Source organism: Rhinopithecus bieti, unplaced genomic scaffold, assembly GCF_001698545.2.
Source record: "Rhinopithecus bieti isolate Rb0 unplaced genomic scaffold, ASM169854v2 scaffold_15850, whole genome shotgun sequence".
In the NCBI taxonomy this organism is placed as follows: domain Eukaryota; kingdom Metazoa; phylum Chordata; class Mammalia; order Primates; family Cercopithecidae; genus Rhinopithecus; species Rhinopithecus bieti.
In genome coordinates, this window is record NW_016809273.1 from 2,621,814 (window position 1) to 2,693,902 (window position 72,089).

General features: G+C 38.1%; 3 protein-coding genes across 3 annotated transcripts; 1 reads left to right on the forward strand and 2 right to left on the reverse strand.

Moving 5' to 3' along the window:
* Positions 1-4,183: 4,183 nt before the first annotated feature.
* Positions 4,184-37,260, reverse strand: HMMR (hyaluronan mediated motility receptor). Its single transcript, XM_017889030.1, is given in 19 exon segments — positions 4,184-4,236; positions 4,808-4,970; positions 11,743-11,919; positions 12,621-12,720; positions 12,813-12,965; positions 13,205-13,351; positions 17,508-17,624; positions 20,215-20,429; positions 21,771-21,919; positions 22,413-22,591; positions 22,715-22,747; positions 22,749-22,787; positions 24,495-24,595; positions 24,687-24,773; positions 26,075-26,263; positions 28,787-28,834; positions 31,699-31,778; positions 32,523-32,621; positions 37,072-37,260. Coding segments are annotated over 19 exon segments (2,175 nt in total). The 5' UTR covers positions 37,118-37,260.
* Positions 37,261-37,476: 216 nt separating this feature from the next.
* NUDCD2 (NudC domain containing 2) lies at positions 37,477-44,251 on the forward strand. The gene is made up of 4 exons (XM_017889031.1): positions 37,477-37,957; positions 40,181-40,229; positions 40,744-40,895; positions 43,776-44,251. The coding sequence occupies exons 1-4, from the start codon at positions 37,769-37,771 to the stop codon at positions 43,857-43,859; spliced, it is 474 nt and encodes a 157-aa protein (XP_017744520.1). The 5' UTR covers positions 37,477-37,768; the 3' UTR covers positions 43,860-44,251.
* Positions 44,252-52,715: 8,464 nt separating this feature from the next.
* Positions 52,716-60,102, reverse strand: CCNG1 (cyclin G1). The gene is made up of 7 exons (XM_017889032.1): positions 59,573-60,102; positions 57,892-58,155; positions 56,086-56,339; positions 55,452-55,530; positions 55,274-55,372; positions 54,854-55,048; positions 52,716-54,059 (listed from the first exon to the last, which is right to left on the reverse strand). The coding sequence occupies exons 2-6, from the start codon at positions 58,153-58,155 to the stop codon at positions 54,857-54,859; spliced, it is 888 nt and encodes a 295-aa protein (XP_017744521.1). The 5' UTR covers positions 59,573-60,102; the 3' UTR covers positions 52,716-54,059; positions 54,854-54,856.
* Between the last annotated feature and the right edge of the window lie 11,987 nt (positions 60,103-72,089).

Below are 72,089 nucleotides of genomic sequence, written 5' to 3' on the forward strand. Positions count from 1 at the left end.
CATTGCCTGATGAAATTGTAATGGTCTCCTTTGAGGCAGTTGATATGCAAGACAATGCCCATTCTCCTCCAGAACCACTTCCACCACCCTTCTTTCCTTCTAGACCTGAAACTAGACAGGAACAAAGTGTTACCCATGAAGAGATGTGCTGTACTCCCAAGAGTTACTCAAAGTCTCTAATTTATACAGACAAAAATCTGGGAACATATGCGAGAATGGATAATAAAAGTGTCGGAAAGTGATAGAAGGAACAAAAAGTTGGATCGGGTCAAATTTCTTGACATGTACTCACTAAGCAAAGATTCTGCATTTAACACTGCAGCTTGGGGAATTAGAAAGGGTGCTCACAGTTTGATAGGCTTACTGAAACATGGAAAAGATGAATTGGAAGTGCTGGACATGCCTTGGTTTAATCTAGAGGATGGGATTAAAAGGTTTAGGAATATTGGGAAATTGGAGTAGATTTTTCATTTAAGAACTACTCATCCACACTGGGAATGTCAAGAAAGTATACCTTGCACCAATATTATGAGAAATAAATTTGCGAGGAGCGTTCCAGCATCTTTTTCAGAACTCTGTGATGGCTCTTCTCTGTAGGCCAGAGCTCACTGCAGTCACTGAACTGGAAAACCTAAATATAATGGAAGTAACATATCCCAGGGTGGCATGGGTCAAGTAATGGGACTCAACCACCAAAGGCAAGGTGAAGTGGTTATCATAATGACAGAGCCAAAGGAACAATCAGAATAATCTGACTTGTGTAGACCTGTGCTTTGGCTAGTTGATCATGTTTTTCCTAGAAGTGAAATAGATAGGAAGCCTACTATAAAGTCTTACTTGATCTGTGTAAGCAGAAAACTTCTGTCAAGTGACAAAAGTTGAACTTGAATCATAAAAACAGAGAATCGTGGTCCCTTAATTCCCAGACTTGAGCCACTTTATAGAGCCAAAACCCTTCGATTGAAGGGGAGGACCTCAAGGGGACCCTGGTCCATAACCAAACGTTTATACTGTTAGTCTTTCTCCTAGTCCTCCCCAAAGGGACGTACAGCCTTTTACCAACGTAACTGTGCATTAGAAAAAGGGAATAATCAGATCTTTTGTGAACTAGTGGACACTGGCTCTGAAGTGACACTAATTTCAGGAGATCCAAAGTGCTACTGTCAGGGTAGCAGCTTATGGAGGTCAGGGGATCAATAGAGTTTTAGCTTAGTTCCATCTCACAATGGGCCCAGTGAATTCCTGAACCTATTCTGTGGTTATCTCCCAGTTCTAGAATGTATAATTAGAATATAGTCAGCAGCTGACAGAATCCACGCATTGGTTTCCTGACCTATGGAGTGAGGGCTATTATGGTGGAAAAGGCCAAGTAGAAGCCACTAGAACTATCTGTACTTAGGAAAATAGTAAACCAAAAGCAATGTTCAATTCCTATAGGGAGTGAAGAGATTAGTGCCACCGTAAGTACTTGAAGGAAGGCTGGGTGGTGATTCCTACCATATCTCCATTCAACTCACCTATTTAGCCTGAGCAGAGGACAGATGGATCTTGGAGAAAAACAGTGGATTATCACAAACTTAACCAGGTGGTGACTTCAATTGCAGCTGCTGTACCAGATGGATTGCTTGAGCAAATTAACATAAACCCTGGCTCCTCATATGCATCTACTGATCTGGCAAAATGCCTTTTTCTCCATCCCTGTCTAGAAGGCCAACCAGAAGCAGTTTGCTTTTAGCTGGCAAGCCTAGAAACACACCTTTATGTCCTACCTCAGGGTATATCAACTCACAAGCCCTGTCCTAATTTTGTTCACAGGAATCTTTATTGCCTTTTCTTTCCATATCACACTGACCCATTACATTGATGACATTATGCTCACTGGACTTAATGAGTGAGACGTAGCAACTACTCCAGAACTATTGGTAAAACATGTGCATGTCAGAAGTGGGAAGTAAATCCAACAACAATTCAAAGGCTTTTTCATGTCTCAGTAAAATTTCTAGGGGTCCAGTGGTATGAGGCATATTGAGATACCCCTCCTAAGGTAAGTTTTGCATCTGCCCCTCCTACAACCAGAAGAAGCGTGACATGTGGCAGGCCTCTTTGGATTTTGGAGACATTTCCTCATTTGGGTTTGTTACTCTGGTCCATTTACTGAGTGTCTTGAAAAGCTGCTAGTTTGGACTAGGACTCAGAATAGGAAAAGGTTCTGCAATAGGTCCAGGCTATTGTGTAAGCTGCTTTGTTGCTTGGGACATATGAACTTGCAGATCCAATGGTATTTGAAGTGTCAGTGGCAGATAGAGATGCTGTTGGAACCTTTGGCAGGCCCGTATAGATGAATCTCAGTGCAGACCCTTAGTATTTTGAAGAAAGACCTGCTATCCTATGCAGATAACTACTCTTTTGAGAAACAGCTCTTGGCCTACTTCTGGGCTTCAGTAGGGACTGAATGCTTACCATGGTCAATTAAGTTACCATGCGACCTGAGCTGCCCATCATGAGTTGGGTGTTATCTGACCCACATGCCATAATGCTGGGTGTGCACAGCAGGAGTACATAATCAAAGAACATGTTATGTATGTGACTGGGCCTAGGCAGGACCTGAAGGCAAAAGTAAGTTACATGAAGAAGTGACCCAAATGCCCATGGTCCCTGTACCCTGCTACCTTGCCTTTTTTCTCCCAAGCTCATGGGGAGTTCCCTATGATGAACTGACAGGAATAAATGACATGGGCCTAGTTTATAGATGTTTCTGTGTGATATGTAGGCATCACCTGAAAGTGGATAGCTACAATATGCCAGCCCTTCTCTGGGACATCCCTGAAGGACAGTGGTGAAGAGAAATCCTCCCAGTGGGCAGAACTTTGGGCAGTGCACCTGGTTGTTCATCTTGTTACCCCATCTTGGCTAAAAGTAGAAGTCCTGAAGCATTTTGTTATTTATTTATATATTTTTTAGAGATGAGGGATCACTATGTTGCTCAGGCTGGTCTTGAATTCCTCCCGCCTCAGCCTCCCAAAGTGTTGGGATTACAGGCGTGAGCCATTGTGCGCAGCTCATTAAACCATTTTATTGGACAATTTTTCTAATTTCTACATTTCTTCTGAATTTAATTTAAAAAATTGCATTTTAAAATTCAACCATGTATTAAGATCTAATAAAATAATTATGAAAAGTAATTCTGACTGATAGTCCCTGTTGGTCGATCAGTGAGGACATATTATAAAAAAGGTAGCTTATCAATATTATACCAATGTGCAAAACAGACATTTTAGAGAGAGATTTACCACTTTCTAAACAGTATCTTTTGTGATTCTGGGGACAAGGTGGTATGGGTAGGGTAGAGATAATAAATACATCTTATATAGAAGCATTAATGTAACTTCATAAAATACAAGTTGAAAAATCAATTGGTTAAATGACTCACTGTGTAATTTTATTTCATATTACACAAATATTAATCAAATGCTCAGTAGACATGTAGATGACAAGCAGTATATGACAAACTCTAAATAAATAGTTAACATGCAGAGTTTCTCAGATTTTCAGTGTATTTAAGAATTAACTGAAGAGTTTGTTAAAAATGCAGGCTTAAGGCCAAATCACAGATTATAATTTCATACAAATAGGATGGAGCCTAAGAACCTGTAAATTATTAAACAACTGATTAAAAATGGAGAGGTTCCTATGAAGTTAGGCTCATTCTTAAATTTCTTATTTCAGCTAGACAAGTGGAAGGATAATAGGTGAGTATTATCAGAATTGAAGTAGAGGCAAGAATAAACCAAGGTGTTTTAGCCTAGCTAAAGAAGCTCAGACTAGAAAAGACCTCCAGGATCAAGCTGAAAAATCTGGGTATTAGACTCTTGAAACTAAGGTTTCAGAACAGGAGAATAATAATATGATACTGACTTTTAAAAGAATATTAAGTTGATGAGATGCATTGTAAGCTGGAAAGCCAGTGGGAGGGTTCAGAATGAGGTGATAAAGGTGAGCATTAGCTAGGAGGTATTTACAAGAAAAAATAAAATCTCAAAAGACACTTTGGTAAAAAATGTTCCTTTCACATATTTAAGGATTGGCAGTTAAATACAAAATTATAAAATACCATGTCAAACATAATAACAACATCAATAACAGCAATACGAATGAAATAATCTTCAACAGGTTTTTCAGATGTTTATTTCCATGATTCTTGTCACTCCATAGGAGCTCAGTAACAGTTTGTACTGCCTAGAAGAATTATTGAAAAGAAGTATTAGTAATCTAGATTAAAATGAATTTATCCATCGCTATAAACTGAAAAGAGGCCTAGTATCTTCTCTAGGCAGATGAAGCAATATATTCTGCAAGATAATTTTATGTACATGTCTTTATCATTTCAACCAATTTTAATTTATTGTGAAAGACAAACATTCACAGTCAAGAAATAAGAAACTTACTTCTCCAAAACTACACATTAGAAAATGATTAAGGACTTAAGAGACATTTAGGTTAAAATGCTAAGGGTATTATAGAGGGAGTAAAATTGGGGAGTGTGGACAGGGGCAAAATAGTCAGGCAAAGCTTCAAGGAAGATATAATTTGACTCAGCCTTGAAAAACAGGCAGAATCCAGGTATACAGAAAAGAAAGTATAGGGGGAGGAAAAAAACAGTCATTTGTACACAACAATCTCAGTAAGAATTGCTTTTATCAGAAGGTGTCAACAAATTTTCACAGTTCATAAGATGGATGACTTGCTAAATGCTATGAAAGCAAATCCAAAGGAAGAGGACACTTTTATATATTTATTCATGTCTTACCTTCTTTTAATGGGGTTTTCAGGGCAAAATTTTCTTTACTTTCATGATGAAAAGCCTTTGAAGGATCAAAGTGTTTGATACCTAGGACTTTATTCAATTCCTCTTGAAGTTTTGTCTCACTTTGTTTTTTTTTAGCAAGCTGACAGCGGAGTTTTGATACTTCCTACGTAAAAAAAAAAATAGGTAATAAACAATTATTAAAGATTATGGCAGTGAAATGTGTTACCAATGTTGTGGGCAAATTCCACAGTTGTTTATGTACTATCACACCCAACGGCAAAAATCACTGCTAGACAGACGCTTTAAGACTGAATTACAAAATGACTTGAAACAGCTGTGACAAAGGAGATACAGTCTTTTAAATCTCCTTGCCCCTCTACAGCTACAAAGCTATTTTTCCGATAAAAGTTCAACTCAAAAGTAATTGCTGAGATGGACTTCTGGCATGACAGCATGAAAGTTCTGCTGACCTGCTCCCTAGTGAAACTAAAAGTTATAAAATGTTAACCAGTTAAAGCTTCTGAAAATTGACCTAAGGGAAAAACAGCAAATGAAGAAACGTCTATTCAAGAAAATCTGCAAAAATTTGGTGAGAAAGATGAAAGTCTGAAGTATTTAAGCCAAAACTCCTTCCCCTCTTCCCACTCCCAGCTTAGCAAGGCAAAGTCCATGCCAGACGGCTATGGTCAAAAGCACAGGGCCCTCTTTTCCCCCCAACTCTGAGTCAGAAGCTTCCCCCCCAAGAGGACCAGGACATCAGAGTTTCTCATCTTGTCCCCAGCTCCCTGTGGCTGTGGTTATATCTTGGACAAATGCAGTTGTGAGGTGGGGGATCCCTTCCTCCACTCAGCCCCATTCATGGAACAGGGGCTCACCTTGGGCACAGCGTGTTGAAAATGCTGGGCCCCTGATCACCCTTTCTCTAGCTCATGAGGGGGATGGTTCTACTCCAGGAGAGGTGAGTCAAGAGGGCCTGAGGCGATTCCTCATCTCTTCCCCACAAGTCCACTGAAAACTCAGCTCCTAGGGCAGAGATGTCTCTCAGAGAGAAAACTGCCATTGTCCCCAATTTCAATTATAGTTCTGGCTCAGAGATATTGTCAGGGGAGGGGGAAAGGAGGGCGGAAAAGACAAGTATAGGCCATAAAACAGGTAGCTCCTCATTTATTTTCAAAGGAACTGACTTCACCTGCAACAGAGCTTGGAGAAGCTGAAGCCTAATGGTGCTCTAAAGCAGGGGTCCCCAACCTCTGGGCTACAGATCGATACCCGTCCATGACTTGTTAGGAATCAGGCTGCTAAGCAGGAGGTGAATGGTGAGCCAGGAAGCATAAGCATTACCCCCTGAGCTCCTCCTCCTGTCAGATCAGCTTCAGCATTAGATTCTCATAGGAGTGTGAACCCTATCGTGAACTGCACGTGTGAGGGATCTAGGTTGCATGCTCCTTATGAGAATCTAATGCCTGATGATCTGAGGTGGAATAGTTTAATCGCAAAACCATCCACACCAACCAATTACGAGCTGGGTGATCCGGTCTGTGTAAAAATTGCCTTCCACAAAAATGGTACCTGGTGCCAAAAAGGTTGGGGACCATGAAAGAACAGTGGTGGTTATAGTGATAGAGAATTGGGAGGAGATTTAAGATATAGGCTCAACAGCAGACTAGTTAGTTTGCAGGAGAAAACTGGGGAATAAGACAGCTGGGACAAGCCCTTCTGTAGTCAGAATAAATATCCAGCACTGCTCTCAGATGCAATCCCTACAGAGGGGCCAGAATTTGATTGGATTAGTTGACAGAGCAATTTATGCCCTAGGGAACTGTTGAAAATAATAAAGCAAGGAGCCAGCATCTACTGGAGTTTACAGCCCACTATGTTCACAGAAAGAGAGGAAGGCAACCCTACCAAAGCAAGTGTCATCCCAGGGTAGTTGTGGACATACCTAAAACTATACCTCCCTGCACAGCAACATCAGAGGCACAACACTGTTGGGGTCTGGGGAAGTAGTAGGATAGGCTTCACTAAAATCATTGAGCCGCTCATTAAGCAAATAAGCAAATAAAAAGCCCCAAAAGGAGGGGAGCTGTACCCAGAAATGCTACAATATATGATCTAAAATTTACTCTCCAATGAAAAATTAAAAGGCATGCCAGTAAACAGAAAAGTATAACCTATACATTTGGACTAAAGGAGAAAAAATGTCTTTGAGAGTAAGTGGATGTTGGATTTTTCAGCCATTGAACAAGGGCTGAAAAACCACCTACTGAGCACTATCCTTACTACCTGGGTGATGGGACCAGTCATACCCTAAACCTCAGTATCATGCAATGCACCCATGTAACAAATCTGCATATGTACCCCCACATCTAAAATAAAAGATGAAATTATAAAAAAGAAAAGTTCTTGGCCAGGTGCAGTGGCTGAAGCCTATAATCCCAGCACTCTGAGAGGCCAAAGCAGGTAGATTGCTTGAGCCCAGGAGTTCCAGACCAGCCTGGGCCACATGGCAAAACTCTATCTCTACAAAAAGTAGGAAAATTAGCCAGGTGTGGTGGTGCACACCTGTAGTCCCAGCTACTTGGGAGGCTGAGGTGGGAGGATCACCTGAGTCCAGGGAGGTCGAGGCTGCAGTGATCTGTGATTGCATCACTGCACTCCAGCCTGGTAACAGAGTGAGATCCTGTCTCAAAAAAAACCCAAAAACCAACCAACCAAACAAAAATAAAGTTCTTTCTCTACTAAAAATTTTAAAAAAGAAAGAAACTTAAATAAAAAAAGACTCAAATTACTAGAATCAGAAATAAAGAGGAGCCATTACTACTGACCTTACAGAAATAAAAGATACTATAAAGGAATACTGTGAACAATTATATACCAATAAATTAGACACATTTATAGAAAGACATAAACTACTCAAGAAGAAAATCGACTCAAGAAGAAAGAGATAATATGAATAAGCCTGTATCAAGTAACGATATTGAATTAGTAATCAAAAAATATTCACAAGAAAAGCCCAGGTCCAGATGGCTTCATCAATAAATTCTACCACATATTCAATGAAGAATTAATACCAATTATTCAAAAACCATTCCACATAGAAAAGAAGGAACATTTCTCAATTCATTTTATGATGTCACCATTACCTTGATACCAAAATGAGACAGACATTAAAAAAACAAAAACAAAACAAAGAAAATCCACAGACCAGTATCTCCTAGGAATATGGACCAAAAAAACCCCTCAGCAACATATAAAAATAATTATATGCCATAACCAAGTGGGATTTATCTCAGAAGGTTAGATTAACATCTAAAAATCAAGTAATAAAACATATCATATCAACAGAATAAAAAACAAATTACATGATAATCTCAATAGAAATAGAAGCAGCACTTGATAGAATTCATCACCCTTTCATATAAAAAATGCTCAACAAACTAGGAAACAGAAGGGAACTTCCTCAACTTGATAAAGAGCATCTGTGACAAATCAACATCTTTGTTTTTCAGAGATGGAGTTTCGCTGTTGTCTCCCAGGCTCAATGGCTCCATCTCGGTTCACTGCAACCTCTGTCTTCTGAGTTCCAAGAGATTCTCCTACCCAAGTAGCTGGGATTACAGGTGCCCGCCACCACACCTAGCTAATTTTTGTATTTTTAGTAGAGATGAGGTTTCACCATATTGGCCAGGCTTGTCTCAAACTCCTGACCTCAGGTGATCCACCTGCCTTGGCCTCCCAGAGTGCTGGGATTACAGGTGTCAGCCACTGCGCCTGGCTGACAAATCAACATCTAATAATGTCACTCTACATACATCATATAGCTAACATCATATATCATGGAGAAAGACTGAATGCTTTCCCCCTAGATCAGGAACAAAGGAAGGCTGTCCATCCATTTTCATTACTTCTAAATTCAACATTGTATTATACTACAGGTTTTAGCCAGAGATATTAGACAAGAAAAAGAAACAAAAGGCATCCAGATTGGAAAATAAGTAAAACTATCTCTATTTGCAAAAGACATGATCTTCCACAATAACATTCTAAGGAATCCACTAAAAAACCATTAGAACTAAAATGAGTTTAGCAAGTGTGCAGGATACAAGATAAATATATTAAAATCAATTGTATTTCTATACACTTGCAATGAACAATCCAAAAATGAAATTAACAATTTCATTTACAATAGCATCAAAAAGAGGCCGGGCGCGGTGGCTCAAGCCTGTAATCCCAGCACTTTGGGAGGCCGAGACGGGCGGATCACGAGGTCAGGAGATCGAGACCATCCTGGCTAACACGGTGAAACCCCGTCTCTACTAAAAAATACAAAAAACTAGCCGGGCGAGGTGGCGGGCGCCTGTAGTCCCAGCTACTCGGGAGGTTGAGGCAGGAGAATGGTGTGAACCCGGGAGGCAGAGCTTGCAGTGAGCCGAGATCGCGCCACTGTACTCCAGCCTGGGCGACAGAGTGAGACTCCGTCTCAAAAAAACAAAAACAAAAACAATAGCATCAAAAAGAATAAAATAGTAATAAATTTAACAAAAGAAGTGGAAAACTTATACTCTGAAAACTACAAAACATTGTTGAAAGAAATTAAATGAGATCTAAATACTTGGAAAAATATCCCATATTCATATATTAGAAGACTTAACCTAGTACAGATAATAATATGTCCCAAACTGATCTATAGATTCAATGCAGTTCCCATCAGAATCCCAGCTGGTTTCTTTGTAGAAAAACCGATCCCAGGCTGGGCACAGTGGCTCACGCCTGTAACCCCAGCACTTTGGGAGGCTGAGACGGGCGGATCACGAGGTCAGGAGATCGAGACCATCCTGGCTAACACAGTGAAACCCTGTCTCTACTAAAAATACAAAAAATTAGCCGGGCGTGGTGATGGGCACCTCTAGTCCCAGCTACTCCGGAGGCTGAGGCAGGAGAATGGTGTGAACTCGGGAGGCGGAGCTGGTGGTGACCGGAGATCGCGCCACTACTCCAGCCTGAGTGACAGAGTGAAACGCCGTCTCAAAAAAAAAAAAAGAAAAACTGATTCCAAAATCACTATAGAATTGCAAGAGGTCCAGAATAGACAAAACCATATTGAAAACTACAAAGAGGACTCACACTTCCTGATTTCAAAACTTACTACAAAACAACGGTAATCAAGACAGTGTGGTGGCACATAGATGTATAGATCAATGGAAGACAGGTGAGAATCTAGAAATAAACCCATACATGTACAGTCTAAACGATTTTTTAATTGGATGTTAACTCCATTAACTGGAGGCAAGAATATTCTCTTTAAAAAATAGTGTGGGGACTATTGCATGTCCACATGCTAAAGAATGAAGCTGGACCCTTACCTCACACCACATACAAAAATTAACTCAAAATCAATCAATAATCTAAATGTAAGAGCTAAAACCATAGATCTCTTAGAAGAAAACACAGGGGTAAATCTTCCTGACCTTGAATTTGGCAAAGGAGATAGATACTAAGGAACAAACAAACAAAAAAAATAGACACACTGGACTTCATAAAAGTTTTTTGGGTCAAAGGACATCATCAAGAAAGTGAAAAGACAATGCACAGAATAGGAGAAGATATTTGCAGATAATACGTAAGAGACTTGTGTCCAGAATAGATGAAGAATTCTCACAATAATAAAAAGACAAATAATCCAATTTAAAAATGAGAAGAGTCTGAACAGACATTTCTTTTATGAAGATATACAAATGGCCAGTAAGCACATGAAAAGATGACCAACATTATTACCAATTAAGAAAGTGCAAGTTAAGCCACAATGGGATACCACTTCATACCCAATACAATGGCTAGGATAAAGAAGTCAGATAATAACAAATGTTGGTAAGTATGTGGAGAAATTGGGACCCTCGTATACTGCCTGTAGAATATAGACTGGTATGAGCCATTTTTGAATACAGTCTGACCTTTCTATGGCCATACCACCCTGAACGTACCCAATCTCATCAGAATATAGTCTGATACTTCCTGAAATGATTAAACGTAGAGTTATCAAATGATCTGGCAATTTCCCTCCCATTATTTCCCAGGGAAATAAAAAGAAATGTCCATACAAAAAACTTGTATATGAATGTTTATGGCTATTATTCATGATAGCCAAAATGTGCAAACAAGTGTTTATCAACTGACAAACGAATAAATGTGGTTTAACCACATAATGAATTATTAGGCTATTAAAAAAAATAAATAAAGTACTCTCCATGCTACAACACAAATGAATCTTGAAAATATTATGCTAACTGACTGAAAGAAGCCAGTAACAAAAGGCCACATATTATTTGAATCCATGAATATGTCAGGTCCATAATACGGAAATCAACAGAGACAGAAAGTAGATTAGTGGTTGCTTAGGGCTGAAGGGTGGGGTGAGGAGATAGGAGAGTGTTAGGAAAAGGATAACAGGGTTTCATTTTGAGGTGAGGAAAATGTCCTAAAATTGACTATGGTGATGGTTGCACATATCTGTGAGTATACTAAAAAACACTGAATTGTCTACTTTCAATGGGTAGATTGTATGGGTTGTCAATTATATCTCGATACATATGTTAAAAAATTCACATGCCCAACTATTTTTGAACACTGCTTCTCTTTATAGCTTTACATCAAAGAGTTTGCTGTTTTGCAAATGGAAATAGATATGTAAATCTTAATGCATTCATCCAATTACTTTAGTAATTTTCAATATATTAAGAAGGTAGCTAGAAAACTGTAGAACACTGAAGGCCCATCTGGTCAACACTCTAAAATAAATCCACTAAATCGCAGCCCAATTTTCCTCTATAAACTGTTTTTTTTTCTGATACCAAAGATTTTCATTTTATTTAAGTATAGTTAGAATAACCCCCACTCCCTCCAATATCTTTAATAAAATGAAATGTCACTTTACAAACCGATTTGAGTTGGCTATTTTCATCTTTCAACTTCACAACATGCTTGATTTTTTGTTTCAAATTCTGATGACCCAATAATTTAGCATATGAATCTCTTATTTTATTTAGCTGTTCCTGAGCTGCACCATGTTCATTCAACAATGCCTGTTTTTCTGCCTCAAAAGCATCTAGTTGTAGCTGAAAAAGATTTTTCAAATAAAGACTTAAAACAGTTTGATCATACTAGTTTCATGTAAACCATAAACACTAAAGAAAATTAAAAACACAAATAAAAGCAGTGTATGTTTACATATTCTCAGGGCTCTCCATAGATTCTCTACAAAAATCTTTTAAACTTTGTATTTTTCATTTTAAAGATCATTAAAACAGAGGAAAACAAACAAGATAAAAAAGCCAGCTGGCTAGTTTTATCTGCATCAGTTAGATCAACACATTATAACCAATACTGTACTTCTATCTAAGTTCCAAAATCAGCATTTATTCTTTTCTTTTAAAAGATCAGTGTATTGAGAAACAATGAATATTTGCAATAAGGTAAGTCATACCATAAATTAAAATAGGTTAATTATAAAAGCTCATACCAGGCAAGCCCTCTGAGCCAAACTTTTAAGTTCCTCATTACAGTTTTTTTTTTTAAACCACAAAGGATCCATTGAAAAAATTATGTCAATTAAATTTGTTAATTATACTTCAAAAATGTGGGAAAAAATTATGCATAGTAATTTAACAATAAACCTTTAATAGTGAGCTAAATTGGCACTCTAAGTGCACAGCAAAATGATTTTGCAGAAAACCCAAGTCACTGTCCTCACTATATAATAGGGAACAAAGTGAATTCCTAAAATAAACACAAGTTAGTTTACTCCTAACTGACAAACCTGAAAAGGTTTTGTTTTATTATATAGTTCTTCATAGAGGAGACGCCACTTGTTAATTTCTTCAGTTAATTCTGCTGTTGTATTTTCTTTTCCAGCTTTTCTGCATGGAAAATTAAATAGAGAAAAGATGGTTATTTAAAAAATAACGTCATAACTGAGTTACAAGGCATTCAGGCTCTAATCACAGAATACCTTCCTTCTTCATCTTCCAGCTGTTTTCTAAAGTCTTCCTCTTGTTGCTTGAGTTGGTTCTGCAAATCAGTTATTTTTTGAAGAAAAGAAACTGTGATTTCTTTAATTTCTGTTTCTTTTAATGCTGACTTGGTCTGCAGATCTAGAAGCATCCTTTGGTTTGAGAGAGAAGAGTTCACTAAACATTTTATAGCCATTTTCATTAAATTTTCCCTTTTTTTTTTAAAAAAAAAGAACCCCAAGGAACTCTTCAAGTAGTGTCATTTTTTAACAGAGTAAATTCTTAATTTGCAATATAAGATGGCCAAAAGCAATCCAAAGGGACAGTTACTAGCTGGCTTTCAACATTAAATTGTCTTAATGGTTCTAAGGCCATTATTTGCTGTATATACCGTGCATATTCTTGATTTGAGCTCTCAGTTGCCAATATCTGATGCTGAACATCCTCTGCATTTTTTCCAGCCTTGGCCACTGTTTCCTGTAATGATGAGTTCTCCAGCTTAAGATCTTCTATCTCACTGGCTGTTAATGCTTTATAGCTTATTAAAAAGAAAAAAAAAGTCAAAGTAGTTTCCTAACTATTACATATGACAATCATAACTGATCAGTTTACATTTTATACTTTTAGGTAAAACTAAAAAGTTTTTAATGTATTCATGCATTTAACACAGGTAAGAATTCAGTGTTCTGAGCTAAGTACTAATGAGTTTACATGGCATCTGCTGTGTATTCAAAGAAAAAAAAATCAAGTGCCTACTAAGTGCAGGAAGTATGCATACAAGAGATGGAAAAGAAATCAACTACCAAACATGAAAATTACTCACAATCAAAAAATAAGAAGTGAGACTAGAGCCTAATGAGTAAGAAAGGCTGGAGCAGAAGCTGGTGGCATGAGGGTCATCAGAGCAGGGCACAGTGTGCTTACCTGGGGGATAGACAGGAACCATTAAAGGTGTCCAAGTAGGTCAGGCGTGGTGGCTCATGCCTGTAATCCCAGCACTCTGGGAGGCCGAGATGGGTGGATCACCTGAGGTCAGGAGTTTGAGACTAGCATGACCAACATGGTGAAACCTCCTCACTACTAAAAACACAAAAAATTAGCCGAGCGTGGTAGCGGACGCCTGTAATCTCAGCTACTCGGGAGGCTGAGGCAGGAGAATCACTTGAACCCATGAGGTGGAGGTTGCAGTGAGCTGAGATAGTGCCATTGCACTCCAGCCTGGGCAACAAGAGCGAAACTCCGTCCCAAAATAAATAAATAAATAAATAAAATAAAAAGGTGTTTAATTAAATGTGTAGCTCACTCTAGAGCTATGAGGAGGATGGATTAGCGCAGGGGAAAGAATGGAAAACTGAAGGATCAACTCTAAAACAATTATTTATCAGCTCAGGTGAGTGATAAAGGAGGCTCAGACTAAGGAGCTGGCAATGGAAAGACACAAGATCTCTTTTGGAAGCAGAGTAGAAAAATTCAAGAGATAGATTGAATATTGGGGGTTAGGAAGAGAGAATGAAGGATGACTCTAAGATTTATAGAATGAAAAGCTGGGAAGATGATGTCACTGATTACAATAAAAAACAATGAGAGACTAGGGATAGAAAGCAATGGAAAGATCAAGAGCTGCTTTGGATAGGTTATTAAATTTGGATAATATTAAAAGACAGTATGATATCTGCTTGAAGATGGCAAGTGGGTAACTGGATATGTAAATATGGAGCCGTAAAGAAAGGTCTGGTTTGATGAAATAAATTTTAATACTATGAGTATATGGATGGTGAGTGAAATAACAGAATAGATAAAAACCTCCTGAAGCACTATTCTTCAAACTAACGAGAAGGGAAATTCCTTTACAGGATTGATATTAGCAATAAATATATGTGTATAATTTATATATATATACAATTTATATATTCTGATACAATAAAAATTATAAATAAAACACATACACATATAAATTATTTATCTATCTGTCATAATGTATCACATGTGGGAACAGATCACTGGGGAAACAAGGTACAGTTTAATGAATTTAAGGTACAATTAAACTAGGCAATTGGTTGTCCACAGGGAAAACAAAAAATGAATTTGATCTCTATATTGCTACACACATAGAAATCAGTTCTAGGTGGAAAAATGGAAAATGAAATTTTAAAACTTTTAGAAGAAAACTAGTTGAATACCTTTATACCTTGGGATAGAAAGAAGGTCTTAAATGAGAAGCCAAAGTGCCCACACACAGATAAATATTTTAACCATATTGAAATTGAGAATTTCCACTCATCAGAAGAAACCGAAAAGAAAATTAAAAAATAAGTTAAACTGGCCGAAGATACCTGTAACCCATATGGCTGATAAAGAAAACCTCTACAAATCAATGAGGAAAAGATGATAACCCTATAGACAAATAAACAAAAGTCATAAACAAGCCTTTTATGGAAAAGGAAAGATGAATTATCCACAATAAGAAGCCATTTTACACTAAGTACACTGGCAAAATTTAAGAAGTCTAATAAGCTTTGGCAAAGAAGATAAATAGAAACTTATATAACACTAGTGGGAGTGTAGATTCTTACTCCCACATTGGAAAGTGATTTGGTATTAAGTTTTAGAGTTGAACATTCATATACCTTTGGCTTTAGAGAAATTCTTACCTACATGCATACTTACAGTCACTAAATAACTAATAATAACTAAACAAATGGGAAACAACCCAAAGTCCAAAAAGTGAATAAATAAGTTGTGGTATATTCATACAATAAAATACTCATAGCAGTGACTATCAACAAACCACAGCCTCAGACAACATGATTCAATCCTGAAAACACACATAATGTAGAATGGAAAAATAAGTCCCAGGAAACAGTATATACTATGATGACATTTTTTGGTAAAGTTCAGGGAGAAGGAAAACTACATAATGCATTATTTGTATGGATATATGTGTCATAAAATTATAATACACAGGGGAGAAAAAGCAAGGAAATAATGTAGACTTTGGGACAGTGTTATCTGTTCAGGGAAGGCATGAAAATGGGATGGTAGAGGAACTTATACATGGATACTAAGTTGTTGAAAATCTTTTGGCTTACTGGTTGTCTTTTACAGGTTCATGCATGTCAGTTTTATCTTCAAGCTCTATAGTTTATGCGCATGTTATGCATTCTTTTGTATTTACTAAATAAAAGGAAACTCTCTGCCAAAATAAGCTAAAGCAAATGTGATAAATAAAAATGTTAACATTAATATATAAGTATTCATTATATTGGCCTTTGTAATTTGTAATTCCACCCAAAATAAACTTTTTATTTAAGGAGAAAATAAGTAGAAGGCATGAGAGGTGAGGAAGTGGATATAGAGATAATCCTCTCTGTCAAGAGAAGGAAAAGGAGAAGGAAAAGGACTGAAAAGGAGTAGAATTTTGGGTTAAGAAGGGAATGACTGGTGGTGTTAGAAAGCTGCAAAAGGAAGTTAAGGTCAGAGGAGTTTTTAAAACAATTTGTGTATTTTATTTATTTTTTATTTGTTTTGAGACAGTCTTGCTCTGTCACCCAGGCTGGAGTGCAGTGGTGTGATCTTAGCTCAGTGCAGCCTGGAACTCCTGGGCTCAGGTGATCCTTCCGCCCTCAGTCTCCCAAGTACCATATGCCACAATGCCTGGCTAATTCTTTTTTTTTTTTTTTTTTTGCTCTGTCACCCAGGCTGGAGTGCAGTGGCCGGATCTCAGCTCACTGCAAGTTCCGCCTCTCGGGTTCATGCCATTCTCCTGCCTCAGCCTCCCGAGTAGCTGGGACTACAGGCGCCCGCCACCACGCCCGGTAATTTTTTGTATTTTTTAGTAGAGACGGGGTTTCACGGTGTTAGCCAGGATGGTCTCGATCTCCTGACCTCGTGATCCACCCGTCTCGGCCTCCCAAAGTGCTGGGATTACAGGCTTGAGCCACCGCGCCCGGCGCCTGGCTAATTCTTAATATTTTTCTGTAGAAACAAGGTCTTACTCTATTGCCCAGGCTGTTCTCAAACTCCTGGCCTCAAGCAATCTTCCTGCCTTGGCCTCCCAAAGCACGGGGATTGCTGGTATGAGCCACAGCACCCAGCTAATTAATATATTTTAAAGATAGATGTATATTATCATGTTTTAATATTGATTGGAAAAAATCCAGTAAAAAGGTTTCAAATTATGAGAGAAAAAAATGATAGAATGAGGTCACTGAAGATGAAAAGACTAGGACATTTCATCTGTAATAGGTGGGAAGATAGGATGAGTACAAATTTGGGTCTCTTTATAGGTCTAATGAGGAGATAGCAATTTCTGATTTCTTTATGAAAATGATAACATCAAGAGAGTAAAAGGCAGAAGCACCAAATGCTTCTAAGTGCATGACTTGATCCTCCCACCTCCGCGTATGGAGTGGCTAGGACTACAGGCATGTGCCACTGCACCTGGCTCAGTGCATAAAAGTTGAAGTGGATAGTAAGAAAGGGGAATTTCTATAAAGTATAAAGGGGAATTATATAAATATAATAAGATTACCAGATAATGCTAAATGCCCACTTATGGTTGGTGATTATGGAATTTAAACTAATACGAATCATCCTTTGTGTGACTGCTTTGTTCACAGTTCACAGATTTCCCTGGGTAAACGCCCCTTTCTGCTTATGTTACATTTAAGAGTGCAGGCTCAAAAGAAAAATACCTTTCAAATTGAGCAGTAACATCTTCAAGGCTTTGCACTGTACTGTTATACTTTTCCTGAAAAAGCAGGGTGGCCTGGGTATGTGCAGCACTACTTTTCTCCAGTTCAGCCTCCTTCCTAAGAAAAAGACATAATTAAAAGATAAAATGCCACTTACAATTATTACCCTAAGAAAGAAAATGATATTTACCTTTGAAACTGTGAATCATATAGCTCATATCTTCACCATTGCATTACCTGCTAAATAGCTCAGATCCTAATTTATGACTTACCTCGAAAGACATGTTTTTTATGCATTTTTCTACTAGCTTCAACTTATCTTTTCTGCTTTTTTACTTTAAAAATTTGGGGGGAGAAGGTAGCAGAATATAAAAGACTTAAACAAAATCTTAAGATATTAGCCAGGACTAAAGACTGCAAAAGATTAGCAGTTAAGAAACATCTAGATTGAATGAAGTTTCATTCTCTCCATTTAGATACTTGAGAAAGACTATGAACAATTAAAGACATTTCATTTTAAATTACAGAAACAGTAGCAATGGAATATTACTAAAGAGTGTATAATAAAAATATTTTCTTCCCTGTCCCCTAGAAGAATTATTTTCAATTCTTAGTTGGTTTTTCTCTTAAGCTTGAAATTTCCAGGCTAGAAGGGATCTTAGAGATCATCTCATAAAACTCTTTTATATCTAATGAAGTAGAAAATGAAAGAAACTGATTGTCTTGCTCAGAATCAACCAGCTAGCTAACAGAATTAGTAATAAAAATCGTTATCTCTTGACTATTGGACCACAGTTTTTTGGGTTAGAATAAATAATTATCTCAACTTTCCTCTCTGAAAATGACATTATCTTATTTTCTCAAGATTCCTGTTCCCTGAGATTGGCTGTAATATAGAACACCCCTAATTACAATTTTGTATTGTTTCCCCAAAAGCAGGGATATGAAAAACCTTGCTGTTCATTCTCATTACTAATCACAAGAAAACAGAAAAGATTGATAACAAAAGTATCTACCGAGACAGATTCACAGGTGTGAGATATATTACAATAACACAAACTCCTATCTAGCCCATAGTCGTTGGCCAAAAAATGTTTTAATGATGAGATCCCAAGGATTTAAATAATATTTGCAATTTGAACTCAAGAATCAAACCAGACTTTGTAACTTAAATGTAGTAGTTTGTCACTGACCTGTGTTCCTGAACTATGAAATAGGAACATGTAGGCTAAGGAATAGTTTCTCTTAATAAATAAAAAATTAGCAAATACTATGGACAAAACAAAATGAAATAAATAAGTGTGCGGGAGAAGGAAACATAATGTGGCAGAAATTATAAGGAACTAGGATTAGGGAAAAAAGTGAGATTTCAGTCTTTTTTTTTTTTTTTTTTTTGAGACAGAGTCTCCCTCTGTCGCCTAGGCTGGAGTGCAGTGGTGCAACGTCAGCTCACCACAACCTTTGCCTCCTGAATTCAAGCAATTCTCCTGCCTCAGCCTCCTGAGTAGCTGGGATTACAGGCATGCGCCACCACACAGGGCTAATTTATTATATATTTTTAGTAGAGACAGGGTTTCACCGTATTGGCCAGGCTGGTCTCAAACTCCTGACCTTGTGATCTGCCTGCCTCAGCCTTCCAAAGTGGTGGGATTACAGGTGGGCGCCACCGTGTCTGGCTGAGATTTTAAAGTCTTTCTACTGTAAATAATAGATTTCTTATTTTTGAATGTCTCCTAGTTCTAATTATTTTTTCTCATTTGCTTTTTATCAGTTATTGATTCAGAGGGCATCTTGCTATGTTGCCCAGGCAAGAGTGCCATGGCTATTAACAGGCACAATCACTGAGCACTAGAGCCTCAAACTCCTGATCTAAAGATCCTCCCATCTCAGCCTCCTGAGTAGCTGGGACTTCAGGCACGTGCCATTGTGCCAGCCTGCTTTGCATTTCTGAAGTGTTTGTGCTCCCTGAAAAATATAATTAAAGGTGTAACTTATACCATGTAAATGCATAAACAAAAAATGGGAATGCTATTTATTAACGGGAGGGATTCTTTATTTTTTTCCCCCAAGTTCATTATTGTTTTTTGTTTTTGAGACAGAGTCTCGCTCAGGCTGGAGTGCAGTGACATGATCACAGCTCACTGCAGCCCTGATCTCCTGGGCTCAAATGACTCTCCTCCCACAACTTTCTAAGTAGCTGGGACTACAGGCACACGCCAACGTGCTCAGCTAGTTTTTTTTTTAAATTTTTAGTAGCGATGAGGTCTCACTATATTGCACAGGCTGGTCTCAAACTCCTGAGCTCAAGCAATCCTCCCACCTTGGCATCCCAAAGTACAGGAATTGCAGCCCTGAGTCCATTATTGTTCTAAATGCTGATGTCCAATAAATTTCAGAAATTATCAGAGTAGTAAAGAAGTGCAAAACTTTTGTCATTTGTTTATTAAAACTCTCTTTGGACTTAAAAAAAGGGGGCAATACGTTTAACTTTTAACTTAAAAAAGGGGGCTGTCTTACATGTTTGCATGTACGTTTTGTGTATACATTCTGTGTCTACTACTTAATTGTAAAATAATAATTACTACTTAATTGTAAAATAATTCCAACCTCACACGCTCACATGATATGAGAATACTAAAAAAAAGTACTCAAAATAATTTGTGACATCTGTAGTCATATATAAACATGAGATCCTATGAATACAAACCCTTTCAGCTTTCCTTCTAGGAGTTTTAATTCTTCAGCTCTAGATTTTGCTTCCTCTTCCAATTGCTTGACTAGCCTTTCAGCTTGTTCCTCCTTTTGCTGTAATTTATCAAGCTCATCCAGTGCTTGCTTTAATTCTTCCTCAAAGAGATTCTTCTCTTTAACCATTTCCTCTTGAAAAGAACAGAGCTTCTGATGAAGACTAGAAGATAATTCCTATATCCAAACAGAAAATCACCAAAATAAATTGGAATGGCATTGTGAGGTTGTACTAGAAGACAAAAAAAAGTACAGATAAAGAAGGATGAAACCTAAATGCAAGAGATTCAAGGAAACTTAAAACAATATAGAAATAGCATATTTGTTTTCATAGATTATTTCCTATACCTTGTTAACATTGCAGCAAATATCATCTTAGGCTCTTTTTCTATGCCACTGCCATGCGAAACTTCTTAAACTAAAATTACATTATAGTATATAAGTATATATACTATAATCAATACACGCGAGGCGATCTCGCCGGGCCCATAAACGCTAATACTACAACAAAAATACACGGATAGATATATATCTGCTTTCCAACTGGCTTTGATATTAATATAATGTTTCACATATTATATAAAAAGTATGTGGTGATTTCCATATTATATAATTATTTTTTAAGCTATACAATATACAAATAAATCACCATTGTGAAATAATTCTAATATTACAAATGATGTTAATATTATCTTTGACGACTTCCTCCCCTAATTTTAGTTTTCCCATTGCAGAGATAGCTACGAGTTTGGAATATATATGCCTTCTGGTATTTTTCTATACACTTTTCTATACATACACATTTGGGGAGGGATATAAATGATATATACTGTGTTGTTGAAATCTTTCCAGGTCAGTGTATATATTCCTCAATTCCTTTAGCTGTTGTAGGTTGTCTAACACTATAATATTTCACATCAGTGCATGTAAGAACCTGTTGGCTTAATTCTCACCAGTATTTTATATTATCAAATGTTTTAATTTGTGCCAATTTTGTAAGTGAAAAAAAAAATTATTTCTACTTCCTTGGTTACTACTAAGGTGGAGCATCTTTCTACATTTACAGGCCATCAGAACTTCACCTTCTTTTTTTCTATCCTATGCCCATAATTTTTCAGTGGACTTTCTTTCTTCTCACTGACATGTAAAATGTTCTATTAATAATCTGGATTTTAAAAATTGCTTTGTTTCCTCTGTAATTAGACACTCTTTTACAAGGTAAGTGTAAATGTTTATATAGCCTAAATCACATAAGCATGAACCAGAAATTTTTAAAAAATTATTTCCCTGTTTTGCTGTATCTGTTGTCATTTTCCCACATTATTCATAACCCTGTGGTAAACATGTAGTGAAAATATGTAGCTAAATCCTCAGCATATCCATGATTATGTCCTCAGGATAAGACTCTAAAGACTAAACTATTAGATCAAAGAATATACACAATGTAAAGGTGTTCAGAGACATAGGGAAATGTATGACACAAAATAAACAGTTTAAAAAAATATGGTAGTAAATTACTTTCTCTTGTTGCAGAAGTGAATCAACTTGCAATTGTTTTTGTTGAAGCTTTTCACGTTCCTGTTGTTCAAGAATAAGCTTCTGTTTTAAGTTTTGCATCTCAGCATTTAGATTTTCATTGTGTTCTCTATTCCTGTTGACATGGTCTTCTAGAAAGTGCAAAACATGAAAAATACTGGAATTAGAGAAGAACATTAACATTGAGAAACTGGACTCCCATAATATTCCTTTATACTGCTTTTAGCATGGTATTTCCAAAGAAAAAAACAAAACTGTGAACTTTGTATCATTACATATAATATATATTATGTGCTACATAATAAAACCCACAAATCTTGTTCTGTGTATCTACTGATTTTTAAATAGCCACCTAGTGGAAAAGTCAAGAATTATACAACTGTATATATTTCAGTCAAGACAGGTAATATGCTGCATTGAAACAAACAGAAAACAAACATTGTAAGAGTAAAATATTCTAAAATACAGTACAGGTTTTGCTGTTGTATAGCTATATAGTTAATTATATTTAAAATGTTAGTATAGCTAATTATATTTAAAAAGTTGTTTTAGCATAGCAGTATTTTTCCTAAATGTTGTATGTAACACTTATCTAAAGAAAGTAACTATAAAACACTGTAATACCTTTTTCTTTTTCAAGCAGCTGACATTTTGCATTTAGATCTTCTACTTGTTTAGATAATATAACAATATTCTCCTCAAGAGACTGCTTAAGGCTTAAAATTTCATCATTCTTCTCTTTCAAATTTTCTTCTAACTGGGCAATATCTAGCTTGTATTTTTCCACTTGATCTGAAGCACAACTGCATTAAAACAAATTATCTTAAAAAGCACATCTATTTAGGCACAGGGAAAATAACAGAAAATGATAAAATGATTCAGTATTAAAAAAATAAGGTTCAATTTAAAGCTACTGCTCATATTACCTAATTTCTTCGATGTATTCCAAGAGTTTTCTGTTTCAGATTTTCATCAATCTTTTCTTTCTCTATTGAAACACTAAAACAAAAATTGCATATGTTAATACATTCTAGTTTCATTATTTAATAATCATACATAATGCTTATGTACCAGATACTGCTGTATCAGGCAGGCTGAGTCCAGAGTCCTAGCTCTTAACAATTATTTTATGTGATTTCTCAAATTCACAATTTATATCCAAATAGAAGACTAAAATTTTTATTTAAGTGATCCAGTTTTTGGCATATACACTGACAAAAAACCTATGATGACAAGAACCATCATTACAGTATCCCAAGTGTTAGAAATAATTTTTTTTTGTGGTCTTCCTGGTTTTCCCACCCACCCAACATACTAAATAGCATTTTGTGTGCCATAAAGCTTTTGTCCCAGACTACCTGGTATTCGATTACTTATCTATTTACCTCCACGAAATCGTCCAATGCAAGAAATGGACAAAAGACTTCAACAGACACCTTGCAAAAGGTGATATGCACATAAAATGGTCAATAAGCACGTAAAAATATGGTCAACATTCATAGCAACAAATTAAAATCACAAAGGAGATACCACTTCCTACCTAGTAGAAAGGCTAAAATCAAACAGACTGACAACATTAAATGTTGGTGAGAATCTGGAACAACTGAAACTGTCATACATTGCCAGGGGTGTACAAAATGGCAAAACCACTTTCGAGTTTTAAAAAACATTATATATACACTACCCTATTACCCAAGAATTCTACTCTTAGAAATTTCTCTGAAAAATAAAAACATGTCCATAAAAAAACATAAAACATGTTCACAGCAGTCTTTTTAATGGCAGAAACTGGCAACAGCCCAAATAATGATCAAAAGGAGAAGAGTAAAGAGATGGAGGTATATTCATAGGGTGAACCACTACTCAGAAATAAAATGGGAAAAATTATAGTACACAGAACAGATTGGATGAATCTTGAAAAATTACATCAAACAAAAGAAGCTACACACACACACATGCTCTTTCTCTCTTGCATGTCCTAAAAAAAGGCAAAACTGGACAGGTATAGCGGCCATGTCTCTAACTCCAGCACTCTGGAAGGTCAGGGTGGTATCACTTGAGTCCAGGAGTTTGAGACCAGCCTGAGTAACACAGCAATGCCCCATCTCTAAAATAATAATAATAATAATGATAATAAATAAAAAAAGGCAAAGCTAATTTATGATGATGTAAGTGAGAAAGTAGTTGTGGGGATGGGGACATGGCACAGGCAGTAGCAGGGAGACAAGAAGAGGTGTGAAGGAACTTTCTGAAGGGATGAAAATGTTCTTTATCTTGTTTGGTAATGGTTACATAGGTGTATACAACTGCTAAAGTCACCAAACTGAACACTTACTATCCACACATTTTATTATATGTAAATTAAAGCTCTAAATCAAAGCCTACGATTGTGCATAGATCACAACTTGCTATACTAGTGTTTTTCCATTTCAATCTAATGACCACTTTCATAAGATCATGAAACCTTTCCTCATCATTAATACAGAAGATGTACAAAAGTAATGCACTCATACAACTTTCTAGCACAACATGTTTGAGAATGATTAGGGCTCATTCTCGTTCAAAAAGAGAAATAGGGCAACTGGAGGGAGGCAATGAGATAAGTACTAAGAGAAGGCTGAAGTCTCAGTAAACAATAATTTGTGAAGAGAGTCAAATCAAGAATTGCTTCCACTTAACAAGTTCTCTTCACATTCAGTCACTTACAGTTTTCCCTCCAGTTGAGCTATTTTCCCCTGAGACTCTTCGAGACTCCTTTGGGTGACCTGCAGCTTCATCTCCATGCCTTCTTGCTTAGCCATCATACCCTATACAACAAAGATACATGTTTTAGGAAATGAGAAAATTGTACCAATCCCCAGATCCAGACAGAGCAAACCTGCCAAAGGCAGCACTCACCCTTATCTTTGTTTCTCTTTTGTTTCTAAGTTTCATCAACTCCAAGCTTAGAATTCTCAAATTCTTCTGGTTACCATTTTCAGAAAACTAAGTACAACAAACAGAAATATTTTCTGCTAAGATATATTTGAAATACACAAATAATGATTTGTCTACCTATCACTGGGGTTATGTTTTTGACTGTAATATGCTTTGGTAGGGAGAACAGTCTTTGACCTACACCATAATTACTGATTGATTTCATTTTTTTCTTTTCTTTTTAAGAGATCAAGTCTCGCTTCGCTGTCCAGGCTAGAGTGGAGTGGCATGATGATAGCTCTCTATAATCTCAAACTCCTGGACTCAATCCTCCTGCCTCAACTTCCTGAGTAGCTGGGATTACTGGTGTGCACCACCACCAGGCCTAGCTAATTTTTCAAGTTGTTTATAGAGATGGGGTTCTTGATATTTTGCCCAGGCTGGTCTCAAATTCCTGGCCTCAAGCAATTCTCCAGCCCTCAGCCTTCCAAAATGCTGGAAATACAGGCATGAGCCACTGCACCGGTCTACTGTTCTTATCCCTCTTTTCCTTAATGTGACTTGCTGGTTTATTTTGATTTTATTTTTATGAGACAGAGTCTTACTCTGTCACCCAGGCTGGAGTGCCGTGTTGCTCACTGCAACTTCCACCTCCCGGGTTCAAGTGATTCTCATGCCTCAGCCTCCTGAGTAGCTGGAATTACAGGTGTGTGCCACCATACCTGGCTAATTTTTGTATTTTCAGTAAAGATGGGGTTTCGCCATGTTAGGCTAGGCTAGTCTCGAACTCCTGACCTCAAGTGATCCATCCGTCTCAGCTTCCCAAAGTGCTGGGATTACAGGTGTGAGCCACTATGCCTGGCCTGCTGGTTTAGTTTTGAAAGGTTGTTTGGGTGGTCACTTACCTCTATGTGCTGGAAAGTACATTGCAAGATTCTAAAGCAAGTCCTTGAGACAGGATTTCTTGAAACATGTTTGCTTAACAAAATGAATCTGAATTGCCTGGTATACTTTGTTTTGTTTTGTTTTTTTTATATGCAGTCTCACTCTATTGCCTAGGCTGGAGTGCAATGGCGCCATCTCAGCTCACTGCAACCTCCACCTCCTGGGTTCAAGCGATTCTTCTGCCTCAGCCTCCAGAGTAGCTGAGATTACAGGTGCCCGCCAATGTGCCTCGCTAATTTTTGTATTTTTAGTGGAGACGGGGTTTCTCCATGTTGGTCAGGGTGATCTCGAACTCCCAACCTCAGGTGATCTACCCGCCTTGGCCTCCCAAAATGCTGGGATTACAGGCGTGAGCCACTGCGCCCGGCCCGAAAAAATATGTTTATATTTATTCAACTGTAAATGTTATCATGAGGCTCAGATACCTTAGATTTTAGTAGTTCATTAGTCCTGGTCAATTCAATAAGTTGTTTCTCCAGTGTAGCATTATTTGCAGAGAGAGATGTTTTTTCCCTGAGTGCAGCATTTAGCCTTGCTTCCATCTTTTCCAACTCAGTTTCCAGATCCTGGATCCGCCTGTCCTGGGCACCACGTTCCTGTAGAAGAACACGAATCTGGACAAAAACAAGGTAATAATAAATGATTACGAATAATCACCCCTAAAGTTTCTGGAAAAATCTCTGATTTTGACATTATGCTTGTAGATATTCTAATGTTACTAGCTATCTGAATAATCTTATTTACCTATGATACATCTTAAAAGTCTTAATGCATTTTAAGAACAGAAGAACTTTAGTTGTCATAAATTCCAAGTACAATTAAGCTATTTATTCACTTTTTTTTTTTTTGAGATGGAGTCTTGCTCTGTTGCCCAGGCTGGAGTGCAGTGGCGCGATCCTGGCTCACTGCAAACTCCGCCTCCCGGGTTCAAGCGATTCTCCTGCCTCAGCCTCCCAAGTAGCTAGGACTACAGGCACCCCCCACCACGCCCAGCTAATTTTTTGTATTTTTAGTAGAGATGGGGTTTCACTGTGTTAGCCAGGATGGCCTCGATCTCCTGACCTCGTGATCCACCGGCCTTGGCCTCCCAAAGTGCTGGGATTACAGGTGTCAGCCACCACGCCTGGCCGCTATTTATTCACGTTTAAGGTATTTCCACCTATAATAGTTATTTTCTCTAGCTTAAATTACACAAATTCATATTAGCTTAAAATGCTAAAAGTTTTTTATTTCAAGAAGGCAGAGCTGGGCTTCTGAGGAGAATGTACTAGGCATTGGCAAGGCATCATTCTTGCTGCTATTACCAGATTTAAAAAGCGAAACCAAACAACAGAACCCCCCAAACCAATATTTGTCCACAGAAAATGTGGAAGCCAAAAGACAATGAAATGAAACGATATTTTTAATGTAATGGGGGAAACCTGCCACCCTAAAATTCTATACCCAATGAAGTCACTGATATAAATTACTAGTTCTAATCCTGGCTCTACCACTCACTTACCAGCTATCTCACTGAGACTCAGTGATTACTCCTCAGTGATTAAATATCAACCCCTACATGTATCCTCAATAAAATGATAGCTAACATTATTAGAATAAATACAAAAGAATCAGAGCAACTGAGCAGACGTCTACAGTTACTCTGACATACTCTTGGTCAAAAGCCAACATTCGACTGTAATCAAATGAAAGACTTTAATATATTGAAAGAATATATCCATGAGAAAAACAGTTGGTTAGCAACGGAAACAGAAAAAAAAGACGGCAGAGAAGCAAAGCTCACAGTGAGCTGCTTAGCATTGCTAGGAAACAAAATGGGTTCTTTAGGTCAGTACTGTTCAATAGAAATTTCTGTCATGGTGGAAGCGCCCTGTCCAGTATGGTAGCTGCTAATCACATGTGGCTATTGAGCACTTGAAATGTGATTAGTGCAACTGAGGAATCGAGTTCCTTTTTTTTTTTTTTGAGACAGAGTCTCGCTCTGTTGCCCAGGCTGGAGTGCAGTGGCCGGATCTCAGCTCACTGCAAGCTCTGCCTCCTGGGTTCACGCCATTCTCCTGCCTCAGCCTCCCGAGTAGCTGGGATTACAGGGGCCTGTCACCTCGCCTGGCTAGTTTTTTGTATTTTTTAGTAGAGACAGGGTTTCACCGTGTTAGCCAGGATGGTCTCGATCTCCTGACCTCGTGATCCGCCCATCTTGGCCTTCCAAGGTGCTGGGATTACAGGCTTGAGCCACCGTGCCCGGCCGAATCGAGTTCTTAATTTTATCTTATTTAATTTAGATAGTCACATGTGGTGAGTAGCTACCACNCAGAGTCTCGCTCTGTTGCGCAGGCTGGAGTGCAGTGGCCGGATCTCAGCTCACTGCAAGCTCTGCCTCCTGGGTTCACGCCATTCTCCTGCCTCAGCCTCCCGAGTAGCTGGGATTACAGGGGCCCGCCACCTTGCCTGGCTAGTTTTTTGTATTTTTTAGTAGAGACAGGGTTTCACCGTGTTAGCCAGGATGGTCTCGATCTCCTGACCTCGTGATCCGCCCATCTTGGCCTTCCAAGGTGCTGGGATTACAGGCTTGAGCCACCGTGCCCGGCCGAATCGAGTTCTTAATTTTATCTTATTTAATTTAGATAGTCACATGTGGTGAGTAGCTACCACATTGAACAGCATAGCTCTGTGTTATTTCACCCATGAGGAAGGCCTATACCTATTGTGCAGAGCAATGTATGGAGTTAGCCTACCTTCATCACAGTCTGACCAGCTAGGATTGCATGCTCACTAAGCAATCCTCTAGCTATGTTGTCTTAACATAAGTTAGCATACAGGAAGAGTGTGAACGATGGATAGATATAAATATCTGATCCACATATCTAATTGTAATCAACTGACATAATGATTTTCAGTTATCAGTTTTTCATTAAGTGGGCTATCTTGAATCTTGGCCTTGCCAGCATATCACATTAACATAGCCTGGATAGATCTGTGAAATACTGTAAGAACTGTTTTCCCGTACGCACTGTTCTGGATGGCATGTTTGCCTCACTGCAGGACTCCGCACACTGCAGCAGAATCCTTATCTCTTAAATCTATGTAACTCTGTTTCTATCATATGTACTTTTCAATAAGTTGAAAGCACTGCTTACCTCTTTCTCTAATATCTTCAAATCTTTATCATTCTTTTGAGATTCCTTCTGTTTAAAAGCCAAAGAAAACTTATAAGCAAATTTAGATGTCACAAATGTCACAGCCAAATTTGTTTCTTAGTTACCAGAAAAGACTAAGGGATCCAAAGAGTTTCTATTTCAAACATTACACTGAGTCTGGTAAAAATTTTGCAGGTCACTCATCTGATAAATAAAAGATTCTAAAAATCTCAAGATATTTTAGGTTTAAAAATTTTCAACCCAATAAATCAGGATTTTCCTAATCAGCCCAGTGAAAAGAACAGGTGGAACTTTATGAATAAAGCTACTGACTGCCTCCCTCTAATGTTAAACAGCAATACATCTTGAATATTTCATTATGCTATCTCAGAAAGAATCTTACAAAGAGAAATCAACTTAAACTTTGATACCCAAAGAGGAAAATATACAGATGCAAAGAAATAAAAACTGAAATAGCATAAGCTCTGATTCTAATTCTCTCATTGGCTTTATTCTAAATAAGATATATAATTTTCACACTGTATCTTTTATATCCAACAGACTTTCTGACACAATGGCTAGAAAAGACTATCTTTTCCATCTAAAATGGAAGAAAGTCATCAACATCTTGAATGAAATCTGTTTTAGATGTTTCTAAGTGGGGCAGGAGGTGGGAGTGACATCAGTGTCATGTTTATTAATTTTACACTCCATGAAATTTTTTATGGGGAAGGACTATTATTTTGGGGCTCCATACAAAGTTGTATGTAATTTAGTTTTCTAAGGGGTTTTATAAATTACAAAATTTCAGGACAATTTCTTCAAGAAATTTAAGTCAAACCACTTACATCAATTTCTAAGAAGAGTGTCTATAATAGTCCTGCCCAATAAAAATAATGCAAACCACGTATGCGTCTAAACTTTTCTAGTAGTGTGTTTAAAAAGTAAAAATCTTAATAAATTTTACTTAAGCCAATATTATCAAATATATTATTTCAGCATGTCACTAGTATAAAATTATCAATGAGATGTTTTATATTTTTGTACTAAGTCTTTAAAGTTTTCTTTGTATTTTACACTTACAGCACATTTCAATTCAATGCTAAATTTTCATCAGAAACATTTATGTATGTTTAGTTTCATAAAACACAGAGGAGAAAGTAAATTCACACACTCAAGTTGTTCCAAAAATATTTAAAAGTGTTCCACTAACAAAATTGAGTATATCTTTAAATACATATTAATTAAAATTAAATAATATTAAAAATTTAGTTCTTTAATAGCACTAGCCACATTTCAATTGCTCAACAGACACATGTGGCTATGCTTCCATGCTGAACAACACGGCTCTATATTACAGAATATGAGGCTTAGGCAACTGTCAAATGAATGAAGAACCTAAGCCTAACTTTTCCCAACTCTGCATATTTTTCACATCAAAAAACCTGGTAATTTGTACAACTTTTAACTTTATTTTATTTTGAGATAGGTCTCGCTCTGCTGCCCAGGTTGGAGTGCAGTGGCACCATCTTGGCTCACTGCAACCTCTGCCTCCCTAGGTTCAAGCGATTCTCCTGCCTCAGCCTCCCGAGTAGCTGGGATTAAGGCACGTGTCACCACATACGGCTAATTTTCTTGTATTTTTAGTAGAGACGGGGTTTCACCATGTGGGTCAGGCTGGTCTCGAACTCCTGACCTCAAGCAATCCACCTGCTTTGGCCTTCCAAAGTGCTGGGATTACAGGTGTGAGCTACTGTGCCCGGCTGTCTTTTTTTTTTTTTCTTATTTTTGGAGAGACTGAGTCTTGTTCTGTTGCCCAGGCTGGAATGGAGTACAGTGGTGCCATCTCGGCTCATTGCAACCTCTGCCTCCCGGGTTCAAGCGATTCTCCTGCCTCAGCTTCCCAAGTAGCTGGGACTACAGGCGTGTGCTACCACGTCCAGCTAATTTTTGTATTTTTTAGTAGAGACGGGGTTTCACTATATGTTGGCCAGGCTGTTCTCGAACCTCTGACCTCAAGTTATCCCTCGCCTCGCCTCCCAAAGTGCTGGGATTACCACTGTACCCCTCCAGCTGTCTTTTAAAAAGTATTATACAGCGGCCGGGTATGGTGGGCCACGCCTGTAATCCCAGCTCTTTGGGAGGCCAAGGTGGATGGATCATCCGAGGTCAGGAATTCGAGACCAGCCTGGCTAACAGGCCAACATGGTTAAACCTCGTCTTTATAAAAATACAAAAATTAGCCAGGCGTGGTGGGATGTGCCTGTAATCCCAGCTACTGGGGAGGCTGAGGCAGGAGAATCGCTTGAGCCTGTGGGGACAGAGGCTGCAGTAAGCTGGATGGTACCACTGCACTCCAGCCTGGGTGACAGAGTAAGACTCCATTTCAAAAAAAAATAAAAGTATTATGTAGCTTGCCTGATTATAAACTTAGGAAAAGAGTAATAGTAGCTCTTGCACAAGCCACAAGACTATTAAGAATTTAATCTCTCACCACTCCTTAACAGTTTCTCAGTAGCAAACCTTTTTTAGATATTGGCATTTTCCCCTTTTCTTCAAAATACTCACCCTTCCCTGCAAACAAATACACAAAACCAAAACAACTCAAATGGTGGTACTCAATAAATCAAAGCATCACATAATTTTGAAATCTTTACTAGGTAATAATTTAAACATGGAAGTGACTGAGAATTGAAGACCATTGTAATTGTGAACTAAGGGCACATTTAAACATAATGACCTAGGCAGAAATGTAACACTTGCTAGAATTCTAATGATAACTCATTTCATTATTTCACAGATTTACTTATAACCTTGATTCAGACCCTTAACCCATTCTAATCAAATACAATACTTTTAGATGTTTTTGATGACACAGTTGATAAACCAGCTGGCATATAAAAGCTCGTCACCTTTGATTCCGAAGACTTAACTTTTCTAGCCGAAGCAGGCAAAGTAGTATCTTTGTCAACATTAAGATTTTGTTTAGATTCTGCAGAAAAATGAATTGTACAGATCATGGTTGGTGTTAACATGTTTTAACTACACACAAAACACAATTTCCAGTTTTTTTTTTTTTCTGTTTTTTGAGACCGTGTCACTGTCACCCAGCCTGGACTGTAATGGTATGATCTCCGCCCACGGCAACCTCTGCCTCCCAGATTCAAGCAATTCTCCCACTTCCCTCCCTAGTAGCTGGGACCACAGGCGCACCCCACCACTCCTGGGTAATTTCTGTATTATTAGTAGAGATGAGGTTTCGCCATGTTGGCCAGGCTGGTCTCGAACACGTGAACTGAAGTGATCCACCCACCTTGGCCTCACAGAGTGCTGGGATTACAAGCACGAGCCACCTTACCCGGCCCCAGATTTCTAATTGCAACTTTTGATGAAACAATATATTCTTTTCTTAGTTGCACATTTTCAAATAATTACGCAGTATTTTTACACATCTAACATGCTTCTGATTCTCCTAATATTCCCTGACAGGTCAAGGTAATTACTAAAAGGCAAGCTACATATCAATATGAGTGTCTTGCTTAATTTTCCTGGTTATATAACAACATAATGATGACAGCATTATTCCGTACTTGACCTTTTCATAAATCCATCAAATACAATTTAAATATAGTTCTAGCTTCAAATTTTAAAAAATGCTATAACATCTTTAAATATTGTTATTCATAACTTTAAACTTACAAGATCACATAACCACTGTTCTTTGGTGATCTATTACCTTTCTGTTGTTTAAATCTTTGTGATTTCTGAAACGATACTGGTCCTTTCAATACTTCTGAAGTTTTAACATCATAAGCACCAGGAGATGGTGCGCAACCTAGAGGAAATAGAAAACATTAATATATCATCTAATGTTATTTATGATCTTAAGTTAAAACATGTCATAATAAAGCAAATATAAATGTAAAAATGTCATTAACAAACTGCTTCTATTTTTTTAAATGTAAAAAATTGCATCCATTTGATATTATAAAGAAGGCCTCTCTATGAAGAACAATATCATCTTGCCCTTTCTATCAACTGGGTCAAAGGGACACAGGCAACTGAGCAAACGACAGTTTTGAGATGAACATCATGTATTACAGGCAATATATGGCTTTCTTACTAAGGACTGAATATAGCAAATAAAATACTTGGTGTCAACTCTACTCAGAGAGTCACAAAGGTAACTACTGTTGGTTTCTAGAAATAAAGTAATTAAAACTGTCTATCCCTCAATGTTTAGCCTAGAATAAAAATTTATAGTGATAATCCATCTCTGGCTAATGTCAATACATCAGACCTATTGAAGATGTCAACTGCAATTCAAACACACGGAAGAAAAGCAACCACACTAGAGCAACTAGAATTTTTTGAGCACTTACTAAATGCCAGGCATTATGCTAAGCATTTTATAGATGTTATTTTATTTAATCCTCAAAAGAACCCTATGTGATAATTTACAGATAAAGAATGTGAGGCTTAGGAAATTCAAAAGCCAATGTTATGCAAAGTAAAATTGTACTAGACTATATTTGTATGTTCCAGAAGTTTATACTGCATAATTTCACTTAACTGAAGTCCCAGATTTGAAGGCATTTCTGAGTAAATAAACATAGCAGATTTGAGATGGGGCCCTTAGGACTTAAAATAATTAAAATACTATTAGCCTAAAGCTTTAGCTGATTGGGAACAAATAGATTAATACTATTCTCTGAAAAGCTATTTACTTCAGTCTAGAGTCTCATGCAAATAAACAGGAAGAGCAAGGAGCTTGGACCATTCTCAGGCAACTACTGCGGTCCCCTAAATGTCTGTCAAATGGTAGACAGAAACTCATTATTATTATTATTATTTTGAGAAGTTGTCTTGCTCTGTTGCCTAGGTTGGAGTGTAGTGGCACCATCTTGGCTCACTGCAACCTTTGCCTCCCAGGTTCAAGTGATTCTCCTGCCTCAGTCTCCCGAGTAGCTGGGATTACAAGCACCCGCCACCATGCCCAGCTAGTTTTTTTTTTATTTTTAGTAGAGACAGGGTTTCACCATGTTGGCCAGGCTGGTCTCAAACTCCTGACGTCAGTTGATCTGTCTGCCTCAGCCTCCCAAAGTGCTGGGATTACAGGTGTGAACCACCATGCCCAGCCCCATGAGGAGATCTTGATTAGCATTTTTTAAAAGTAAAACAATAGAAAAGTCAGCATGACTCATACGCTGCAAAGTTAAGCACTATTTTGTGAAACTTTCCTTTCATATATATGTGTAGAGATATAAAAATACATCTTAGGTTGAAATAAATTTTGGGTTTTTTTTTGCTTTTTTTTTTTTTTGAGACAGAGTCTCACTCTGTTGCCCAGGCTGGAGTGAGTGCAGTGGCGCAATCTCCACTCACTGCAACCTCTGCCTCCCAGGTTCAAGTGATTCTCCTGCCTCAGCCTCCTGAGTAGCTGGGACCACAGGTGCCCGCCACCTCGCCCGGCTAGTTTTTTTGTATTTTTTAGTAGAGACGGGGTTTCACCGTGTGAGCCAGGATGGTCTTGATCTCCTGACCTCGTGATCCGCCGGTATTGGCCTCCCAAAGTGCTGGGATTACAGAGTGTGGTACATCTTAGAGCATCTATTTTATACATTTGGGGTAGGGGTGGGAAAGTAATGAAGAATATAGTGTATTTTGAAGCAAACAGAAGACTTCAGAGAAAACTGCCACCACTACTGGTAGCTATGCCCTTTGGGGGTAAGTTGGGAGGGATTCAGAGCTGGTGGTTTTTCTCTTTTGCTCTCTGCTCTTAGAAATGCTGCTGTGGAAAAGCATGAGAAGCACTGTTCTAGATTTGGCAAGCAGCCAGAAGAGAAATGGAAAACAAAAATTAAATTAGGCTGAATTCATCCTAGGTACACTGAAAAAACTCAACAATGTACCTAGGATGAGTTCTAGTATTCTAATCCCTCACTGGGTCCACTCTCAAGGAGATAAGGGCCAGCAAAACATGGGAGAGTGCATGCGACTAAGCAGCATGTGCAAGTTGCGAACAATTAAGGCCATGTTTAACAAAACTTCTTCCCTAGAGACTCTAGAGAGTCAGGTTTGATAGTTAAAGGGATTTGGATTCAAGAGCAACTAGGCTGAAAGGGAGCCTGTACACTTACCAATACTTTGTGAGACTGTGGCACACGCCATTTTCATGTTCTATATATTTTTCTTAACAACTCGTAAATGCATTCGAACATAGGTATGACTTGTTAGAAATCTGGGGAGAGGGAACATCAGACAAGAGGAATGGGATATCTTGGGAGAGATCATAAGCTGTCTGGAACAGCTTACATCTTCATCAACAATGAACTAAAGCTAAGCCAGGCAGTCCATACTTGTATGCAAACAAAACATTTTATGTGTTACATTAAACAAATTCTTCAAACTTCCAGACCTCTGTGTTTTCTATTTCTTCCACCTAGAATGAACAGCCCACCTTCTGTTTTGCCAGAAGAGCCTGGATGTTGCCTCTTCTAATTTTTTCTGAATGCCCAAATCAGGCTAGAAAACTCCCTTCATAGAAACCTGTGTGTATTGTTCCTATCATAGAACTTCTTGGTTTTCTTATGGCTTATGTACTATCCATTTTCCACATTAGCCAAAAGCCTGCTTGAAGTTAGGGAGTATCTTAAACATGTTTGTATCCCCAGTATTTAACTCAGGGTTGAGTTCAGCAGCATGGAAAAGAAAACAGAAAGTATGTTGGGGATGTGGGAATGGAATAGGCTTTTGTAATCAGCCAGATCAGGGTTCAAATCCAGCTGGGCCTGCCAATCAGACATTACTATGGACCAGATACTTTGTAGATGTATGGAGAAGAGGGTGAATAAAAACTCTCTCTTTTTCTGGTGTAGCTTTAAGCCCCTGGAAAGTAACTTCAAGAAGCTCAGATTCTTCATTCACAAAACAAGGATAAAGAACAGTACCTACCTTACAGTGTGGTTGTGAGGGTTACTCGAATAAGAAAAATCACCACAGTGCCTCATACACATTAACATCAAATGAATAATTGGTATTATTCCTGTAACTGTGAGCCTGAAATACTGTATCTTTGGTAAAGCCAGATTAACCTACTATAATGCAAACAACAACAACAAAAACAAAAAATCTTAAAGCCACACTGTTGACAAAACTTAAGAGTAGGTCCTTTGATTCCTTGGGAAATCATATGGTCTTTGAGTCTTTTAACTAAGAAAATAAGTTTGTGTTGATTCACTTGTTCATTTGGCCTTCCTTGGTGAGTAGTTGTGAACATTTTCATCCATACGTTGGCTGACAGAAAATAGAGATGTAATGAGTAACCATGAAATAGCATATGATAGTGGATAAATCACGAGCTTTGATGTTTAGCTCTACCACTCACTGGTTGTGCAAGTTACAAAACCTCTGTTTTCTCATCTGTAAAACGGGGTCAATATCAGTACCTTCCTCACTTGGCTTTTGGAAGGAATAAACAAGATCTAGTAGCACAGTCCCAGCATACAGCATCTTAAATGATGAGTGCCTATCAAACACATCTAAGGCTTCCTGGTTACTGTGCTTATGCATTGAGGTGTTAAGAGCACATGATGGGGGCTGGGTTCATATTCCAGTCCGGCCACTTCGGTAGTGTAGCACTGAGCAAATTTAAGTCTCAGTCTTTTTATCAATAAAACAATGAATAATAGGATTACCCCTTAGAGTTGGTGGGAAATTAACAACTAATAATCGATGTATAGCCTTAGTATGGTGCTTGAGGTATAAGTGGTCAATATCAGCCATGATAACTTCATTGTTTATATTTTCAGTAAGTGCTACAGCTCTAATTTTACACCCAGAAACTGCCTTTACGGATCTTCCTACTTTTATACCCAAATGGAATATACAAAAGAAATCCGCAAGTTCAGACTAAAAGTAATACTCCAATGTTCTTATCAGTGAGGCCCTCTCGGACTTGAAAATCAAATAGCTACCAACGCCTCGCCTCCATTCCCTTCATTCTGCTGTAGTTTCTCCATTACCGCTGTTTATTGACAGTATTCCCCGCCTGAATGAAAGCCCCAAGGGGCGGGGACTGTTTCACTCCATGCGGTATCTTTAGCATCCTGATTAGTGCTTGGCATGTAACAGATGCTTAGGGCATATTTGAGAAAAATCAATCAATTGAATGAGCCCCAGCCCGATCCTAAAATCGCCTTCTGCTTGCCTCCCAAGAAGGGAGCCGAAAGAGGCAAAGGGCGTTAGGGCATCTCCCGTCCCCCAGCTCCTTTCCCCTTACGCACCAGAAGGGTCATTGAATCTTTTCAGGGGCGCCTTAGGAAAGGACATGTTGACGGCCAGCTCCAGAAACTGAAGGTCACTGGCACTCCTCGGCAACTGAATGCGGATTATCACTGCCTACCGGCTTCAAATTCAAAACTCCCCACATTCCCCTCCCACACCGGCGTTAGCCAATTGGAAAGTCAAACCCCTGGGCACACCAATCCCGCAGAGGAATACAAAGAAAGACTGCTGGGTTCTGACTGCGTCCAATGAGCTGGTCTGTGAGTTCTGACTGCCAGCCAATAGGAAACCGTTACTGTTCCCCGCCCCACCCACCTACCCAGTCATTCCGGGCGTTACTCAATTGTACCCTACGTACCACTAGCATTTGCGCAAGCGCACTTCACTCCGGAGGCGTTTGAAAGTGCATTTTGGCGTCACTTAGGTGACTGTGTAGTGAGTTCCGGCTTCACTGGTTCCAGTTCTGTCCCATTGTTCGTTGCTTGTGAACTTTTCTGGGTTTCAGTTCTTTCATCCGGGTTCTGCTGGTGCCGTAAATGGCCATTCAAAAGGGGAAACGAACACGGAGACCCCAGCTTGCGTTCCTGCGCATGTGCAGTGACCCGAGCAGAGGGGCCGAGACGTAGCCTGAGCGTGGGATTCCGCGCGTGCGCTCGGCTCCGCCTGGTGCGGCTGCGGCCGGGAAGCGACTGGACTATGTCGGCCCCGTTTGAGGAGCGGAGTGGGGTGGTTCCGTGCGGGACCCCGTGGGGCCAGTGGTACCAGACCTTGGAGGAGGTGTTCATTGAAGTTCAGGTGCCTCCAGGCACGCGCGCCCAGGATATCCAGTGCGGCCTGCAGAGCCGGCATGTGGCGCTGTCGGTGGGCGGCCGTGAGATCCTCAAGGTAGCAGCAACTTGGGGCTTGTGTTCAGTTTCCTCTTCCCAGCCGCCCCCTAAAAGTTCCTGGTTTCCCTGAACGACTGTTGGGTGTCCCCACGGCTCCCGTGGCTGGCAGAAAGAGAAAGAGGATAACACTGACCAGGTTTGGGTCTGGTCAGAGCCCCCCTCCTCAGGGCAGAGGCTGAGTTGTGGAAATTTGAGGAGCCCATTTTCCTATTCAGTTTTCAAACCAAGTCAGACTGCTGCTTCTGCTTCTCTGAAGGGCTTCAGCTGGGAGCAGATTAACTAGGTTGCTAAAGGAACAAATATTTCTTCCTTGCACTGAAGACAGGAAGGTGGCAGGAAGACAGCCAGATAACATCCCTGCAGTGGAGCGTAATTAATAAACAGATAAATATAGGAAAGGACAACAAAGAAAATCGGGATAGAATAACGGGCAGAGGATTTAGAGATGATGTCAGGTGATCAGTTTTGTCATCTAAAAGTTTAAAAATCCTGCATGTTTGTGGAGTGGTCACGCACGTGGTGAAGAGGTGTGTGTATAAAATAAGTAGTACCCCTTTTATTTCTTTTCACCAATACTCGTTGGATCTGGACTCGCTTTTTCTTTGTTAAGCGTATAAACGAACAGGTTGAAATTAGATTCTGTTCTCAGATTAGATGCCCAAGATGTTTGATGGCAGTGTAATGTGGTGAAGGGAGACTTACTTGTTTCCTAGTTTTGTAAACTTGGGCGAGAGAGTTCAGTGTCTGTATACCTTCCTTATCCACAAGATACAGTAGTTATAGTACCCTTCTCATAGGATTGTTTTGAGCATAACATGGTATTCATGTGTATGAAGAGCTTGGAGTATTCACTGGTATGTAATAAGTTCATTCTGTATGTTAGCTATGGAGGTGCTTTGAGTGCCTCAAGATTCCTGTGAAAGACGTTAATTTATGTCAGCTTGGATCGCAGTGACTTTTCTGAATTGTACAATTTATAGTTTCCTCAACAATGGTTTTAGATTATGATTTAAATTTAGTAAATCCAGTAACTTTCGGAATATAGCAGTCACTCTGGGATTTTTGATGTACATATAGACTAGTGGGATTTTTTTTCCCACTAATTTTGACATATTTTAAAATGTGGGCTTTTTCGAGTGACATTTTAATTTCACTTTCTGTAACTTAAATTTGGCAACATATTAAAATGGATTTGACCTTATGCATTCTCTCTCTTTTTTTTTTTTTAATATATTTATTTATTTATAGAGACAGGGTCCCTGTCTCCCATGCTGGAGTGCAGGGCTGAGATTGTAGCTCACAGCAGCTTTGAACCCTTGGGGTCAAGCAGTCCACATTGGCCTCCAAAGTGCTGGGATTACAGGCCTGAGCCACTGGGCCTGGTGCTGAGAATGTCTCTTAAATTTATATTTTGTTTATTTATTTATTTTAAACCAGAGTTTGTGAACAGTCAATCACAACTAATCTTTCAAATCTGGAATATGTAAAGTTTTTTTTAATGCCGATTGCCCAACAAAAGATTAAAACGTTTTTAAAAGTTTACTTTGAAAACAACATTTTGCTGGGTGCAGTAGCTCATGTCTATAATCCTGGCACTTTGGGAAGCCTAGGCGGGTGGATCACGAGGTCAGGAGTTCGAGACCAGCCTGGCTAACATGGTGAAACCCCATCTCTACTAAAATACAAAATTAGCCGGGCGTGGTGGCGGGCGCCTGTAGTCCTAGTTACTTGGGAGGCTGAGGCAGGAGAATCGCTTGAACCCTGGAGGTGGAGGTTGCAGTGAGCCAGATCGCGCCACTGCACTCCAGCCTGGGCGACAGAGCGAAACTCTGTCTCAAAAAAAAAGACAACATTTTTTAGTTTTAGCAGGAGATCCCTTCCTGTGGTTAATTTTAATTGGTAGAATTAAAGCATTTCAGATACTAATTTCACATTAATACTGGCTAATGGTCAGTATTACTGTATCTTCTAAAAATTAAGGAGCCCTGATCTTTCTTTAGAGAGCTCTGTGTTCTTTGCCATACATAGTAAATATCCTTTGCAGTGTAAACTAGTTTCCATTTTACCTGCTGGAAGAAAATTTAGGGTTGTGCACCTATAAATGTCATGGTGAAGTGGTGGTATAAGATGTGGATTAGGTAGGAAAGTAGGTAAATCTTAATCATGAAAACTTTATAAAATTAAATTCTGTATTTTAGCACCTTGTATGTTTATTTTGCAGGGCAAACTCTTTGATTCTACAATAGCTGATGAAGGAACATGGACTTTGGGTAAGGGTAATTACTATAATTCATCAAATCTTTTTTTAAAATAAATTTTGTCTTGGTATCTTTTCCCCTTTTGTATTAGATCTTTTTTGTCTTTGCAACTTTGAAAGATAAAGCAATAGAAATGTGTTGAAAACCGTTGTATGTCAAAATTACCTAGTGTGGGGAGAAAAGGTTACTTAGTGGTTTTTGAAAATATAAAATTTAATGAAGAACTTCTTGAGACCAGCCTGACCAACATGGTGAAAGCCTGTTTCTACTAAAAATACAAAAGTTAGCTGGTCATGGTGGCGCATGCCTGTAATCCCAGCTACTAGGGAGACTGAGGCAGGAGAATCACTTGAACCCTGGGGTGGGGGCGGAGGTTGCAGTGAGCCGAGATCGTGCCACTGCACTCCAGCCTGGGCGACAGAGTGAGACTGTCTCAAAAAAAAAAAAAAAAAAAAAAAAAAAAAACCCAACTTGATGAAGAACTCTGATTTCTTTGTGTGTGTCTGTGTGTGTGTGTTTTTTTTAGAGGATAGAAAAATGGTTCGTATTGTTCTCACAAAGACAAAGAGAGATGCAGCAAATTGTTGGACTTCTCTACTAGAATCTGAATATGCAGCGGATCCTTGGGTGCAAGACCAAATGCAGAGAAAGCTTACATTAGAGAGATTCCAAAAAGAAGTAAGTCAGATGAAGTACATGAGTATGTGTAATTAAATATATAAAAATCATTGAATAAATACTATTTGAAATTAAAACAAATGTCATTATGAAGAGTTACAAACATTTTCTAGAATTTTTTAAGTGAATGGTTAGAATAATGGCCTTGTATGCCTTTGATTTTTCAAAAGATTTTCTTGAGAGGAATTTATTTGTATTGCTGTGATTTGTGAGTTTAAGCTTACTTTTATGTACATCAGTAATGCATGAATAAACTCTTACTAGAGTTGAATCAATATAGACTTACATAGTGTAAAAAGTGAAAGGCCCTTTCACCACCATTCTTCCCATTCCATGCATGTATCTCATTTTCATCTCATATGTTGGCTATTGTTTGTTTTGTTTTTTAGCATAAATGGAGGATCACACTGTGTGTATTGTTCTTCTTGTTGCTTTTTTATTTAATAATATGCCGTGGGTCTCTTTCCCTACTAGTACATAAGTATAAAACTCATTCTTTTTAACTGCTTCAGAGTATTCTGTAGTTTGGATGTGTCATCATTATTTAGCTGTTTGCCTTTGATATGATTTAGATTTCTTCATTTTTCTGTATTTTAAACAAAGCTGTGCTTTCATCTCTGTGAAACTACTCAAGTGTTCTAAGATATGTTTAAGATAAATATCTGGGAGAGGAATTACTAGATCATAGCACTTGATAATGTACGTCTTTATGATAATAATTTCCAAATGTGTATCTCTAGCCTAGACTTTTTTCCTGAATTTAGGACTTGCATGCCCAGTTGCCTATTCAACATCTCCACCTGGCTATGTATATTAAGCTCAACATGTACAAGTTGAACACCTAACATCCTTCTATATTTGTTTTTACCCGTAGCCTTCTCATCTCAGTTGATGAAAACTGGTAGTTCAGGTCAAAAAAAATTAGGGGCTCATCTTTGATTCTTACATCATTCTCATACTCTATCCAATGTATTAGGAAATCTTATTGATGCTACCTTCCAAATATATTTAGAATTTGACCACTTCTCATCACCAGCTCTACTACCATTCAGATCTGGACCACCTCTAATGTCTTGCCCGGATTACTCTAATAACGTTCTAATTGGTCTTCTCATTTTACTCTTGCCATAGTCTTCTCAAAATAGCAGTTTTTTTTTTTTTTTGAGATGGAGTCTGCTCTGTCACCCAGGCTGGAGTGCAGTGGTGTAATCTCTGCTCGCTGCAAGCTCCGCTTCCCAGGTTCCCGCCATTCTCCTGCCTCAGCCTCACGTGTAGCTGGGACCATAGGCTCCCGCCACCACGCACGGCTAATTTTTTTGTATTTTTAGTAAAGATGGGCTTTCACTATGTTGGCCACGATGGTCTCAATCTCCTGACCTCGTGATCCGCCCACCTCAGCCTCCCAAAGTGCTGGGATTACAGGCGTGAGCCACTGCGCCTGGCCAGTTAGAGCAGTTCTTTTAAAATCCAAGTCATATCATGCCACTTCTCAGAACTCTGCAAGTCATTTCTCTATCTCTTACAAGGCCGTATCTGTTCAGTTATTCCATTATCTCCTTGACTACCTCCTCCCCTACTGCTATCCCTCTTAGTGATTCTGCTTTTGCCATACTGGCCTGTTTGCTATTCCTTAAAGAACATGTCATCACATCCCTTTGTTATCCTTGTGACTGCAGTGCTCTTCTCCCACAGTTTGGCTTTTATGTTTTCATATCATTGCTCAATGAAGCATACTTTGATTATCTCATTTAAATATTATAATTTTATTTCCCTTATCCTGTTTTTTTCTATTATCACTTACCAACTTTTAACACTAGATCAGGGGTTGGCAAACTAGAGCCCTTGGGCCAAATTTGGCCCACTACTTGTTTTATAGCTTTTCTAGAACACATATATGGTCATTTGTTTGTATATTGTCTTTCAGACAGTTGAGTATTTGTGATAGAGACTATGTGGCCTGCAAAACCTGAAATATTTACTACCTAGTTCTTTAAAAAGCCTGCCAGCCCCTGTACTGGTTGATTTACGGTTTGTCTCCTCCTGCTAGAATGTTAAGTTCCGCTAGAGCAGGGATTTTTGTTTTTTTTCACTCTTGAATTCTACATACCTGTAATGGTCTTCCAAACAGTAGGAGCTCAACAAATGTTGTTGGATAAATAAAATAGCCCACCAAAAAGACTAAAGTCTGACATACTACTTTACAGGATTGTTGTGAGGGTTAAATATCTTTCATATGTATAGCTCTTAGAAATTTGTGTGGCACATAGAAAGCTCTCAAAAAAATGCTAGCTATAGGCCGGGTGCCGTGGCTCACGCCTGTAATCCCAGCATTTTGGGAGGCTGAGGCAGGCGGATCACCTGAGGTTGGAAATTCAAGACCAGCCTGACCAACATGGAGAAACCCTGTCTCTACTAAAAATGTAAAATTAGCTGGGTGTGGCGGTGCATGCCTGTAATCCCAGCTACTCGGGAGGCTGAGGCAGGAGAATCTCTTGAACCTGGGAGGCGGAGGTTATGGTGAGCTGGGATTGCACCATTGCACTCCTGCCTGGGCAACAAGAGCGAAACTCCGTCTCAAAAAAATAAAAAAATTAAAAAAATTAAAATGCTAGCTATTAAATCTATCTACGGACTTTTATTGAAGTATATGTTTCCCCATACACTTGCCAACATTGTAGTATACGTATGATCTCTAAATATTTGTAACTAGGAGAGTTGAAAAATGCCTCAGTTTTAAATATTATTTTGGTGACAACAGTGAAGTCTGTTATATTTCATGTATTTATTGGTCATTTATATATCTTTTTTATCAATTGCCAGTTTGTACTTCTATTTTTTCCTTTTAAGTTTTATTTCATTATATATTTTTATATCTTTTAGAATCCTGGTTTTGACTTCAGTGGAGCAGAAATCTCAGGAAACTACACTAAAGGTGGACCAGATTTCTCAAACCTTGAGAAATAACTGCTTTTTTTCCCTGCATTCTGTGGATCCTAGCAGATATTGCCAACTTAATCAGAGAAACAGATTATGTAATGGAAGAAAAATGTGGATGCCTACAGTTAACAGATTGCAAAATATATTTTAAAATGGTTCTAAAAATTGCATTCAAACATGATTTACGTAGGAAATGTACTGTGGGAACTATTCTATGGATATATGGTAAAGTTGTTTTGGACTTGTTTTTGCTCAGCATGAAGTTTTATATGCTGCATTTTACTAATTCCATATTTAACCATATTTTTAATACAAAAGAACATTAGAGTATAGATCATGTGAAATGAAGGGTGCCTTTGGGGAAAATTAACTTTTTCTTTTGATAAGTATGATATTCAATAAAGTTTTCTAAATAGGAATTGTGTACCCCTTTGTCTAAGTATAACAATTCACACAAAATTATAGTGCTGAAAACAGTGTTAAGAAAGGAAAAAGTCCATAAATGTATTTTAAGTAATTAAGAGTTAATGAAAATTTCTTAATTAGAATATTATTACTTGAGGGATTACTTTATGTTAAGAAGTTTAAAAATAGTTAAAAGCCTAACAGTAGAAGTGGATTAACACAAAAGAGAAGTGTGAACATGGTAATTAGGTGAGTCCTTTGTGGCAGAAAGTGAAGTAAGGTCACTAATTTATATCAGTGGCATTGTTTTGATCTTAAGTGATTTAGGCATATAGGTAGGAATTGTCTATAGACATTCAATATCCTATTTATGTTCTCTTTATTTTTTGCCCTTTTTAACTCTTGAAAAAAAATCTCATGCATAGAAAAGTTACAGATAATTCTTTTCTTTCTGAACCATTTGTGAATTACTTGAATACATGATTCCTCATTACTGATTACTGTTTGCTTCAAATTATAATTTTTTTTTTTTTTTTTGAGACAGAGTCTCGCTCTGTCGCCCAGGCTGGAGTGTAGTGGCTGGATCTCAGCTCACTGCAAGCTCCGCCTCCCGGGTTTATGCCATTCTCCTGCCTCAGCCTCCCGAGTAGCTAGGACTACAGGCGCCGCCACCTCGCCCGGCTAGTTTTTTGTATTTATTTTTTTAGTAGAGTCGGGGTTTCACCGTGTTCGCCAGGATGGTCTCGATCTCCTGACCTCGTGATCCACCCGTCTCGGCCTCCCAAAGTGCTGGGATTACAGGCTTGAGCCACCGCACCCGGCCGCTTCAAATTATCTTACATGACTAGAATGCAACCATTAAAATCAGGAAATTTACGTTAACACATTACCACCCTCTAATCCTCAGACCTTCACTTCATTCACATTGAACCGATTGTCCTAATAATGTCCTTATAGCAAGAGGATCCAGACAGAATCATGCCTTCCATTTAAATGTCAGCTGTCTTTAGTTTACTTCATTCTGGAACAAGTTCTCATTTCGTTCCTTTTACAACTTAGTGCTTTTGACAATTATGGGCTAGTTTTGTAGAACATCCCTTATTTTGAGTTCTGTCTGATACTTCATGATTAGATTGAGGTTATTCATCTTTGGCAGGAATATGATAGAAGTACATCTTGTCATAGTTTAATAATTTCAATTTGTCTCATTTCTGATGGTGTTTCTTAGATGACTGATTAAGGTAGTGTCTGCCAGACTTCTCCACTGTAGTTATTTTTATAATTATTTTTTGAGAAGATAGTTGCAAAATACTACCTTGTTTCTCATCACTTTAAATTTATCATATCTCTATAATCTCATTATTTTCTATTTTATTCAGTGGGTTAAAAACCTATTCTCATTACATTGATGCTCAAAATTATTGCACATTTGGCTGGTAGAAGTCCATTTTGGGTGGCCTCTGTGTCCTTCTGACATGTTCCCATCATAATTCAATCAATTTGTTACTCTCTGGCATAAGATATACCAGGCTTCTCATGCTCTCCTTGACCTAACCCAAGAATCAGCCATTTTTCCATAGAGCCTGCGTTCTCTTTAGTGGGTAATATTTAAAAGCCAAGATCTGTGCTAGTGTGCAATTGCTATGGGTGTGTATATATAATGCATGTCTTTACATCTATATTTCTGCATCTGTGTATATTGAAAACCATGAGTTCACATGTAAATTCTAATTCCATGGGCTTCATTTTCATTTTTTCCCTTTCCATATTTATAACCCCTCTCAGTACCAGTGAGAAACCTGATTCCTATTTGATTCTCTATATGTGTTTTTTTTTTTTTTCTTTTTTGAGTTGGAGTTTCACTCTTGTCGTCCAGACTGGAGTGCAGTGGCATGATCTCAGCTCACTGCCACCTCTGCCTCCTGGGTTCAAGCAATTCTCCTGCCTCAGTCTCCCGAGTAGCTGGAATTACAGGCATGCGCCACCACATCTGGCTAATTTTTAATTTTTTGTAGAGACAGCATTTCTCCATGTTGGTCAGGCTGGTCTTGAACTGCCGACATCAGGTGATCCGCCCACCTCGGCCTCCCAAATTGCTGGGATTACAGGTATGAGCCGCTGCGCCTGGCCTGATTCTCTGTTGTAGGTCATCTCCCCACATGAATGTCTTCCTCACCCTGCTTAGGCTTCGCATCCTATGCTGAGCAGGGATATCCTCCTCCTCACCCTCCCTGGACCCTAACACTTCACTCCAGGCCATGGCAGTCCATTCACTCTATGATTCCTGTCTTGCTCATTTTAAGAATGAATTGTCAGGGAAGAGGCTATTTTTCTTTTAATTTTATTCTCTTTGATATCTAACAAAATTTTTTATTTTGAGTAAACAAAGTAAAATTAACATTTTTGGTGTATAGTTTGATGAATTTTAAGTACGGATATGTGTAAACACCTCCACAATCAGGATATTGAAGCATTCAATCACCATAAGAACTCTTATGCTCTCTTTGTAGTCACACCCTACTCCCAGCCCCTAAACCTTGGAAACCACTGATCTAATCCTTGTCTCCATATTTTTGTCTTCAAGCGTGTCATAAATGGGATCATATGTAATTAAGAAAAACAGCTTTATTGTAACAACATACATTTCACCCATTTAAAGTGTATAATTCAGTAGCTTTTAGTATATACACAGATAAATGTGACCATTCCAATAATCAATTTCAGAATGTTTTCATCATCTCAGATAGAAACCTCGTATAGTTTAGCTTTTATCCTCCCATCATCCCCCGCCATCCACCACTTTTAATCTCATGGATTTCCCTATTCTGGACATTTAATGTACATGGAATCATAGTATGTGGTCTTTGGTTACTGGCTTCTTTCACTTAACATGTCTTAAGAGGTTCATCTATATTCTAGCATGTATCAGCACATTCATTAGTATGTCTGAATAATACTTCATTGTATGGCTGTATCACTTTGTTTATACATTTGTAAGTTGGACATTTTGGGTAATTCCACCTTTTGGCTGTCCTGACTAAAGCTGCTATAAACGTGTACAAGTTTTTATGTGCATGTGTTTTCATTTCTTACCTACAATTTTTAGGTTATATGATAACTATGTTAATCATTTGAGGAGGTGTCATTGTTTCCCAAGCAGCTACATCTTTTTACTTTCCCACCAGCAGTGTACACAGGTTCCAATTTCTCTGCATCCTTGCCAACAGTTGTTTACTTGACATTTTGATTTTAGTCATTCTAGTGGATATGAAATGGTATCTCGATGACTATGTTGAGTGTTCTTTCTTGTGCTTATTGGCTATTTGGGTATCTTCCTTAAAGCAGTGTTTATTCAAATTCTTTACCCATTTTTTGGTTGTCTTATTGAGTAGTAACAGTCTTTATATATTCTGGGTATAAGTCCCTTATCGGGTATATGATTTGTAATTTCTGCTATTCTCCTTTTACTTTGTTGATAGTGTCTTTTGAAGCACAGACTTAATTTTGATGAAGTCTTATCCATCATGCCGTTGGTGGATCATGTTTTTGGTGTCATGTCTAGGAACCTTAACCCCAGGTCATGAGGAATTTTTCTTTTTTTCTTTTCTTTTCTTTTTTTGAGACAGACTCTCGCTGTCGCCCAGGCTGGAGTGCAGTGGCACAATCTCCACGCACTGCGACCTCTGCCTGCTGGGTTCAAGTGATTCTTGTGCCTCAGCCTCCCAAGTATCTGGGACTACAGGTGTGCACCACCACTCCCAGCCCTTTTTTTTTTTTTTTGTTATTTTTAGTAGAGATGGGATTTCACCATATAGGCTAGGTTGGTCTTGAACTCCTGACCTCAAGTGATCTGCCCACCTCGGCCTCCAGAGCACTGGGATTACAGGCATGAGCCACCATGCCCAGCCTACGGATGTTTTCTTCTAATTTTAAGTTTTACATTTAGATCTGTGATCCATTTTAGGTTAATTTTTGTATAAGCTGTGAAATTTAGGTTTATTTTTTGGCATATGGATGTTCAGTTGTTTTAAAATCATCTGTTGAAAAATTGTCTATTCCCCATTGAGTTGTCATTTCACCTTTGTCAAAAATCAATTGCTATTTATGTGAGTCTGGCTTTGGACTTTATTCCATTGATCTGTGTGTTTATCCTTTCATAAATACCACATTGCCTTGATTATCATATCTTTATAGCAAGTCTTAAAACTAGGCATCATGATTCCTTCAACTTTATTCTTTTTCAAAATTGTTTTGGCTAATTTAGTTTCTTTGCCTTTCATATGAAGTTTAGAATTAGCTACTCTGTATCTACAAAAAATCCTACTGGGGTTTTGAATGCAATTTTGTCTTCCAATCCATGAACATGAGGTATCTACTTAGGACCTCTTTGATTTCAGTTATCAGCATTTTATGTCATTTTTCAGCCTATATTCCACAGTGTTCATTTTGGGGGAACTATTGTAAGTTGTATTATTTTTGAAACATGGGTTTCCAATTGCACATTGCTAGTATATATAAATGTGTTTGATTTTTGTCGACTTTGTATCCTGTGACCTTGCTAAACTTTATTAGTTCTGGGAGTTATTTTGTTGTTAACTTGTTAAGGTTTCTACATAAACTACGAATAGGAACAGTTTTATTTTATCCTTTTTTATTCTATGGGCCTTTTTTCTTGCCTGATTGCAGTGGCCAGAACAATACAGTGGAGAAAGTGGCCATCCCAGTCTTGTTCTGGATCTTAGGATTTTGAAAGCATTGTCTTTGACCATTATGTATGCAAGCTATAGGCCTTTCATAAATTCCCTTTTGTCATGGTGAGCAAGTTCCCATCTATTAATTTGTTGTTAGCAGAGTTTCATGAGTGGATGTTGAATTTTCTATGCTCTTTCTGTATCAGTTTGGTCATTTTTCTTTAGACTGGTAAAATCATGGATTTTATTGATTGATTTCAGAATTTTGAAACAGCTTATATTTCCTCCCAACCCCAAATTTGGTCTGGTACATTATTCAGCTTATGTATCTAGATTTTTATTCTTTGAGGATTTTTATGTCTGTGTTCATTTTGGATATTGTGCAATTTTTTTTTTTTTTTTTTTTTCCCCTTGTATTATCTTTATCTTGGCATGGTATCATGTTAATTCTGGTGTTACAAAATGAATTGTAAAATGAATTGAAAAGTGATTATTCTTTCCGGAAGAGATTTGTAGAATTTGTGTTAAGTCTTCTTTAAATGTTTTATGAATTTACTAGTAAGGTTTTAAACAATAGTTCAATTTTTAAAAATAGAGAATTTATTGAGGTTTACTTTAGTTAAGTTTTAGTATTGTATGCCTTTCAAGGAATTGGTTCATCTAATCCTATGTGCATAGAGTTGTTCATGGTATTTTCTTTGTGTCGTTCTAATGAGGATCTATACTGTTTTCTTGGATTCCTAAGATTGGCAGCTTCTCTTTTTTTGTCAATCTTGCCAGAAGTTTATCAATTTTACTACTTTTTTCAAAAATTAGTTTTTTGTTTTGATTGTTCTCTATTAACGTGTTTACAATTGCATTGATTTTCTGCTTCTTTTTTTTTTCTTCCTTCTGCTTGCTTTAGGTTTAGTTTGGACTTTTTTCTTTTTTTTAATAGACTGGTCTCACTTCATCACCCTGGCTGGAGTAGTGTTATGATCATAGCTCACTGCAGCCTCAAACTCGTAGGGTCATGATCCTCCTATCTCAGCCTTCTGAATGGCTGGGACTATAGTGGTATGCCACCACACCCAGTTAGAGTTTCCTAGTTTCTTAAAGTGGGAGCTTAGAGTATTAATTCAAGACCTTTTTCTTGTTTAGTAAAAAGCAGTCGATTGTTATAATTTGCAGCACCAGCATGGCTGCATTCCAAGCACAATGATATTTTCATATATTTTAAAATATTTTTTGAGACTTCTCTGTAGAATCGTGAATTATTTATAAGTGTGTTGTTTAATTTCCAAGTGTTTGGAGATTTTCTTGCTGTTACTGATTTCCAGATTATGGTGAAAAAACATACTTTGTATGATTTCATCTCTTTTAAATTGTTAAGGTTTAAGACCCATGATGTGGTTTATCTTGGTGAGTGTTACATGTGTACTTGAAAAGAATGCTTATTCTGCTGTTTTAGGTAGAAGGGTTTTATGTCAATTAAATCTAGCTGGTTATTAGGATTATTCTATTTTTCTACATCTTTGCTAATTTTCTATGAATTCTATAGACTACTGAGAGAGGAATGTTTAAGTCTGCAACTGTAAATGAAAATTTGTCCAGTCCTCCTTTTAATGCTACCAATTTTTGCTTAATTTTTTTTTTTTTTTTTGAGTCTTACCTTATAACTCAGGCTGGAGCATAGTGGCTCTGTCATGCTTCACTGCAGCCTCAAACTCCTGTGCTCAGTCTTCCCACCTCAGGCTCCTCAGTACCTAGGACTACAGATGTTCATCACTAAGTCCAGCTAATTTTTAATTTTTTTTTGGAGATAGGGTCTCCCTAAGTTAAGCAGGCTGGTCTTTAACTCTTGGCCTCAAGCAATCCTCCCACCTTGGTTTCCCAAAGCATTGGAATTACAGGCATGAATGAGCCTCTGCACCTAGTCTCTTCATGTATTTTTAAGATCTGATAATACATGCTTACTTTTAGCACTGTCTTGGTGAATTTTATCATTACATAATGTCCCTAATTATCCTTGGCAATTTTGGTTGTTCCTAACTCTACTTTGATGAATATAAAAATGGCTTTTTTATTTATTTTTTGAGACAAGAGCCTTACTCTGTTGCCCAGGTTGGAGTGCAGTGGTGTGATCTTGTCTCACTGCAACATCTGCCTCACAGGTTCAAGCAATTCTTCTGCCTCAACCTCCAGAGTAACTGGGACTACAGGTATGTGCCACCTAACCTAGCTGCTTTTTGTATTTTTAGTAGAGATGGGGTTTCACCATGTTGGCCAGGCTGGTCTTGAACTCCTGGCCTCAAGTGATCCGTCCACCTCGGCCTCCCAAAGTGCTGGGATTACAGGCATGAGCCACTGCACTTGGCCTTAAAAATTGGCTTATCTTTTAATTCATCTTATTTGACTCATGTTTACTGTTTTTTGGTTCCTGAAAAAAAGGTTGATAAAAGTTACTCTATTAGTATAGAGAAATTCTGAGTGTTATTATTCTATGATCATGATGACAGCAGAGAAGTTAATGTGGCCAGAATATAGTTTTGATTAAAAATTATATAAGCAGTTTCACTTAAGTCCAATTAATCTTCTATTTTGAGAGGTAATGTACAGAGTGGTTAAGAGCACAGCCTCTGAGGTCAGAACTGCCTGGCTTTGAATCCTACCTCCAAGTACCAGGTATAGACTAGGGGCAAATCATTAGGGTCTGTCTATTTCATTTGCAAATTGGGATAACCTCATTCAGTTGAGAGGATTTTAATGAGATGATTCATAGTACCAGACAGTAAAAATTATCACTGCCAGCCACAAATGTTAAATTGAAAATATATATTTTTAGATAGGATGTCTCAAAATTGTTACATACAAGGTTCAGATACCTTTTTAAAAAATTAAATAAGTCTAAGGCAAGTCAGTTATAAAAGGAGGCTTCTTTTATGAACAATTTTTCTTTCATCAGTAACTCCTTGTAGTGTCGACTTTACAGGATGTTAGTTTGAACATGAACAGTTCAAAATCATATTAATTGCTTCAATTTGAATAATAATTACAATTGATCCAAGCAGGCTAACATAACACATGGTGGTTACCTGGCATTAGCAACCACGCTGCTGAAATGCTGTTTAATTAGGTAAGAGGGCTTGCACAAAACTTCAAGTGGGCTGAAACTAAGAGTAAATATGTATTAAGGATAGCATCCATAGCAGTGATGAATCTGAGTGATAAACGGGATTAATAATGCATAAACACCAACTTTTAACGCACATTAAACAATTATTTGTCATCATTCTATGTCTATTAAAAAAACATTAGAGACTAGGCACAGTGGCTCATGCCTGTAATCTCAGCACTTTGGGAGAACGAGGTGGGCAGATCACTTGAGCCCAAGAGTTTGAGTTTGAGATCAGCCTGGGCAACACAGTGACAACACTGTCTCTACAGAAAAAAAAAAAAAAAAAAAATTTTAGCTGAGTACGGTGGCATGTGCCTGTAATACTAGCTATTTCGGAAGCTAAGGTGGGAGGATCTCCTGAGCCTGGGCTGCCGAGGCTGCAATGAGCTGAGATCGCGACCCTGCAATCCAGCCTGCATGACAAGAGTGACCCTGTCTCAGAAAAAACAAAAAGTAAAGTGTCAGCTAATAGTCATACTATTAATAGGGATTTTATTGTTTCTGGTACTATGCATCTAAATTTAATACTAAATTTAAATATACTGAGTAGAGATAGCTTTAAAGTTCTGTTACCACATTGCTAAAACAGTTAATTAAATCAGAGGAGAAAAAAGCCACCCAGCAAAGGACTGAATTTCAGTAACTTTATTGAAAGGTATATCCTTAGTACTAAAACATAATGGTAGTTGGTTAGTTTACCTCTGCCAACTCAAAATTAACAATGATGTATTCAAAATACTGAAATTTATCAGCCTTTTGAGAAAACTGAAAAGTTACCCATAAAACATGGTTTACAAAAGTTAAGAATACGATATACGTGGTTCTTTGGTTTTTCATTGTGTATTGATCCATAACATGATGTCAAATTGGTTACAGCCATTCTGGATAGACTCAGGCTATACATTGCACTGAGTAACTGTTTACAACACTTTAACACAGTACTTCTCACACTCACTGACATGGAGAATCCTAAACACTACCTCAGCAGCTTCATTCATAGTTATGAAGATGTCTACTTGCTTTTCTTAAGACTTTTTTTTTGCACAGTAAGGGCATCAGTGGAAGTATATTCTCTTTTTATAAAACTGCCATCACTTCTAACTTAAAAAAGTCTTTAGTAAAAAAACTTCTGGAGTGTAGAATCTAGCCTGAACTTACCTTAGTGTGGGAAAGCAAGTTTTCGAAGTGGTAATTTGAGTTACTAATACAATAGAAACTGATTTTCTTGATGGGATTCAGTTTGTGACAGTAGGATCTGTATAAAAATTTTTTATTGTAGATACAAATGTCACCTGTTTTCTAGAAAAAAATATTAAAAGATAACTTAATGAATATGCCAAACTTTATAGGTCTGTATTTTTCTTTATATAAAATGCCCTCAAATTTAAATGTAATTCCCATATAGCAATAAAGTCCACATCTCTAGATTATCTATTACTTGCATTATGGGGTGTGTTTATACTGCCTAGAATGTTAACCCTTATTATGCCTTAAAAGTGCATTTGTGAAATGTTCCTTTTGACATAAACCTCATAACTTAAAATTTAATATTTAAATTAAGTAGGAGTAGGATTAGAATAATGAGAGTGATTGAAGCTGTGGGAAGACTGATAGTTGATAGTATTAGTGTGACTCCTCCAATACCATTTTCAATACCACCTAAATATATTGATCCAATATCTAAAGTTAGATCAATGATAGAAATGAAGATTCACAGTTTACCTTCTCAGGCTTGTCATTAGCATTTCACATTTAGGCTTTTAGCTTTGATTTGAATGCTTCACAGATGAATTCAAATCTAAACATAATTCTACTACAGCGTAATGTTAGGCAGTTTTCCCAAGTCTGAGACCAGCATGCTTATCTCGTGATGTTTTGAGGCTTCATAGCTTAAATCCATTGTAACATTATGGAATCCATAGAACAAGGTTGTGGAGAAAGGCTTCAGCGAAGTTTTTTGGTGCTGTAATAATCCTATTTAAAGAAAACAAAATCCAACTTAACAGAAGCCAGTCTGCCTAAATACTAAATATTAGATATGAGATGTTCATATCTAATAGTCATAATCATATGTAGATGTATTAAATGTTAACATTTAGTTTAGAGTAAATAAATCACCACTGAGTTAGGAAATTTAGATGGCAAGAATGTATATCACATATGCAGAAAGCAAGTTTACATTTTTTATGCATATAACTACTTTTTAGTAGTCCAGCAATGATAGGTTACTATAGTGTTGACACACTCTGACAGTTTCCAGATACCCAATGTAGAGACTATCTATCATATCCTACTTTTTCTTTTAAGTACAATATCCAAGTTCATATTGATTTTGCTTATAAGTGAACAGTCTCAAATTAGTTTATACATGGTTCAGACTTCTGGTGCTCAGCTTATGTAATTTTAAATGAGTCAGAGTTTGGGTCTACATACAGCAAGATCATGTGTAATTAAAAAAAAGCATGATTTTAGTGCTACAAGGAGGATGCTGTTCTCTAAGCTGAAAATTTAATGAAATGGCTAACGTATGTATCAGAGGTTGGATAATTCCTTACTCCTAAGGTGGTTGGATAATTCCTTACTCCTAAGGTGGTGTACCTTGTATATAGTAAAGGCGTTCAAATATTAGTTGACTAGATCAGTGATGTCATCTCCGCCTTTACTATTCCAACTCTATTTTGTTTATTTTGAAGATACTCTTTTTCAGTTGAAAATTATGGCATTAGAAAATTTTCTGTATCTGGAGAATAATAATGGACCAAATTTACCAGTTAAGGGACCATTTCAGGAATTGTTGGAAGGTGAGTTATTCTGTAGTAACTATGCTTCAATTGTCGTGCAGTACGCCCAGAAACAATCCATTTCAACTTCTGAACATTTGGTTTGGAACACTTGTTTGATGAATATTCAGTTAAACACTTGGATACAAGCTCTTGCCAGAAGGTCAAATCTCTGCCATTTATCTGTACATAAATTTAAAAAATTATTACTCAAAGTCAGTCCCACCTTATTTAACTACATTAATAAAAGGAATCCTATGAACATGTGTCTTTGCTCATTAAAAAAATTTAAGGATAGCTTCTTAAGTTTCAAATAAACATATGACATCTCATTTTACTTCAGGACATAGAAGGGGTTTAGTTTCTTTTACAGCTGTTAATAGGATTTAGGCTACGTCCTTGACATACCTTGGAATGTTTCTGAAGACATTCTACTCCTTCTGTGAACTCTATACACTTCTGTGCTTGGATCTCTAATGCAATGATAGACAATGCCAACACAGAAGGCTAAAAGAGAGAAATTTAAAGTAAATGCTAAATATAAAAACAGGTCATAAAATAGGTGTAATCTTTATAAAATATTTACCTTTGCTTTAGAAAATATGATCCTGCAATGACATGCCTTAAGTTGAGCTTCTAGTCTTTCAAAATTCATTCTATTTCTCCTTTAAAAAGAAAATGGTATTACTTTTATTAGGTAATATTACATCTAGTCAAAAGATGTTTTTAGAAAAACACTGAAGTCAGGTTTTAAAGTGAAGCTTATGCACATTTATCATAGCAAGTGAACTATTTAAAGGAATTCCCCTTCCATCAAGGATACTAACTTCTTAAGGCACCACATGGGAGTTTTAAATGATTTGGGCCAAAAAATTAAAATGAACAGTACTATGCCACAGATATCAAGATTTATTTTCTTTTAGTTTTAATAAATATTTCAACATCTACTGAAGGTCCTTTTTTCCATAAATTTGTGCTAGATGCTTTCCTACTAGGTTCTATAAACGTGGAAATGTACTTTAATCCCAATAATTAGCTTTAATGAAGCTATTGACAATGGAACATTTTCTCACTTATGATGGACATTAAAGTTCAAGGAGCCACAGCTGTCATTTTACTTATTTTTATTAGAATTCTATGAAGATACTGATTTTATGCAATATCCGTACAATACCATTCTGATTTCCAGATCTCTCTTGTTCAAAACAAAGGTCACTTACCTTTCAAGTGGCAAGTTCTCTTGAAGGAGTGAATAATACAGTTGCAGAAATTGAAAGGCAGTAGTAGCTTTGACTTTCCAACACACCTTCTCCAATACAATGTTTTCCATTCTCATCAAGTCTGAAACCGTAAACCTATATTGACTTATTCGGATCAAGTCAGTTGCCAATGGGACATTCCTTTCCTCTTCTATTGATTTTACAGCCAGATAGAAGCAGCTCAGTCCAACACACCCAAGGTGCTTTGGCTGTACCTAAAAAAACAAAAAACCAGTAAGCCCATGACTCTACCTTATTTCAATTAAAACATAAAGGATAATCTAGAACTCAGACCCAATATTTTGAAAATGTGTATCTGAGGTTTTTTTCTCAGCTGTGATGGACTTAACACAATCCACTCATACCTAAACTATAGCCTATCAACACTATGGACCCCACTTAGAACCAATTTTTGAGTAACTGGACTGAGTTTCAGTATAATGTTTGGCTCAGCATAGAAAAATTGTGTTTGTTTTTTTTAATCACTGTAGAAGTATACGTAAACATTGTTCTAGTTTGATGAAGTAAGTTAACTAGTCAAAGATATACGACGACTGAAATACTTAATGGCTTATTTACAAAATAAGCCATTTCTTTCCAGGATGTTGTATTTTTTCCAGGCTCTTGTCTTTGTGGGAACACATATAAAACAGTTTTAAAATACTATGGCATATACTGTTTACTCTGCCTCTAAGGGTTCTATCCACTAGTAATCTTTATCATTTAATTTTCTGAATGTCTGCAGTATGAGGCACAGTCAAAACTTTATCCAGTTGTTTACTTCCAGCTCACATGAAACTAAGCTGTTACCAGTATTAATATCTCTGTGCTCTCTTTCTTCTTGTAACCTCTTCAGCTGTGCACTTATACCTCTTTAAAAGAATAAGGTAGTTACTCTTCTTACCTTGACTTGTACATAAGAGCAATGATCTTATTCTCACATTAGACTGAATTATACCTGAGGGACAGCTGTATATTATTCATTTATGTAACATTTATAGATTCAAAGGTAGTGACTACACATGTGAAATGTCAAAAGAGGTTAATTAGTCTGTTGAAGCAAATTTCTTGAATCTTCAACAAATACTGAAGTCCTTTCTTATGATACACTGTATTAGATACCAAGGACTAAAATGAGTTTCCCTCTAATTGCCACATCATCTTATTTTCCTCCAGTGACCATGGGTGTACGGGAAAGGCAGATGCATTTGTAACAGTTAAGCTCTGAAAGTGACATAGTCTTGTTTATCTAGTACAGGAAAATAGTTGCTCCTCCTTCAGATACACTCTCCTCCCTACTGGGTGTACACTGAAGCTGGAAATGCCAAGCATAAGCAAGTCTTGACTAGGTCTAAGGCCATAACATTTACAATTTTATATATGGGTAGTGATTAAGAAATATATTCTTAGCCACAATGTAGCCTCTAATAAATTTCTGACATTAATACATTTGTTTATATCTAAAAATAGTAAATAAATGGACCAACCCAACCTATCAAGAAGGGTTTTTTTAAAAACAGCCAATTTTCTTACTAGGAAACTGCCATTAGTTACTTGATATTAGACTATTTTTCATTTCAGAATTTAAGTCTAATATCTGATGTACTCATGATAAGAAATCATATTAATGCTGTAGTAGACAAAATTAATGTTTTGGCTACGTGCTGAAAATAAAAAAGGTCAAGTTTATGAGTATCAGCCAAAAGGTAACAATTCCATCTCCAAAACACACTGAGCAAAATCACAAAAGTGTAGCTTCAAACATACCTTCATTTTAGACAGGAATCTGTCCAGTAAATTCACAGCTAGAGAAAATGTCTCTGTGTCGAAGCCAAAGAACTGAGTTAGACTCAGAAGATCTTTTACTTCAAAGTCCCTTAGTCTTGCAGTCATTCTGAGGCCATTATCATGTGCAGACTCAATTAGTCTCAAGCCACAGACCTTTGGCTGACATCTAGACTCCTGTTCCAACAGGGCATTCAGCTGGTGTAGCAGTTTCTGAGAGTCAGTTGTTGTCAGTACCTCTATCATCTATATATAGAAAAAAAAGACCAGAAAGGAGTGTAAGTAGTCCTTCCTGCTTTCCTTGGCCATCTTTGCACTGGGCCAAGAAATGATTTATAAGTCTCCCATCCCCCAATGCGGCTAGTGCATCTAAGTCATTGCAAAGTGCCATCTGTTATTTATTTCCCTTCTACAAGTTGGTCACATCCTAAATGTGTTTTGTTTTTGTTTTTGAGACGGAGTCTCGCTCAGTTGCCAGGCTGGAGTGCAGTGGCAAGATCTTGGCTCACTGCAACCTCCGACTCCCTGGTTCAAGCAATTCTCCTGCCTCAGCCTCCCAAGTAGCTGGGATTACAGGGGTGCGCCACCACGCCAGCTAATTTTTATATTTTTAGTAGAGATGGGGTTTCATCATGTCGGCCAGGATGGTCTCGATCTCCTGGCCTCGTGATCCGTCCGCCTCGGCCTTGCAAAGTGCTGGGATTACAGGCGTGAGCCACCGCGCCCGGCCGGAAGCATGCTTTTTAGAAAAACAAAATGCAAATCTTCAAGAAATACTTGTTCAACTTATACCTTGTCAATAGATAACCACGAATAAACACCGTAAGACAGGATACCGAAAGTGAAAAGCAGATGGTAGTTAAGTATTCTGCCACATTTTAACAATATGAACGGTTCAAGTTACTTAATTGTACTTAGTTCCTCATTTATAAAGTAGGGATGAGGTTTATGACCTACCTCACAGATTTGTGTGAGTTAAATGAAATCACGTAAAGAGCTTAGCACATATAGTAGGTGCCTAAAAAACACTGAACAATAATGAGCTTGAGCTTATTTCTAGATTTATAAAATGAGGGTAACAATATCTGTCGCTGAATGTGAAGACTGAACAAGATTCACCACTTACAGAGTATAGCACAGTTCTTGGCACACAATACTCAATATTAGTCAACTTTTATTGTTGTTAGGAAAGGAAACTTAAAAGGTGACATTAGGAGCACGCATTGGGGCGGGGGGTGGGTGGGTGTTGCTAACCTAGTCTGAAAGATGAACCTGGGAATTCCATTGATTTAAGTGTGCATAACACAACCATGTCCCGGGCACAAGCTAAGCCTTAGATACACGGAAGGTCCCTCCCCACACCAACCTAAAGACAGGAAGGCGGAGATCTTCAGAGTTGGTCATGTGAGGAACCTCTAACTGCAGGGGCTCCATTCTTCCTCCCCAGGCTAGTCCCTGGGACTGGGCCGGCAGACACTAAGGCACCCCAGGAGGCCGGATCCGGCTCCGCCCCTCCAGCCCCGGACTAGCCTGGGCTTGTGCTCACAGCAGCGGTAGAGTTAACTGCGGAAAAGGGCGCGGGCCAGACCTACTCCTCGCTCCACGGCCCCAACCCCGCTCCCCACCCGCACCTGGTGGTCAACCCCCGCACAGTCCCACTCACCTTGACAGTGACTGCAGCTCCTCAGCGGTAACCACCCTCCCCGGGCCTGCTCCCCTTACCCCACGATATTAGATCCAAGAGGCCTACGAGGAGAGGGGACTCGTAGGCAAGAGGAGAGAGACCCGGGGAGGGGGCGCTGTCCTGGGTGGAGGTCTCGGCAGCGCAGCCGAGACGACTTGGCCCTCATCAGGGTCAGCTCGGAGCCGAAGGGGCCGCGCTTGCCCTGCCGAGGAATATATTGGAGGGCGGGGCTTTCTCGAGAGACGGGGGCATTTTTGCCTCTGATTGGTGTAATTCTTTTGATGGATGGCCTCTGCTATCCGTAAATGGCTGGGCCGTGGAGTGAGAAGCCCGGCCAATCAGCTCACACTTCCCGTTATCTGGCGTCAAATTCCCCGGCCCTCTTCCACGCCCCTACCTCTAAGCGTCTCTCAGTGGAGAATTTAACAAAGTGTCTTCATTCAGTAGGGGGCCGAACTAAAAATTCTATGCACCAACCCTTGCATGGGTCAGGTCAATCGGCTGCCAGCCGGATTGGCCAGCGTATCATTCCAGAATGTACTGTTTGTTCTGTGGGGTTTAGGAGTTCTACAGTGGTTCTGCCCCATCTTTCTAAAAATACAGTGAGTAGTTTAAAAAAAAAAAAAGTCAACCTTTGATTTTTTCATTACAGATGAAGAGGTGGTGGAATTTATATGGTGTGGTGGTTTATCAACTTCCAGAGTGCCCTCTTCGTGAACTTTGAAAGTCAGTTGATTCTTGCCTTACTTTGCTTTTTGTACAATTTATCAAATAATGGAGTTGGACTGTGTAATTTCTTAACCCGCTAGCAATTTTCTGAATTTGCTTTTAAAGCAAATTTAAAGAGAAAAGTTGGTACAATTTTTCAATTGCTTAAGATGAAAGGTGTGTGGCAGACTGTTATCAGGAATAATTGTGGTGAGTGTGAATCCCAGTCTACAGACCAGAATGTAACGCAATATTACTCCTTTTATTTACTGTAAATAATTTAATCTCTATGAGCCTCTCCTATGCCAGTTTAGTGGGAAAATAATTAGCCTGAACTCTTCTTAGACTCTCCTCACTCTCTTATGACTTCTCCCAGATCATAAGTGAGAAAAGTCCATTAGTAAAAGGGCCTGAAAAAGGGTGCACGAGGAGTCAGTTCTAAACTCTTATGAATTACACAGTAGTTGGATGTCTCTGTTCTCATGGCCCCAGTTCAGTCTCTCTTACTTTGACAAAGTGAAAATCTGGAAGATTTGCTGTCACCTCTGCTGTTTGCCCTGCCATGTACTTACCTAAGGCAATGCCACAGAACAAAACTCTGGAAAGGAGGAAAAGGGGTGGGGAGGAAGGGGAAGGAAAAACAAAAGAAAACATTAATACCTCACAATAATACCTTAGTCATGTAATCAGGTCAGTTTAAAAAACTGGGACTCAAATGGGGAAGAGGCCTTTCTTCCTCTTGAAAATAAAAGCTTACCTAGTGAATATAAATTGGCAATTTATAACCTTTAACAAGTAATTTTATTTAAAAATACTTTTTGCTCTAATGTGTGAGTTTATAAATGTGGTTTCTCCTTTTGCCTTTTAGTTCCTATTATTAATTCCTAAAATTAGGAATGTATATGCACAATTTTTAAAAAATGGCTAAAGCATCATAAAATCTTTATGGCAGACTGGGCACAGTGGCACACACCTATAATCCCAGCACTTTGGGAGGCCAAGGCGGGTGGATCACCTGAGGTCAGGAGTTTGAGACCAACCTGGCCAAGATGGTGAAACCCCGTCTCTACTGAAAATACAAAAATTAGCTGGGCATGGTGGCACGTGCCTGTAATCCCAGCTACTCGGGAGGCTGAGGCAGGAGAATCGCTTGAACCTGGGAGGCAGAGGTTGCAGTGAGCTGAGACTGTGTCACTGTACTCCAGCCTGGGAAACAGAGCAAGACTTGGTCTAAATAAAAGAAAAAAACTTCTTTATAGCAATGAAAAGCATGAATAAATTAACTAATATTTATTGAACACATAGCATAGGCCAGTGGAGAACAAATTAGACTGTTACCCGTCCTTGTAGAACATGTAACCTGTGGGCAATATAAATACATAGACTTTAGAATAAAATAAACTTATATTCATATCCAGGAATAGCTCATAACTAGTTATGTGACTTTCAACAAGTTAATCACATTTTCTTTTCTCAACAATAGGAAGTAAAAAATACATTATTCATGGGGTTATGAAGAGGATTAAATAATAGAAAGTGCATAAAGAGGTAGTCACTATTCCCAGATCACAGTAGATTTCTTGATAAATGGTAGCTCTTATTATTAAATTACTATTTCTTTTTAAATATCTTGCTCAAACACACTTTGGCTGTGTTTTCTCTGTTGTCAGACTTAGTCGTCTGTTTTCAGCCTAGAAGGATAATCAGTGTGTTAGAATTGTTTATTTAACACAGGTAAAAGTATCTAAATTGCATGTATTAATTTCTGTACATTTTTATACTTGAAATTTTCACTTGAGGGGTTTTAGGTAATATTTTTTATGTAGTAAAATATTTTCTCTTACATTAGAATATTTTACTTTTATTAAAATCTCTCACATAAAAAATTATTTCACCAGTATTGGAGAGACATTAATTAAATACAAATCAAGTCAAATTGATATTCTTTACTTTTCTTCCTCCCTTAACCCCCTCTGCCATTTTCATTTCAAAATGTTAGAATATAGACCATCATTTAAATAACTGAAAAGACCTAATTAGCAAAATGTGGAAATGTAATACTCAATTATCCACTCTTGTAAAATAAAGATAATGAGCCCTTCATTAACTATGAATTTATTTTAAAGAAGTGTGGATTTAATCATGATTTCCTATTAAAATTTGTTAAATGACTGACTTCTAGGGGTATATTCTAGGCTCAATGATGTATTCAGTTCCTATCCTCGTACTTTCTTCTCCATTAACAGTTAAGTACAACAAGAACTAATGGTCAGAATAATGGCCTTGAGGCTGGGCAAGAATCCAGGCAGTAACTGGAAGATTTAACCATATTTTCCGCATGGTAGGCTGTAGACGTGCCTTTCAACAACAAAGATTATAACAAGCAGATATAAAACAGTGGCGGTGTGTCAAATACTGCCCTCACAGGGAAATTCCCAGTTGGCTTTGTTGGTTTCCATCTTGGAGATGTGGCAGTCTGTGCCTTCCCTCCTGCACACAATGTCCAATCACCTTACCCTCTTTTCAGGCTCCCTGGGAAATGTCCAGTACTTTTGTGTGTAGCCTTATCCAGCTATAAGGGCCAAGGAAGGGGGGGCAAAAAGATCTCAGCTGAGTCCCCTTCTGCTTTCTGGTCCTTCCTGTAACTATGCATTACAGCCTCCTCCACTTCTCTAGCTGTTCTCTAGTGCATCTAGTCTATCTTATTCATTTGAAGATAACATGCTTTGCAGTGGCTTCTTTGATTCTTTATTAGTTCCTGGGACACCAGTGAAATTAAATATGGTTGAGAGGAGAGAGAGAAAGGACACATAAAAAACATAGATTAACAATTTCATGTATATGCTTCTACTCAGAGGTTCTAGCTACCACTTCTATACTCAGAAAAAGTAAACCCTTCCAGTTAATTGAGGTTTTACTGTATATTTCGTGAAAAACTAAATTTTTGACTCGTCAAGTAACCACTGCTATATAAAGGCACTGGGTCACATTAGAGGGGGAGCCTCTGTTCTCTAATGGCTTTAGACTCTGTTGAGTACAAAGCTCAAAGCCAAGACCAGCCAAAAACGTAGTATATAGGGTTTGCTTTTATTATATATGTCCCATGTGCCAGGTCATTGTGCTGAACTTAAACACACATGCTTTTGACAACTCTGATATTATTATCTTCAGAAATGTGGGATATTTTATATATCTTCTGTTTAGTAACTGTTTACTATTTACTAAATATATTTTACACAAAACTTGAATTTGGATTTTTCTGCAGTTTTTAAAAAAAGTTTCTATTTCAGAACATTTCAGACTCATTACCCAGCTTCAATAATCAACATTTTGCCCATGTTGACTGTTTACTTTGTCCATCCACAAGTATTTCTTGAGAACTTTGTAAGTGCCAGACCATTGTATTTTGTAATCCTAGATTAAAAAAATTGCTGCTACAGCTTTTGAGCCACAGGATATGTTGGCTACTGTTCTCTGTGAAGGTAAGAGGTCAGAAGGATCAGCTGGGTCATTGTCCTCCAGTCAGAAGCCAGTACTGCTGATGTCTCTGTTGTCTCCTGCTTTGGAAGGAGAAGGGATAGGAATGGGAGAACAATTTCCTTTCTTATCCAGGTTTCTGCCTAGGTTGCTAACCTTCCTCCCCCAGAAGCAAACACACACACACACACGCGCGCACACACACATACACCCCCACACACCCCATGTACACAAAACGTTTTGGCAGAGTTGAGAATTGGAAAATGAAATACTGCACTTAAGGCCTTCCTTGTTTCAGGTTACTACTTTCCTTATCTTTCTAGCCTTTTAACTCTTTTATCCCCCTCTATGATTTCACCAACCCTTTTCTCTTTTCTCTCCCCAAACCTCAGTTTTCTAATAGTTCGTACATCCCAAGGTTGTTTTTCACTGCCTCTGCTGTTGGTAGGGTCGAAGCCTCTCTGTGGCTGTCAGGTTCTGTGGCTGGTAGAGGGCAGTGAGGAGTCCTCCCTTGCCATTCCAAGAGTTGGTGGGTGAGTGTGGAGGAAAAACACCCAAGTTAGGGTAATGTATTCCACATTATAGTTTGTCTTCAAAACAAAACAAAACAAAACAAATGAAAAACTTTCCAGGGAAATGGATGAATAACCATAAAGTAAGTGCTATAACAGAGCCATGCGTAGGGTACCAGGGGAACACACAAGAAGACTTAAACAAAATTAGGGGGGTCAGGGAAGGAGTGAAGGGAAGGGGTCTTTGTAGAAGTCTTCCAAGATACTGTGACTCCTGATCTCAGTTTTTTAGGGATTTAGCCAAGTGAAGAGGCTGGTGCAAAGGACACTGCAAACAAAATCAACAGTATGTGCAAAGGCACAATAGAAAGAGAGAATAAACTGATTTCTGCGAATGAAATAGAGATGACTCTGGCTAAAGTACAGAGGCTGTTGAGGGAGGTGGTTTAGCAGTGACACTGGGGAGAGAAGCAGTTGTTCATGTTGAGGGGCCATGTACACCATGTATACCATTCTCGAATGTAGGACTTTGCAGACTTTGGGGAACCAACCATGGACTTAAAAAAGAACACCACAACTGGGTATGTGATTTGGGATGACCACTTGGCATCAGGGTGAAGACTGGAGAGAAGGGCCAAGGCTGGAGTCAGGAAGAACAGTTTAAAGGTCATTGCCTTAACCTAGGAAAAAACAGAAGGTTGCACTGAGCTTTAGCAAAAGTTTGAATTGGGATTCTATTTATGTGTTTATCAGGGAATACAGAAAAAAGACCAGGTTTGCTGGAGGAAAACTTTAAGTTCAAGATGTCTGAGGGACTTCCAGGTGGAGGTGTTGAAAAGGCAGCTAGAGAAACATTTATTGCTGCAGATAGCTATGGGACTCATCAGAAATAGGGGGTGATTTGAGTCATGGAAATAGATCAGTTCAGGAGAGTTGAAGAATCTAGGGAAAAGAACTCTCCAAATGGAATCTAGGAGGAGAGAGAGGGAAGAGGGAAATAAGAAGAGAGGATGTTACAGGAATCAGGAGAAAGTGTTTCAAGAAGAGAGTGAGCACCAGTATCTGATGCTGCAGAGAGGATAAAACATAGTATGAACAAGAAAGAGAGAATATGAAACCAATGAGTATATAAACCATTCTTATAAGGAACTTGACTGTAAGGGGTAGAGGCAATGGCCAGAGGGTGGACATGATGATGAGAAAGAGAGTTTGCTTTTCAAACATTAGCTAGATAAGTGCCTGCTTAAATGATGTCAGGAAGGAACCAGCAGGGTAAAGATGTATCTGACTGCTGGAAAATTCTGAAGCCTCATATGACACTAGTCAATTTAATTGACACTAGTCAATTTACACTCGGTCAGCTGTATTGTTATAGAAGCTTCTATTCAAATACAGACTACAATGGAAGCAAACAACACAAAAGAGTAGAAATTCTATGTATTTAGCATGCTTAAAATTCTCTGGATAGATGTTAAGAATGATCACAAAATGTTTTATAAATGTTTGTGTTTTCTGTAGCTATTTTATATGCCTGATTTTTCATTTCAAATTATTCAAAGGTCTCTTCCTGATTTAAAATAGTCTCACTTGTCAAATTTAGGAGCTTTACATCAGTGTTGAAGTAAGAGTAATACATAAAAACATGGATTTTATGTACCCTTATATCGTGAAAATATGATAGAACAGCACATCAGTTTGTTCAAGCCTTCTTAAAATACCTAGCTTTTGTTGGAAGTTACCCATGCATAGATTTAGGTCAAATAGAATAAAATCTTTAGGTATATTATGGATGTTTCTATTTTTAATGGAAATACATATTTACATCATGTAATGGTAAACATAGTACGTGTGGGTGTGAAAATACTTGGAGGTGATAAATAATAGTGCCAAATCACATTGGTGCAGATTTTTGTATGAAATTTTCTGTAATTCCTGGCCTTATAGAAGAACTTTTAATAACTAATAGCAGTGATTTGGCTGAGGCACTAAGGGACCGACTACAGTTTGGGTCCCAGTTTCTCTACTTACCAGCTTTCAGCCTCAAGATGTTCATATTTTGAATAACAGTACTACCCAAAAAGTTGTTGTGAGGATTAATTGAGCTAATAGATGGAAAATAGTACATGTAAGTGTTCAATAAATGTTAGATATTATTATTATCTGTAGAAAGAAATCACCTTCTGAGAGAGGAATAAATTACAACCCATGGCACTGCTGACATCAATAACTGGGCAATCTTATCAGGGTCTTTGTCCTGACAGTAACATTAGTCTTCCCGTTGTTCTGACCATAAAGTGGACTTCATCTCCTAAGACCACATAAACTGGGAGAAGTTGACCTAATACAAATCAGCTAATAAACATAAACCAATATTTTTGTTTTTTCTTTGGTCTTCTGTTTTCCTTAAGTGGATTGTCCTTTATACGTGAAGGCAAATGATGATCCCATGAGATATAATGGTACCTTCTCTTTTTGGTTAATTTCATAGTTTACGAAGGACTTTCACATTTATTTTATCATCCACTCTTTCCAGAATCCTTGCCAGATTTTCAGGACAGCGATTATGTATTAGTTTGCTAGGGATGCCAAACAAAATTCCATAGACTGAGTGGCTTAAACAACAGACATTTATTTTGTTGCAGATCTGGAGCTGGGAAGACCGAGACCAAGGTGTCATTAAGTGTGATGTCTTCTGAGGTCTCTTCTTGGCTTGCAGGTGGCAACCTTCTTACTTTGTCTTCACATGGTCTGTGGGTGTCTCTTCTTGTAAGGATGCCAATCATATGGGATTTATCTCAGTTATGTGTTTAAAGGTGCTAGTTTCGAATAGAGTCACACTGGAGGTCAGGGCTTCAACATATGAATTTTAGGGAGATACAATTCAGTCTATAATAGATTGTGATCCATATTTTTTTGGGAGAGAACAATAAAGCCAGAGAGGTTCAATAATTTACTCAAAGTCACTTGGCTTGTGGTTCATGAGTTAGGACTCAGCTCAAGACTTTTCATTCTCCTGTTGTTTCCCATTGCACATCTCACTTTTCCTTCTGGAATTACATCTCCGGAAATGTTTTCTTAATGGTGTGTGTTGAAGAAATGATTTGAAGTTCATGAACAAAGAAATGCTATCTTATGTACCTGTGAAAACTAAGCTCAGAATTTTATTGCTTAGTTATACTTTGTTCAACTGAATTCACTGTCTTAGACTTCACTATTGATATATATGTATATATAATATATACATATACTTATATATATAATATATGTATTTTATATATATATATTCTTTTTGAGACAGGGTCTTGCTCTGTCATCCAGGCTGGAGTGCAATGGAACAATCATAACTCACTATAACCTCAAACTCCTTGTGATCCTTCTGCCTCAGCCTCCCCAGTAGCTAGTACTACAGGCATGCACCATCATGCCTGGCTAATTTTTGTTTTATTTTATTTTGTAGATGCGGGGTCTCACTATGTTTCCAGGTTGGTCTTGAACTCCTGGGCTCAAGCGATCCTCCTACTTTGGCCTCTCAAAGCACTGGGATTACAGGTATGAGCCATTGTGCCTGACAACTATTACTTTTTACACAAACATTTCACAATAAAATTTGAACTATCTTGAGTAATTAAGGGCTAACTTGTTCAGATACTCACTAGTGCATAAGTCCCTTAACAGTAAGCATTTTAGAAAGGAAAAGGGCCTATTATGAAGTTGCTGGTGAAGGATAAGATATTAAAAAGCCCTCTTGGGCCAATAATTAATTATTGCTGCAGTTTCAAATGTTCTTTCTTAAAACACACACACACACACACACACACACACACACACACACACACACACACAAAACAGGTGAACTCCTAAGGACATCTTGTGAATATCAAAACAAATAAAATGTCCACTGTGGAATAGAGAGTCTCAGTTCCTCTGCCCTCCACCAACCCCTAGTTTGTAAGGAACAGCCCTCTAATTCATCTCTCTCCCACAAGGTTCAAAAATGTTGCATTATTCATCTTATCACTGAAAGTTTGTATGGTTTGATTAATATCTCTCCATTTCCCCCACTCCCAGCCCTAACAATCACCTTTCTACTATTCAGGGGATCTAATATACGGCATGGTAGTGACAGTTAAAATGAGCAGATAATATGAAGTCTCTGTCAGTAAAACTCATGCAAATTTTTTTTCTCTGTCCAAAAACAAAACCAAAATTTTATTTTATTTTTTTTCATTTTTCCATAAGTTATTGGGGTACAGGTGGTATTTGGTTACATGAGTAAGTTCTTTTGTTCTTTCGTGGTAATTTGCGAGATTTTGGTGCGCCCATCACCTGAGCAGTATACACTGCACCATATTTGTAGTCTTTTATCCCTCACCCGCCTCAAACTCTTCCCCCCAGGTCCCCAAAATCCATTGCATCATTCTTATGCCTTTGTGTCCTCATAGCTTAGCTCCCACATATCAGTGAGAACATACAATATTTGGTTTTCCATTTCTGAGTTACTTCACTTAGAATATAATCTCTAGTCTCATCCAGGTCACTGCAAATGCTGTTAATTCATTCCTTTTTATGGCTGAGTAGTATTCCATTGTGTAAATAAATATACATACATATATGTGTATATATATAGTGTGTGTATATATATGTGTGTGTATATATATCCATATATATGTATAAAATCACAGTTTCTTTATCCACTCAATGATTATTGGGCATTTGGGTTGGTTCCACGGTTTTGCAGTTGTGAGTTGTGCTGCTATAAACATGTGTGTGCCAAGTATACTTTGTTCGAATAGTGGACTTCTGTTTCCATCTGGCAGATACCCAGTAGCTGGGATTGCTGGATCAAATGGTAGTTCTACCTTTAGTTCTTTAAGGAATCTCCACACTGTTTTCCATAGTGGCTGTACTAGTTAACATTCCCACCAGCGGTGTAGAAGTGTTCCCTGATCACTGCATTCATGCCAACATCTACTGTATTTAGATTTTTTGATTATGGTCATTCTTGCAGGAGTAAGGTGGTATCACATTGTGGTTCTGATTTGCATTTCCCTTATCATTAGTGATGTTAAGCATTTTTTCATATGTTTGTTGGCCATTTGTATATCTTCTTTTGAGAATTGTCTATTCATGTCCTTAGCCCACTTTTTGATGAGATTTTTTTTTCTTACTGATTTGTTTGAGTTAGTTGTAGATTTTGGGTATTAGTCCTTTGTCAGATGTATGGATTGTGAAGATTTTCTCCTACTCTGTGGGTTGTGTGTTTATTCTGCTCACTATTCCTTTTGCCATGCAACAGCTCTTTTTTTTTTTTTTTTTTTGAGACGGAGTTTCACTCTTTGTCCAGGCTGGTGTGCAGTGGCACCATCTTGGCTCACTGCAAGCTCCACCTCCCAGGTTCACGCCATTCTTCTGCCTCAGCCTCCCAAGTAGCTGGGACAACAGGAACCCGCCACCATGCCTGGCAAGTTTTTTGTATTTTTACTGGAGACGGGATTTCACCCTGTTAGCCAGGATGGTCTCGATCTCATGACCTCATGATCCACCCACCTTGGCCTCCCAAAGTGCTGGGATTACAAACATGAGCCACTGTGTCTGGCCGCAAAAGCTCTTTAGTTTACATAGGTCCCAGCTATTTCTCTTTGTTTTTATTGCATTTGCTTTTGGGTTCTTGGTCATGAAATCCGTGCCTAAGCCAAAGTCTAGAAGAATTTTCCAATGTTATCTTCTAGAATTTTATAGCTTCAGGTCTTAGGTTTAAGTCTTTGATCCATCTTGAGTTGATTTTTGTATAAGGTGAGAGATGAGGATCCAGTTTCATTCTCTTACATGTGGCTTGCCAATTATCCCAGCACCATTTGTTGAAAAGGGTGTCCTTTCCCCACTTTATGTTTTTGTTTGCTTTGTGAAAGATCAGTTGACTGTATTTGGGTTTCTGGGTTCTGTATTCTGTTCCATTGGTATATATGCCTGTTTTATAACAGTACCATGCTGTTTTGGTGAGTACAGCCTTATGATGTAGTTTGAAGTCAGGTAGTGTGATGCCTCCAGATTTGTTCTTTTTGCTCAGTCTTGCTTTGGCTATGCATATTCTTTTTTGGTTCCATATGAATTTTAGAATTGTTTTTTCTAATTCTGTGAGGAATGATGATGGTATTTTGATGGGGATTTCATTGTAGATTGCTTTTGGCAGTATGGTTATTTTTACAATATTGATTCTACCAATCCATGAGCATGGGATGTATTTCCATTTGTTTGTGTCATCTATGATTTCTTTAAGCAGTGTTGTGTAGTTTTCCTTGTAGAGGTTTTTTGACTCCTTGGTTAGGTATATTCCTATTTTTTTTTTTTTTTTTTTTTGCAGGTATTATAAAAGGGGTTGAGTTCTTGATGTGTTTCTCTGCTTGGTCGCTGTTGGTGTATAGAAGAGCTGCTAATTTGTGTACATTAATCTTGTATCTGGAAACTTTGCTGAATTCTTTTATCAGTTCTAGGAGCTTTCTGGAGTAGTCTTTAGGGTTTTCAAAGTAAACGGCCATATCGTCAGTAAACAGTGACAGTTTGACTTCCTCTTTACTGATTTGGATGCCCTTTATTTCTTTCTATTGTCTGAATGTCCTAGCTAGGATTTCCAGGACTATGTTGAAGAGGAGTGGTGAGAGTGTGCATCCTTGTCTTGTTTCCAGTCTCACAGGGAATGCTTCCAACTTCTCCCCATTCAGTATTATGTTAGCTGTGGGTTTGTCACAAATGGCTTTTATTACGTTAAAGTATGTCCCTTGTATGCTGATTTTGCTGAGAGTTTTAATCATAAAGGGATGCTGGATTTTGTCAAATGCTTTTCTGCATCTATTGAGATGATCATGTACTTTTGTTTTAATACTGTTTATGTGGTGTATCACATTTATTGACTTGCATATGTTCTTTTTATCTTATTTTATTTATTTATTTATTTGAGATAGGGTCTCACTCTGTCACCCAGGCTGGAGTACAGTGATGTGATATCGGCTCACTGCAACCTCTGCCTCCTGGGCTCAAGTGATTCTCCTGCCTCAGCCTCCTGAGTAGCTGGTACTACAGGTATGTGCCACCATGCCCAGCTAATATTTTGTATTTTTAGTAGAGATGGGGTTTCACCATGTTGGCCAGGCTGATCTTAATTCCTGTCCTCAAGTGATCTGCCTGCCTCACCCTCCCAAACTGCTGGGATTACAGGCGTGAGCCAGTGCGCCAAGCCCCTTAATTATAATATTTTCATGGCATCTTTAGAGTTTTCCATATATAAAATCATAAAACTAAGATAATTTTACTTTTTAATTTCTAGTTTTTTTTGTTTTGTTGTTGTTTGTTTGTTTTTGAGACACAGTATTACCCAGGCTGGAGTGCAGTGGTGCAATTTCGACTCACTGCAACCTCTGCCTCAGCCTCCTGAGTAGCTGGGATTACCAACGTGCACCACCACGCCTGACTAATTTTTGTATTTTCAGTAGAGATGGAGTTTTGCCATGTTGGCCAGGCTGGTCTCAAACTCCCGACCTCAGGTGACCTGCCCACCTTGGCCTCCCGAAGTGCTGGGACTGTAGGCATGAGCCACTGCGCCTGGCCTTTATTTCTAATTTGAATGCTGTATTAATCAGGGTTCCTTAGAGAAACAGTACTAATTTATATATATATATATATGTAAAATGAGAATTGGTTCATATGATTATGGAGGCTGAGAAGTTCCATGATCTGCTGTCTGCAAGCTGGAGAGCCAAGAAAGCCAGTGTTGTTCTTCAGTTCATATCTGAAGGTCTGAGAAA

Coding starts and splice junctions, on each gene's coding strand:
- NUDCD2 (XM_017889031.1), top strand. CDS start 37,769: ATGTCGGCCCCGTTTGAGGAGCGGAGTGGGGTGGTTCCGTGCGGGACC. Junction 37,958..40,180: donor GCGGCCGTGAGATCCTCAAG/GTAGCAGCAACT, acceptor TTTATTTTGCAG/GGCAAACTCTTTGATTCTAC. Junction 40,230..40,743: donor TGAAGGAACATGGACTTTGG/GTAAGGGTAATT, acceptor TGTTTTTTTTAG/AGGATAGAAAAATGGTTCGT.
- CCNG1 (XM_017889032.1), bottom strand. CDS start 58,155: ATGATAGAGGTACTGACAACAACTGACTCTCAGAAACTGCTACACCAG. Junction 55,373..55,451: donor TCATATTTTCTAAAGCAAAG/GTAAATATTTTA, acceptor TCTCTCTTTTAG/CCTTCTGTGTTGGCATTGTC. Junction 55,049..55,273: donor GTCTTCAGAAACATTCCAAG/GTATGTCAAGGA, acceptor ATTTATGTACAG/ATAAATGGCAGAGATTTGAC.